The sequence below is a fragment of the Schistocerca nitens genome, chromosome 5 (assembly GCF_023898315.1).
Source record: "Schistocerca nitens isolate TAMUIC-IGC-003100 chromosome 5, iqSchNite1.1, whole genome shotgun sequence".
NCBI lineage: Eukaryota > Metazoa > Arthropoda > Insecta > Orthoptera > Acrididae > Schistocerca > Schistocerca nitens.
The window spans coordinates 92,897,933-92,970,021 of NC_064618.1; positions in this window are offsets into that span (position 1 = coordinate 92,897,933).

Genomic DNA, 72,089 nt, shown 5'->3' on the forward strand with positions numbered 1-72,089 from the left:
CACAAGGCACACATTACGCGGGGAAATGCCAAACGACGCCTCGCTTGGTGTAAGAAGCGTAAACATTGGACGATTGAACAGTGTAAAAACGTTGTGTGGAGTGACGAATCTCGGTACACAATTTGGCGATCCGATGGCAGGGTTGGGGTATGGCGAATATCCAATGAGCGTCATCTGCCACTATGCGTAGTGCCAACAGTAAAAATTCGGAGGCGGTGCTGCTTTGGTGTGGTCGTGTTTTTGTTGTTTTGCGTGGCACTATCACAGCACAGGTTTTCATTGATGTTTTGAGCACCTTCTTGGTTCCCACTGTTGAAGAGCAATTCAGGGATGGTGACTGGATCTTTCAACACGATCGTGCACCTGTTCATAATGCACGGTCTGTGGTGGAGTGGTTGCATGGCAATAAATCCCTGTAATTGACTGGCCGGCACAGAGTCCTGACCCGAATCCTATAGAAGACCTTGGGAAGGTTTTGAAACGCCAACTTCGTGCCAGGCTTCACCGACGGACGTCGATATCTCGCCTCAGCGCAGCACTCCGTGAAAAATGGGCTGCCATTCCCCAAGAAACCTTCCAGCTCCTGATTGAACGTATACTTGCGAGAGTGGAAGCTGTGGGTGGGTCAACGCCATATTGAATTCCAGCATTACCGATGGAGGGCGCCACGAACTTGTAAGTCATTTTCAGCCAGGTGTCCGGATACTTATGATCACATAGTGTACACTTCTCAGTAGGATGAACATCTCTACAAATCATTACGTCAAATGTAAGCGGATTATGTGCAGACATAAACATAACGGTATTGCGCCAATTACAAGTATCCGTGTTCACCATTGGAGCGTTCACCTATCTGTACAATTTTTACGACCATCCCCCCCACTCCATCCCACCACCAAATTACGAACAATAAATCCTTAACACCTCTGGGTGCATTTTACCAAGCAGTGCCTTCTCTTAGTGATGTTCTGACGTCAGTTTCTATTTCTACTCTGTGTCGCATCACTAGTTATGCAATCTAATCTACATATTTTTTTCCAGGCCACATTTTAGAAACTTCTGTTTTTTATGTGTAGTATTTATTGTTAATGTTCGTGTCAATACAAGGCTACACGTCAGACAAGTAGTTTGATAAGCGACTTCAACAGAATAACTCCTGTAGGTTTTGCTTCATTAAAATAAAGAAAGGAAAGAAATTAACGTTTTGCTTTGCTTTCTTAGTCACACACCTTGCCACTAAAACTGCAACAGCCTGCGGGCGACATGTAATAGACGTCAAATGGCAGTGTACTGCATGCTTGCGTATGCAAATTACCGGCGTTCCAGTCCAGCAGCAGTAACGCCATCTAGGGGAATTATAAATCGCATTTGAATGTGGTTTGTGAGGAGATCGTGTTATGTCTCGTTTAAGAAGCAGATACATATACCGTCACGCGTTGGTCAGGATCCCATGACTCTCATGCCAATATGGTACCTATGGTTTCGGGAGCGCTATACTTGATGCCCTACAGAATCTCGACTACCCAAATGAATAGCGCCCGAGAGGATAGGCGAATAGTTCGCTGGGCCGAACAAGGTGGTGCAGCCACTTAAATTACCTTCAATCAGAGAACAACAATGTTTGTAGCAAGATGACGACACACCACGGACGGTCAGTGTGGTGACCAATGTTGGGCTTCCTCTGACGCTGCAGCAGAGAAGCGCCTCGACAGTGGTGGGCACTGGACTCAGTGGGCAGCGCTGGCCTACGGAGCAGCGCGTCCTGGTCTCTGCAGACGATGCCGCCTTCTGGGTGCACTGTGGAAGCACCAAGGAAAACTAATGTTATGTGATCGTCGTACCAACTAACACACCTAGCGAAGGGGTACGGGGTGTTGCTGGCTGTAAAACAGGATTACCTCTCGCTCACGTAGACGGTAATTTTGAGACCATCCTTTACATTCAGACGTGTTAAAGTTGGCGAGTGTGTACTATATTCCAGGTCTCCGCAGCGTTACCTTTTAACGAAATGAGGCAAGACCGCATATGATCCGCCCTGTCCTGACCTACCAGAGTGAGTCTGGCTGCTGGCCTGGCCAGCACGTTCTTCACATCTCCACACGTTGTAAACACCAGGTCGTGAATTGCCCAAAGACAGGTAGGTCAACCCTCGCCAGGCACTACGATACACGATCTCTGGCACAGAGGTGAAACAGCATGAAATGATCCTCTCGTACCCGTCATCGAACCTCAGTTCGGCTCGGTACCAGCAGGTTCAGCAACATTGCTGCTGTTCAGTGTACTAAACTTGTAATCCTTTTAGCGTGTATCACATAGGAATTTAATTGCGCTTTCTTCAAACTCTTCTGCATACGTGCAAGAAGTAAAATTTCGTTATTTGTGTCCTTCATGGTGTAGGAGTTTGATGTCCAGCTTGCACTATATTACGCTCCGGTATCAAGATCACAGGTAGATGTTTTTTTCTGGTCTTTCACCCTTCTTTCCCGAAGGTCTCCCAGGTTTCAGTATTGTGAAAATATCCATTATTTAATGTGTGACGTCCACTTTATACTTCGATGTCTATGACGATTGTGAAGTCTTGGTAGCGGATTTTACTGTTTCGTCAGCTCACGTCGTTCAGTGGCGTCAGAAGACTGTGATACCAAGGGTTCCTGAAGTTCCTGCCCCTTGTTCTGGCACAGTCTCCTCATCAAGAATTACAGTTAAATAATCATGAAAAGTTTTTGTAGGTATCTCCAGTTTGCTTTCGTTTCTCCCAACGCTGTAATGGCAGCTATTCGAGGTACTCTTGTACATTTGCCCTCGTTAAGATGAATTCATTCACGTGTCAGATTCCTACCAGCCGAACGTACAGGGTGTGGTAGATAAGTAATGAGACTGGCCGCCGCGTGGCGCCCCAATCGCTCGCAGGGCGGTCTCCACCTGTACGTCACGTGGTGGGGGATCTGAGCTAACAATAGAACCGGTTCGCAGTCGCGTCGGAGCTCTGGTGCAGTGAGGGTCGAGCTTCGCGTATTACGTTGTTTGTATGCCCGTGACACTTGTGAAAACGCTGAAGATGGATCGCTCGATAGAACAGCGGTATGCAATCAAATTTTGCTTTCGCTTGGGCAAAACTGCTTCGGAAACTTTTGCTATGATTACGGAGGCCTACAAAGAAGACTCCCTATCAAGAGCTCAAGTGTTCCGGTGGTTTAATGAATTTAAGAACGGGAGGGAATCCGTTGAAGACATGGAACGATCTGGACGCCCTTCAACGAGTCGTGTGGATGAAACGGTGGCCAAAGTGAAAGAACTCCTGGACTCCGACCGTCGTTTATGTCTCAAAACGATCGCCGATGAGGTCTCCGTGAATAAATTTACAGTTCACCAAATTGTTACGCAAGATTTGATGATGAGGAAAGTTTGCGCAAAATTGGTTCCCCGAGTGCTCACCGCCGAACAAAAGCAACAACGAGTGGACGTTTGCCATGAGATGTAGAATGATTTGGAAAATAATCCACACTTTTTAGACAACGTAGTAACAGGCGACGAATCGTGGACATTCCAGTACGACCCGGAGACGAAAGCTCAGAGCTCGGAGTGGCACACACCGGCATCCCCGCGGCCGAAGAAAGCAAGAATGTCAAAGTCCCGCATCAAGACAATGCTGATTGTGTTTTTCGACAATCAGGGGTTAATTCACAAAGAGTTTGTCCCTCAGGGGAAGACTGTCAATGCCGAATTCTACAAAGAAGTCCTTCAGCGATTGCACAGAGCCGTCAAACTGAAGCGACAGGACCTTGCTCAACGCTGGCGTCTCCACCACGACAACGCTCCAGCGCACACAGTGTTCCTCGTGACCTCCTACTTGACCCGAATTGGAGTTGAAGTTTTGCCACAGCCACCATACAGCCCTGACTTGAGTCCTCCTGATTTCTTCCTATTTCCGAAGGTCAAAAGATGCCTGAAGGGTCATCGTTTCGACGATATTCCGAACATCCAACGTGCTGTCACGAAGGCACTAACTGGGATAACTCAAACGGACTACAGTGGGGCCTATGAAGCTTGGAAAACGCGCTGGCAACGTTGTGTCGACGCCCAAGGCGAGTACTTTGAAGAATATTAACGTTTTGTACAAATTGGGTCAATAAATTTGTTTTTCTAGACTGAGTCTCATTACTTATCTACCACACCCTGTAGTGTCTATGCTTGGCGGCGGGGAATAGTGCCAAGTTTGTCAGCAATATCTCACTGATTGTAAGGCATGCAGTCCGTAAGATGACACTCAGGTTTCTTCTGGTGCAGTTCCAATCAGTAACGATCAGCTTGCATAATATAGGTGAAGCTCCCCACCAAATTTGATTTATCGCAAAGAGCAGTTAGGATTATATTTATCCTATTCTTTTCCGAAGACAGATAATTTCCTGTGAATGTTACACGTATTTCAGGAAGATAACACAAGACCCCAGCGTGTACCACAAATGCCTTGACGACTGTATGGATCCTCGACTGGCCTGGCCCTATCACCTGATTTGTCAGCCATAGAGCATGTATGAAATACTGCGGGAAGATGAACACACTCATCCAGTCAACAGTTTGCGTAGCCTGGCACAGCTTGTGTTTAAGCCATAGCGTAAGGTTCCACAAGATGAAATCCTTAGCCTGTTTACTAACATGTCTCACAGAATGCAACAATATACTGGTGTCCATGAGGGTCAAATCTAATACTAAAGTGAATGACGCATGTGGAATGTAGGTTTAGTCAGTTAACATCAGTCATGTGATGAACGTCTCCAGAGAGTCCGACGTATCAGACTAATGCTTCGTGATGCAACACTTCCTATTTCTACCGTGCGTGTGCGTTTCTCGAACAAAATGTTCTCCTCCATGCCAACAATCACGGATTTCAAAACCGTCTGTCATGCGAAACTCAACCCGGGTTCTTCTGAAGTGATATGTTAAAAGCCATACTTATAAAGTGATAACATGTAAAAATGGAGCAAAGATTGGCAACATCCTACAAGTGTAAACACACATGTCAGAAATGCGCACTTCGCCAAAAAAGAAAATATAAAAGCATAGTGGCTTATGACTACAACATCAATGATACAGAATTACAATCAGTCAGCTCATACAAACGCCTGGGTGTAATTTGTATGGATGTGGAATTGAAAGATCGTGTAGACTAAGACGTAGGTAAAGAAAGTGGCGGACTTAGGTTCGTTAGTAGGATGCTGCTAAAATGCAATCAGTCTGCAACCGAGACTACTAATAAAACATTCATGCTGCTCGTCTTGGAATATTGCTCAAGTAATAGTAATAACAGCAATAATATCGTATGGCTCAATGGTCTCATGGAAGTGTTTGAATTGGACACCATTTCGGCGACGTGTCTATTTACCAAACACGGAAAGCCACCTACAGTTTAACTTGAAATCCATACCACGTATAATTTGTGGCGAATCTTCACTTTACTCAAAGGTGAACTGTAGACTAAAAACAGAGCGCAAAAGTCCGCGGTCCGAGATGGTTTCGATACCGTGAACTTACCGATTTTATGCACGGGTTTTACGGCTCGGATACGAAGCGCGAATTCTTATCCAAGTCTACATCTACATCTACATCCATACTCCGCAAGCGACCTGACGGTGTGTGGCGGTGCGTACCTTGAGTACCTCTATCGGTTCTCCCTTCTATTCCAGTCTCGTATTGTTCGTGGAAAGAAGGATTGTCGGTATGCCTCTGTGTGGGCTCTAATCTCTCTGATTTTATCCTGATGGTCTCTTCGCGAGATATACGTAGGAGGGAGCAATATACTGCTTGATTCCTCGGTGAAGGTATGTTCTCGATACTTTAACAAAAGCCCATACCGAGCTACTGAGCGTCTCTCTTGCAGAGTCTTCCACTGGAGTTTATCTGTCACGCCGTAACGCTTTCGGGATTACTAAATGATCCTGTAACGAAGCGCGCTGCTCTCCGTTGGATCTTCTCCATCTCTTCTATCAACCCTATCTGGTACGGATCCCACACTGCTGAGCAGTATTCAAGCAGTGGGCGAACAAGCGTACTGTAACCTACTTCCTTTGTTTTCGGATTGCAGTTCCTTAGGATTCTTCCAATGAATCTCAGTTTGGCATCTGCTTTACCGACGATCAACTTTATATGATCATTCCATTTTAAATCACTCCTAATGCGTACTCCCAGATAATTTATGGAATTAACTGCTTCCAGTTGCTGACCTGCTATTTTGTAACTAAATGATAAGGGATCTATCTTTCTATGTATTCGCAGCACATTACACTTGTCCACATTGTGATTCAATTGCCATTCCCTGCACCATGCGTCAATTCGCTGCAGATCCTCCTGCATTTCAGTACAATTTTCCATTGTTACAACCTCTCGATATACCACAGCATCATCCGCAAAATCCTCAGTGAACTTCCGATGTCATCCACAAGGTCATTTATGTATATTGTGAATAGCAACGGTCCTACGACACTCCCCTGCGCCACACCTGAAATCACTCTTACTTCGGAAGACTTCTCTCCATTGAGAATGACATGCTACGTTCTGTTATCTAGGAACTCTTCAATCGAATCACACAATTGGTCTGATAGTCCATATGCTCTTACTTTGTTCATTAAACGACTGTGTGGAACTGTATCGAACGATTTTGCGGAAGTCAAGGAACACGGCATCTACCTGGGAACCCGTGTCTATGGCCCTCTGAGTCTCGTGGACGAATAGCGCGAGCTGGGTTTCACACGACCGTCTTTTTCGAAACCCATGCTGATTCCTACAGAGTAGATTTCTAGTCTCCAGACAAGTCATTATACTCGAATAAAATACGTGTTCCAAAATTCTACAACTGATCGACGTTAGAGATATAGGTATATAGCTCTGCACATCTGTTCGACGTCACTTCTAGAAAACGGGGATGGCCTGTGCCCTTTTCCAATCCTTTGGAACGCTACGCTCTTCTAGAGACCTACCGTACACCGCTGCAAGAAGGCGGGCAAGTTCATTCGCGCATGTGTAAAATCGAACTGGTATCCCATCAGGTCCAGCGGCCCTGAAGCATCTGAGCAGTCATTCTTCAGCAGAATCCCCTACACTATTGGATTGCGAAGATGTCGGTAATAGTAAGTACCTTCTGCCATGCACTTCGCTGTCATTTGCGGCTTATGGATGTAGGTGTATACCGGAGGTGATGAAGCACCGCGGACAGCAGACAGTGGGCGGTAGCAGTCAGTGAGCAGGGGTCGCAGGTCGATAACCGGCCAGTGTGTTGCTCGTCTGACGACAACTAGCTGGAGCTACGGTCCGGCTAGTGGCCCAGTTTGACCCAGCAATAGCCCGCCCCGCGTGTCGCCGGACCCACAAACCCCGGAACGAATGCCCGAGAGGTAAAACGACCGCCCGCCACCGCGGCAGAGCCACACACGTCTCCACGCACAACTTTTACAGAGCGGCGGTAATTGTTGGAGTCGTGATTAATGTCGTCTGCGCGACCGTAAATTTCACTTTTATGGCACTTTACTCGCGTTCATATCCAGTGTGAGTCCAATCCGCTGGTGTTTTCAGCTTTCGGGTGCACACATTCATTCTACAGAGATTTTTCTACGTCACTGTTGCAATTACCAGAGAGCATAAGCTTTTCCTAGATACCACTATAGCACTCTCTGCGCTGTGTTTCGGAGCAGTGGTTATCTGTCATTGTTCTGAGCTGGACCATGTTTTCTTTTGTTTTTTTCTGCTTTCGGCACACTGAAACATATTTGATATTCAGCTATTTGTTATATGATCGCCGGCCGTTGTGGCCGAGCGGTTCTAGGCGCTTCAGTCTGGAACCACGCGACCGCTAAGGTCGCAGGTTCGAATCCTGCCTCGGACATGGGTGTGTGTGATGTCCTTAGGTTAGTTAGGTTTAAGTAGTTCTACGTTCTACGGGACTGATGACGTCAGAAATTAAGTCCCATAGTGCTCAGAGCCACTTGAACCACTTGTTATATGATCGTTTCGAACAACAACAAAAAATTGCGTGTTCCAGTTTAAATCAAATTAAAGTAAATTCAGTTAAAATCTCCTAATCTTTGTTGTTAACTATTCTGTCTTATGACTACTTGTCTGGACAGAAATTGTGAGTAAATTGTGGCATTGTAGATTAGATTTTTGTGGCTCGTTCTACCTTGCTTTGAATGTCATAGTGTTTTATTCCCTGCCTAAAAGAAAAGAAGAACAACTGTGGCACAAACTGGTTTTTGGAGTTGCTGATGTGTTATACACAGTCCAATTTGGGACCTCTTTAAAATAAAAACAGAATATATTTTGTCCTAATTTTCTGTAAACCATGGTTTGAGTTTGGAACAAACCACTGACACAGCCTGACAGGAAGATTCTGATATGACATTCGTTGGAAGTCCTGCTTGAGAAACTCTTTCCGCAGTACCTACACGGAATACAAGTTCATCTGGAAAGAAAATAAAAAGTATATACATCGAAATCGACCACTGGAACCGAATACTGCCCATCGCGCATGCAGCGACTGTGGCACTCCTTCCCATATTTGCACAATACATTTCACAGGAACATATCTCAAGTGTTTCTTCAAAGTGGAAAACAGACGCCATAATGTCTAAGAACTGTTTGGTGGTGATTTAACGAGTAAGTGTTGTAATCTCACCTCCTATCTGCACAACTACACCTAACAATGATACCGCGCAAGTTATTATGACATGCTCTTGGATAGACACATGTAAAAATCACATTTGCAGAACAAATGGATGTGAGTGGTCACCGACTCGTAAGAACTTCATCCGTTACAAAACAAAACTCAGTGGTTGCGATAAAGTTATAGACATCTAAGGCAACTAATTGACTATATATTATCTGAAGTATCTGGAAACATCTATATAAGGCGGAACTCACCACTGCATTTCACGAGCGCCTGACTTGCCAGTATAAAAGAAGACGGGTAATATTGCGTTGGCGCTAGACATGCAGTAATAGCATAAATGGTGAACAGCATCTCGGATGACTTACCGATGAACAGCGAAATTCACTCTTCACGGATGAATCCTCCGTAAGTTTTGCGGAATGAGACTCGTCACACATTGCTTCTTGAAGGAAACTGGTAGTCGCAACAAACACAGGATCACACATTGTTAACGGTGCGATCCTGATGTCGCGGCTGACTATGTGATATTGATGCGTGGAGGTTCTTCCATGTTTTCCACAACATCAGTATTGATCGAAAAACTAGGTGTTTGGAGCGCTTAAAAAAAAAAAAAAGAAAAAAAAACTTGCAGCACATATTAACTCCCGAATATCGATAGTTTCCTGAATGTCGGCTTTAAAAATCCTCTTAAGAATCAACGATTTGAAGGAAATGCACAGAAACGGTTTTAGCGAGCCACAGTTTGTCTCGCAGTGAGGTGCTTCGCCACGTACCATTTCCGAAGGGATATTCACAGAGCGCTGTGCCATAGACTTTTCCTCCAGTGTCATGAGAGGGATATACAAAGCCCATTCCTGCCACACAATCCTGAAACACTTGCATGACTCGTCATTATCTTCTAAATCCTAAGTCTGTCGCTGCAACCACTATTCCCTATTTTCTGCTCTCCTCGTAATTTTTAGATAATTTCGACCTTCTGTTACCTCCAGTAAATCATTTACTATTTACTTTCTTGTCTTCCTCTTGATTTCCTTTCCGAATATATTTACTTGAAATAAATTTGTTTTATCTAAACATCTAGGGTGCTATGTTTTAGACAATTGTTATAAGCTTCATATGCTGTTGGCATCTACATCTACATAGATACTCCGCAAGCTACCACACATTGCGTGGCGGAGAGGACCCTGTACCACTACTTGTCATTTTTCTTTTCTGTTCCACTCGCAAACTTCAGTCTGGAACCACGCGACCGCTACGGTCGCAGCTTCGAATCCTGCTTCGGGCATGGATGTGTGTGATGTCCTTAGGTTTAGTTAGTTTTAAGTTGTTCTAAGTTCTAGGGGATTGATGACCGCAGATGTTAAGTCCCATAGTGCTCAGAGCCATTTGAACCATTTGAATCCACTCACAAATAGAGCGTCCGAAAAAAGACTATTTATTTGCCCAAATTTTTCGCATCTCATCTTCGTGGTCCTTACACGCAATGTATGTTGGCGGCAGTAGAATCGTTCGGCAGTCAGCTTCAAATACCGGTTCTGTAAATTTTCTCAATAGTGTTTTCCAAAACAACGTCGCCTGCCCTACAGGGATTCCCAATTGAGTTCCCGAAAAACACAGACGTGTTGTTCGAAGCTACAGGTAACAAATCCAGTAGCCCGCCTCTCAATCGCTTCGATGTCTTCCTTCAATCCGACCTGGTATGGATCCCAAACACTCGAGTCCACAGTTCAGGGTCTCGCGGTCGCGTTCTCGCTAACCGAGCACGGGGTCCCGCCTTCGATTCCCGGCGGGGTCAGGAATTTTCACCTGCCTCGAGATGACTAGGTGTTTGTGTTGTCCTCATCATTTCATCATCATTCATGAAAGTGTCGAGATTGGACTGAGCAAAAGTTGGGAATTTGTACGGGCGTGATAACCGCGTAGTTAAGCGCCCAACAAACCAAACATCGTCATCATCATCATCAAACACTCTAGCAGAACTCAAGAATAGGTCGCACCAGAGTATTATATCCAGGCTCCTTTACAGACGAAACACACTTTCCTGAAATTTTCCTAATAGACGAAATCGACCATTCGCCTTTCCTGCCACAGATCTCACATGCTCGTTCCATTTCATATCGCTCTGCAAAGTAGCGTCCTGATATTTAAACGATTTGACAGTGTCAAGGACACTGGTAATACTGTATCCGAACAACACAGATTTGATCTTCCTACTCATCCGCATTATTTACATTTTTCCACATTTAGAGCCATTCATCACAACAACCAGAAATTTCGTCTAAGTCGTTTGCATCTCCCTGCAGTGATTCAACTTCGACACCTTACCTGCACACCACAGTGTCATCAGCAAACAACCACAAATTTGTGCCCACCCTGACCACCAAATCGTTTATGTATACAGAAAACAACAGCGGTCCTATCACATTTCTCTTGGGCACTCCTGACTATGCCCTTTTCTCTCACGAACACTTGCCGCCGAAGGCAGCATATCGCTTTCTATTACTTAAGAAGTCTTTGACCTTCTCACCTATCTGTGAACTTATTCCATACACTCGTACCTTTGTTAACAGCCTGACTTGGGACACCGTGTCGAATGCTTCCCGAAAATCCATAAATATGAAATCTGCCTGCTGTCCTTCATCCATAGTTCGCAGTATACCATGTGAGACACGAGCTAGCTGAGTTTCGAACGAGCGATGCTTCTTCTAAAACCATCCTGATTCTTGATCATAAACTTTTCAGTCTCAAAAAAGTTTATTACATTCGAACTAAGAATATGTTCAATGAATGCGCAGCAAACCAAAGTTAGGGAAATAGGTCCGTAGCTTTGCGAGTCCGGTTTTTTTTTTTCTCTTTTTTTTTTTCATTCCCTTGGGACTTTGTACTGGGTGAGAGATTTACGATAAATGCTAGATAGGTAAGGGGTCAGTGCCGTAGAGTACGCTGTAAAACCGAATTCGTCAGACATGGCCAATCGAAACGTAATATTAGTTTTAGAAACAAGGTCAGGGTAACGTGGAACGGCTAGGGAAGGTTCAGACGGTTCAAATGGTTCTGAGCACTATGGGACTTAACATCTGACTTCATCAGTCACCTAGAACTTAGAACTACTTAAACCTTACTAACCTAATGACATCATACACATCCATGCCCGAGGCAGGATTCGAACCTGCGACCGCAGCGCTCGCACGGTTCCAGACTGAAGCGCCTAGAACCGCTCTGCCACAACGGCCGGCTAGCTAGGGAATGTTCAGGGAAAACATATTCCACTTTTTAGTTTACACACTTTATTTAAACTAGTCCCAAATTTCTCAATAAGAAAACATTTCCAATGTCTTATGAAATACAGTAACAACGTTTAAAATATTTAAATTAAGAAAAACACACACACATAAACTACAGGCCTACTGAAGCGCTTGAGAAAGGTTTACAACTGCCCAATTCTTAAAAGAAGTGTTAACTACTTGAGAGAGAAAAAAGCAATTTAAGAGACTCTCCAAAAGTATGCTTTCATCTGGACTTAAATGACATATATCAAGTCACATCAGATATTAAACTCCCAACAAGACCAGACTATTTATCGGAATCTACATTTTTCTCTCTGTTAAGTAAGCAACTGGTTTTTTAACAAAAAATTTATTAACCATTTAAGAAAAACGATCATTTAAGAGACACCTCCAATAGATGCTTTCAAGCCAAGCTATAATTACTGTAAAATATTAAAGTCTCAGTGAGACCACCTTACTTAATAAAATTTCTGTTGATCCATCATGACCAGGGGACATCGGTCGGGTAAGCAACTGTCAATGTCAATAAATTCACCAACAGCCGTGTACTTTAAGATATTATTTTAATATATTCTGAGGGCAAATACTAAGTTCTTACAATTTCTTTCATTTGAACGAACAACAGGGGAATTCTTAAGGTATTAACCATTTAAGAAAAAGAATCATTTAAGAGACGCAGAGCCGCACCGGCCCAATTTGCTTGTTTTAAATCTTTCAGTTGCTTCTCTGCGTCATAAGTGCTTATTACTAGGTCGTCCATACGTCTGTCAGATGGTAAAATGACCGTATGTTTGTACGATTCACTGTGTGAACAGTTTCCTGAAGGTGAAATTAAAAATTTCTGCTTTCAAAAAAATGGCTCTGAGCACTATGGGACTCAACATCTTAGGTCATAAGTCCCCTAGAACTTAGAACTACTTAAACCTAACTAACCTAAGGACATCACACACACCCATGCCCGAGGCAGGATTCGAACCTGCGACCGTAGCAGCCCCGCGGTTCCGGACTGCAGCGCCAGAACCGCACGGCCACCGCGGCCGGCTTTCTGCTTTCGTTTGCTATCTTCAACTGCCGCACCAGACTGATCAACAAGGGACAGAATGGAAGCCTCAGACTAGCTTAGAGATTTTGCATAGGACCAGAATTTTGTCGGTTTCTGTGCTACATCTTTCGCTAAGGTATGATGATGATATTTGTATGCTTCGCGCAAAGATCTTTTCACAGACGTACAAAGCTTTAGTGACCTTTGATTGTCGTCATTTGTACGTTCTCTTTTAAACCTAGACTGCAACAGCCTCTGCTTCCTCAGAATTTTCCGAATCTCGTTATTAAACCATGGTGGGGCTTTCCCATCCTAAATCCACTTACCAGGCACATAACTATGCAGTCCACGATTTACAGTCTGCTTTGCCCGTAATTTCTCTACGTCCATCTTATTGGTACTAAGTGATGTCAGTTCACTAAGTGAGATACTAACAACTGCTTATCTGCTCTGTCTAGCAGAAACACTCTCCTAGTCTTCTTGACTGATTTATGAACATTTCTAACCATAGCTGCTATAGTGACATCATGGTCACTAATCCCCGTTTCTGTACTGACATTGTCGAAAAGGTGACGCCTATTTCTGACTATGATGTCCAAGATACTTCCATTGCGTGTGGGCTGCCGAGATAGCTGCTTAAGACTGTTTTCAGAAAACGTGTTCAAAAGCATTTCGCACGAATGGCTGTCTGTAGCCCCGCAATGAATCTATAGACACCGCAGTCTATACTCCATAGGTTAAAGTCGCTTCCCACTAGTATTGCGTGATATGTGTATTTACAAGCTACTGGCCGTAGACTTTCGTTGAATAACTCAAGAACTGTCACATGAGAATCGGGCGGTCGGTAAAAAAATCCAACAATTAATTTGGTATGACCTACAACTGTTATACGCGACGAGATAACTTCACTGTCACACTCAACTTCGACCTCGATAGAGACAATATTTTTGCCAACTTCAATTAACACTCCCCCCACCCTATGGCCTCTATCCTGTCTTTCCGATACGTGTTCCACAACTCGCTAAAAATCCTAGAGAGCTTTCCACTTAGGGTTTCAGACAGCTCTCGGTTCCAAGAGTAATTTGAGCGCGAGAACTTCTTGGAGGGCAGAAAATTCGGGAACTTTATTACGAATACTTCAACAGTTAACTGATAAAATTTTGACAGTCGAAGTGTCTTTACTCTGAACGCATTCTGACTTCCCTTGCAGCTTATCGACTGTTCATCGAGTGTTCATCATAGCACCTCAAACCACTGCCTAGCCTAAAAAACACCCATGTGCACTCCACAAGTACTCTGCTACCTGAGTAGCAGCTTTCTTTGTGTAGTGCACCTCGACCTATCAAGGAGATTCCAACAAATCCGCACACAATAACCCATGCCTAGAAATCTAGAAATCTGCAGCCATAACCGTCGCAGAGTCGACGAAGCCTTTGGTTGAGACTGTCCTCGGCTCCAACCCAAAGAACACGGATCAGCTCCGCGAACAATGCTGCAAGTTGCGTGCTCTGCTTGCACCTCACGCATTTGGCCATCCACCCCAATCGACAGCCGCCTGTATGAACTGAGGATGGCCTCAGAAAGCATGCAACAGGGGTCGTTGGTGCCGACGTGAGCCACAACTTGCGGACTACTGCACCCTTGACACTCGATGGCCGCAGGCGAGGCCACCCACACTTCTCGGATGGTTCCCCCAGCATTGAGTGCGCATTGACTTTCTTAGCAGCCCTGAACGCTATCTGGCTAAGGGGCCTAAAGTTGGAGCCTCCGGTAAGTAGTAAATCCATCCCCGCGTGTGCCTGAAGGAGCGGCCACCTGTCCACTCACAGGGTGAATGGGCGAGGCCAGGCGGCTAGTCCCCACATTTGACCTCCACATCGAGTGACTCATACGTGGTACTATCCGCCGTTCACCCTGCTGTGGGGGCAGATCCACCACGTTGGGTACACTAGGAGGTGCCTCGGAAGCAGAACCTGTGGCCAAAACAAGCTCCACATCAGGTGCCCCATGCAATGTGCCAGACTCTCCGTCATCGCCACACCTCAAGGCAGCAACCAGAAGGTAACTGACCGTAACCAAAAACGCAAAGAGCTGCTGCCTGAGTGACGCTAACCAAACGAACGGGTGGCTCTCTTCAAAACAAAATAAATGAGCAGTTACTGCGCCGCAGACTGAATGAATTGACAGGTACAAAAACGCGAGATTAAACCCGCTAAACACGAAATTTTATAGGTAAACTACGAAGAAAACACAGAGAAAGATAAGCACTTAATTTTCCCCTCTTTAGACGTATAAACTGTCAGCCGACTGCTGCGGCCTGGTTTCACGACAAGGACCTAACCAGACACCCGCAACAGTGCTAAAAGCAGACAGCAGTTTCGCTACTGAAACGGGGTACATTAAAGATGACATTGATAGATTAATGGTGATATGGGTGACTTTCAAATCAAATCAAAACAAAAATTTTGGCTGTCATAGGTTTTCAAGACAGAGCAAAATCGTCATGGAGAAAGGCTGAAGAAGGTTACAAAGTATGAGAATACTGGACAAGCATGAAGATCAGAAGAAACGAAGCTGACGTGAATTAACATGTCATCAGATGGAAAAAAGAACAAGACACTACCACGAAGTTATTTACCTCTATGTAAAGCTGTGTATCATGCGGCACACTGAAACTTGCACAGGACAGCCTAGCACGGAGAGCTGCATCAAAGTAGTCTTCCGTCGTTGACAACAACAACCAGATCAACTTGCTAGTGTCAGGTGACGAATGCCAGTCGCAGAAGAACCGAACCGGAAGTGAAGTCTGTCTTCAGCGGAAGACTGCTGACAGATATTCCGTGACCTGTATTTATTTACGACCTGTGCGTAAACCCAGTGAATGTGCCTGAGCGACCCCTGGCCAACCCAGTGGCCAGCCCTCCATCCTCGCTTTCACTTTCGCTAATTCCAGACGGCCAGCGCCGCGGTGTGCACACGCCCCTCCCCCCTCCCAGCTCTCTGGTTCATCCCTGTTCTCATGACCGCGCTGACAGGCCGGATCGTACTCGCAGCTACCGGACGGCACTATAATCCAGCGATAAGCTTCCCATCCATCACGCTGCCCCACTATGCATGCGCAGCTAGTAATACCACTGTGCTGCCATCCACCTGACGAGCTAAAACAGTGTGCCGCTCTAGTGTACGAAATTCTGTCTGATCTTCGCGGCTCGCGTTATGCGATCTCGTCTACTCAAACACGCTGCTCGTGTATGGTCAGGTAAGTGAATTGATAGAGACACTAGCGAAACATACATGTTCCAGTTTGCTAGCTAGCATACTATTTTATATGTCATGTAGCTCATTGTCAACAAAGATATGTGTAATTAATGAGTGTTTTCATCCAGCAGCCTGTGCTCTCTCTTCTTGGAACAGAAAGTACTTTGAAAAATCCAAGTGAGCACCCCATGCTGCTAACAATTTTCACAATGAGCTGATAGTTTTCCCTGTGTGAGCATCCTGTTCAAATGTCCAAATGTTTGTGAATTTCTAAGGGACCAAACTGCTGAGGTCATCGGTCCATAGTCTTACACACTACTTAAACTAACTTACGCTAAGAACAACACAAACACCCATGCCCGACGGAGGAATGGTTCAAATGGCTCTGAGCACTATGGGACTCCACTGCTGAGGTCATTAGTCCCCTAGAACTTAGAACTAGTTAAACCTAACTAACCTAAGGACATCACAAACAACCATGCCCGAGGCAGGATTCGAACCTGCGACCGTAGCGGTCTTGCGGTTCCAGACTGCAGCGCCTTTAACCGCACGGCCACTTCGGCCGGCCCCGACGGAGGACTCGAACCTCTTGCGGGAGGGGCCGCGTAGTGCGTGAGAGCATTCAGTCATCCAGCTTTACTCAGCATCAGAATATTTGAGTAGAAGCAACAGCTGGCCGGGAGACGGCAGCAAAATTGAAGTAACCGATTTTGTGACATTTTAAAAGTTCATAATCAAGAGCGAATTATTTGGTCTCACATTCGTGCTTTGGTAGTTTAGTTTTTGAATCTCTGCATTGTAATCTAATTTATTAGACGCAGTTCTTGTGCTTGTGTCAGTGTCTGCAGTATCGTAGCGCTCGTCGATAGATGTCTGTTTGTCTGTGTAGTGTAGTTTTCTACAGTCTTTAGTATGGAAAGGGCCTATGGTTACTGTGTGAGGATGCGAGCTGAGTTGGTGACACTCCACTCTCAGCTCCAGGCTGTGTTGGCTTTGGCTACACTGCTTGAAGCTGCAATGGATGGGCATATAGGTGTAAGCCGGCGTTGGGGATCCAACAGAAGCACGACCCACTAGTCCGCCGATCGATTCGCAACCGGTGGCCATCCCCGTTACTGCTCGCATTGAGGTTGATTTCTCACCTGTGGTCGAGTGGGAGGCCATCTTGGGGCGTGGCAGGCTGTGAAAAACATCCCAGGCTGCAGAACGTAAGGTCTTCCTGGTTGTCTGAGAAACTGGTTCCAGGTTGTATCTGTGGCTGACAATTTCCCTCAGCCAGGTGCAGTCACCTGTCCTGTTTCAGAGTAAACCTCTCATCCTGCAAGATCCGGGCAATAACAGAGGTTGGGATTATTGTTAGCTAGGAGCTCCAGTGCTACGTGAATTATGAGGCCACTTAGAGACATGCCTGTCACGAAGGGGAAGAAAGTCAATGTGCACTCCTGGTGTATACTGACGTGGAATGGGTCCTTCCAGATGCCATGAAGAGCACAGGGTGCAGCCAACTGCAGATGGTGGCTATTGTCAGTACCAATGATGTGTGTCGCTTTGGATCAGAAGAGATTCTATCTGGATTCGAGCGGTTCTCTGAAGTGGTTACGGCTGCCAGTCCTGTTTGTGAGATGACAGCAGAGCTCACTATTTGCAGCATAGTCGACAGGACCGATTGCGGACCTCTGGTACAGAGTCATGTGGAAGGTCTGAAGCAGAGGCACAGACGGTTCTGTCGATTTCTCGACTTGCACCTTAGGATGGTGGTGTTTCTGGTCCCGCTAAATAGGTCAGGAACTCATTACATGCAGGAGGCTGCTACACGTGTAGCGAGGGCTCATTAGCGGTTTTCTAGCTTGGGTGGTCTCGGAGAAACACGATAACGGCTTCAGTCTCAAACAGTTCAGGTCGAACACAGGAAGAATGTAGATCTAGGAACCATCGGTACAACACTTGTAAATCGTCGTATCTGTGTTGAGGAAGTACCAGAGTTCCAAGCGCCAATAGAAAGCATTGATGCTCAAATTGCTGTAGGTGCTGAAAGCTGGCTAAAAACACGAATAAGTTAAGCCAACATTTTTATGAAGAATGTTATGATGCTCAGAAAGGATAGCCTGACTACAGTTGGCTGTGGTGTGTTTGCTGCCATGAGGAGTAGTTTATATTGTAGCGAAATTGAAGTAGATAGTTTCTTTGAGTTACTACGGGTGAAGGTCATTCTTGTCGACTGGAATAAAATAGTAATTTGATCCGTTTACTGATCTCCCAACTCAGGTAATACAATTGCTGAAAGGTTCACAGAAAACTTGACTCTAATGTCCAACACATATCCTACTCACACAATTACAGTTGGTGGTGGCTTCAATTTACCTCGATATGTTGGTGAAAATATATGTCTAAATCCGGAGTTGCGAATAAAACATAATCTGTAATGATGCTAAACGCCTTCTCTGAAAATTATACGGAGCAATTAGTTCATGCGCCCACTCGAATAGTAAACCGTTGTGAAAACACATTTGACCTATGAGCAACAATAATCTTGAACTAATAACAGTCATCGAAACGGATAAGGGATTGGTTGGTTGTGTTGGGGAAGGAGACCAGACAGCGAGGTCATCGGTCTCATCGGATTAGGGAAGGACGGGGAAAGAAGTCGGCCGTGCCCTTTGAAAGGAACTATCCCGGCATTTGCCGGGAGCGATTTAGGGAAATCACGGAAAACCTAAATCAGGATGGCCGGACGCGGGATTAGTGAACACAGGTTCATCGTAGCAAGACTGAATACCATAACTCCCAAATCCGCCAAAAATAAACGTAAAATATACCTATTCAAAAAATCAGGTCAAAATTTGCTTGGCGCCGTCCTGAGAGACAATCCCCACTCCTATATTAACATCAAGAATGGACACCAGATGTGTCTTGAATTCAAAGAAATGGTATCGATAGCAATTGTGAGATTTACACCAAATAAATTAACGAACTGTGGATCTGATCAGCCATGGAACCGGTCAGAACACTGTTACAGATACACCTACAAAAAGCATGCCAAATTTAAACGAACGCAAAATCCCGAAGATTTCCGATCTTTTACAGAAGCTTGAAATTGAGCGTGGACTTCAATTCCATACGCTCTCGATAGTTTCCTCAACGAAATCTTGTCTCGAAACCTGGCAGAACGTCCAAAGAGATTCTGATCGTATGTAAAGTATGCTAGCGGCAAAACACAATTAATGCTTCTCTGCGCCATATACATGGAAATACTATCGATGACAGCGATGCTGAAGCAGAGTTAGTAAATAGAGCCTTCCGAAGTTCCTTCACCAAACGAGACGAAGAAAATATTCCAGAATTCGAAACAAGAACAGCCACCAATATGAGTAACTTCGAATGGGACATCATCGGAGTAAAGAAGCAACTTAAATCACTTAATAAAAGCAAGTCTTCCGGTACCGACAGTATACCAATTAGATCCTTTCAGATTACACTGTTCCAATAGCTCCATACTTAACAACTACATACAACTGCTTACTCTACGGAATGTCTGTACCCAAAGACAGGAAAGTTGTCACACTAGTATTCAAGGAATGTAATAGGAGTAATCCTCTAAATTAGTTTTCGAACATTATGAATTACTTCGAAGTGACAGGTGTATTGACACATAATCAACGCGGATTTATAGAATATTGTTCTTGTGAAACACAACTAGCTCTTTACTCACACGAAGTGTTGAGTGCTGTGGACAGGAGATTTCAGATTGATTCCGTATTTGTAGATTTCCAGAAGGCTTTTGACGACACCGAACCTTACAAACTGCTCGTAATCAAATTGTGTGCTTACGGAATAACGTCTCAGTTATGCGGTTGTATTAATAATTTCCTGTCAGAGAGGTCACAGTTCGTAGTAACTGACGGAAAGTCATCGAGTAAAACTGGCGTTCTGCAAGATAGTGTTATAGGCCCTCTGCTGTTCCTTATCTGTATAAATGGTTAAAGAGACAATCTGGGCAATCGTCTTAGATTATTTGCAGATGATGCTGTCGTTTATCGTCTAGTTAAGTTATCAGATTATGAAAACTAATGGCAAAAAAAATTAAATAGGATATCTGTATGGTGCGAAAATGGCAACTGACCCTAAATAATGAAAATTGTGAGGTCATCCACATGAGTGCTAAAAGGAATCCGTTATACTTCGGTTACACGATAAATATATCAAATACAAATGCCGTAAATTCAACTAAATAGATATGAATCACGGTAATGCAAACCTTAAACTGGAAACAACACAAAGAATGTTTTGTGGGGAAGGCGAACCAAAGACTGCGTTTTATTGGCAGAACACTTTGAAGATATAACTGATCTTCTAAACAGATTGCCTACGCTACCCTTGTCCGTGTTCTTTTGAAGTAACGCTGAGCCGTGTGGGATCCCTACGAGGTAGAAGTTACGGAGTACGCCGAGAAAGTTCAAACATTGGCAGCAGGGTCTTTAATTATCGAGAAATAGGGGAGAGAGTGTCACGGACATGATATAGGATTTGGGGTGGATATCATTAAAACACAGACGTTTCTCGTTACGGTGAGATCTTCCCACAAAAATTTCGATCACAAACTTTCTCCGCCGAATGCGATAATATTTTATTAGTACCGACCTACATAGGGAGAAACGATCGTCATAATAAAATAAGAAAAATCAGAGCTCGCACGAAAAAATATACACTACTGGCGATTAAAATTGCTACACCACGAAGATGACGTGCTAGAGACGTGAAATTTAGCCGACAGGAAGCAGATGCTGTGATATGCAAATGATTAGCTTTTCAGAGTATTCACCCAAGGTTAGCGCCGGTGGCGACATCTACAACGTTCTGACATAAGGAAAGTTTCCAACCGATTTCTCATACACAAACGGCAGTTGACCGGCTTTGCCTGGTGAAACGTTGTTGTGATGCCTCGTGTAAGGAGGAGAAATGCGTACCATCACGTTTCCGACTTTGATAAAGGTCGGATTGCAGACTATCGCGCTTGCGGTTTATCGTATCGTGACATTGCTGCTCGGATTGGTCGAGATCCAATGACTGTCTGCAGAATATGGAATCGGTGGGTTCAGGAGGGTAACACCGTGGTGGATTCCAACGGCCATGTATTCTTTGCAGTCGAGATGACAGGCATCTTATCCGATGGCTGTATCGGATCGAGCAGCCACGTCTCGAGGGGACGTTTGCAAGGCAACAGCCATCTGCACGAGCAGTTCGACAACATTTGCAACAGCATGGACTAACAGCCCGGAGACAGTGGCTGCGGTTACCCCTGACGCTGCATCACAGACAGGAGCGCCGGCGATGGTGTACTCAACGAGGAACCTGGGTTCACGAATGGCAAAACGTAATTTTTTTGGATGAATCCAGGTTCTGTTTACAGCATCATGATGGTCGCATCCGTGTTTGCCGACATCGCGGTGAACGCACATTGGAAGCGTGTATTCGTCATCGCCATACTGGCGTATCACCCGACGAGACGGTATAGGGTGCCATTGGCTACACGTCTCGGTCACCTCTTGTTCGCATTGACGGCGCTTTGAACAGTGGACGTTACATTTCAGATATGTTACGACCCATGGCTCTACCTTTCATTCGATCCCTCCGAAACCCTACATTTCAGCAGGATAATGCACCACCGCATGTTGCAGGTCCTGTACGGGCCTTTCTGGATACAGAAAATGTTCGATTGCTGCCCTGGCCAGCACATTCTCCACATCTCTCACAAATTGAAAATGTCTGGTCAATGATGGTCGAGCAACTGGCTCGTCACAATACGCCAGTCACTACTCTTGATGAACTGTGGTATCGTGTTGAAGCTGCGTGGGCAGCTGTACCTGTACACCCCATCCAAGCTCTGTTTGGTTCAATGCCCAGGTGCATCAAAGCCGTTATTACGGCCAGAGGTGGTTGTTCTGGGTACTGATTTCTCAGGATCTATGTACCTAAATTGCGTGAAAATGTAGTAGTTCTCAGCCAATAAAGGTCGATCACGAGTTATTTCTTGCCATAGGCGTGTGATTAATCACTTTCAAAGGTACAGTGCAAATGATTATTTCAAGGATTGTATACCTGAGCTTGTCCAATATATTCGAAATTCGCCTTGCTACCTGTATACATGACACTTTCCAGCATCACCTGTTGCAGTGTGGGCAGCGTGTGATAGCAAACTACATTGCATAGAAAGGTGAGTGACTGATATAAACACTGTTGTGCTCTGGTTGGCCATTAACGAATATGTAACAAAAAATGGTTCAAATGGCTCTGAGCACTATGGGACTTACCATCTGAGGTCATCAGTCTCCTAGAACTTAGAACTACTTAAACCTAACTAAGGACATCACACTCATCCATGCCCGTGGCAGGATTCGAACCTGCGACCGTATCGGACGCGCGGTTCCAGACTGAAGCGCCTAGAACCGCTCGGCCGAACCGGCTGGCGAACATACAACAGCTACATGTAGCTCCATCCGCTTCATTTCGTAATAGACAATCTACTGGTATATGCAATTTGCTAGAACAGCACAACAAAGCAATACCGATACACAACGAGTGGCGCTTACACCGCAGCTCAGGGAGTCGGTGGAACATTAATTGAGTATCGCACGATGAGGTACTATTGAGTTCATGTTAGCCGTTTTCCGTTGCATTCAACTGTTGCTGATAACTCCAAAGCACTTTTTTCTCCTAATGGAAGTATACTACAAAGTTCAACTGAAGACGGAATAATACGGAAAATAATTACCTGAGGTTACCGACATTAGTTTCTCTGACATCAAACACTTATTTGCTACAAAAACAAGTATACTTTCTTGCACAATTTTTTCTGTTGAATATTCAACTCTTCTGTACTGGGGGCAAAGGCAGAAATTTTCTGGGACTTAGGTGAGTTTGATTTCTGGCATTGGTGAGCAGTTCATACAGTCATTGCCTTATGACAATGAATTCAGCTTCATTTATTATTACAATGTTACACACAGCAAGTGAGAATAATTTATTAAAATTTGTTTACTTGCTTAACTCCAGTGCTGGTTCCCATTGTCAAATGGTATTTTCTGCCAAAACTGTCACACAGGCTATTTGATAATGTAATACATCCGAATAGTCAGTATAGTCAATTTTTTAACGCAAAATAGGAACTTCAGAAAATATTCATTACTCATTACTGCCATTGATTTCACAGCTAATCACTTCTTCTCTCTCCCTTTTTTTTTTTTTTTTTTTTTTTTTTTTTTTTTTTTTTTTTTGTCGTCAGTCCACTGACTGGTTTGATGCGGCCCGCCATTTTAGCAAGAATAACCTATCTAACAACTGTGTCAGATACTTTTTGTCTTATATAGGCGTTGCCGGCCACAGCGCGGTATTCTACCTGCTTACATATATCTGTATTTGAACACGCTCGAGTACACCAGTTTCTTCGGCGCTTCAGTGTATAAACATATTTTTTTTTTTTTGTCATCAGTCTACTGACTGGTTTGATGCGGCCCGCCACGAATTCCTTTCCTATGCTAACCTCTTCATCTCAGAGTAGCACTTGCAACCTACGTCCTCAATTATTTGCTTGACGTATTCCAATCTCTGTCTTCCTCTACAGTTTTTGCCCTCTACAGCTCCCTCTAGTACCATGGAAGTCATTCCCTCATGTCTTAGCAGATGTCCTATCATCCTGTCCCTTCTCCTTATCAGTGTTTTCCACATATTCCTCTCCTCTCCGATTCTGCATAGAACCACCTCATTCCTTACCTTATCAGTCCACCTAATTTTCAACATTCGTCTATAGCATAACATCTCAAATGCTTCGATTCTCTTCTGTTCCGGTTTTCCCACAGTCCATGTTTCACTACCATACAATGCTGTATTCCAGACGTACATCCTCAGAAATTTCTTCCTCAAATTAAGGCCGGTATTTGATATTAGTAGACTTCTCTTGGCCAGAAATGCCTTTTTTGCCATAGCGAGTCTGCTTTTGATGTCCTCCTTGCTCCGTCCGTCATTGGTTATTTTACTGCCTAGGTAGCAGAATTCCTTAACTTCATTGACTTCGTGACCATCAATCCTGATGTTAAGTTTCTCACTGTTCTCATTTCTACAACTTCTCATTACCTTAGTCTTTCTCCGATTTACTCTCAAACCATACTGTGTACTCATTAGACTGTTCATTCCGTTCAGCAGATCATTTAATTCTTCTTCACTTTCACTCAGGATAGCAATGTCATCAGCGAATCGTATCATTGATATCCTTTCACCTTGTATTTTAATTCCACTCCGGAACCTTTCTTTTATTTCCATCATTGCTTCCTCGATGTACAGATTGAAGAGTAGGGGCGAAAGGCTACAGCCTTGTCTTACACCCTTCCTAATACGAGCACTTCGTTCTTGATCGTCCACTCTTATTATTCCCTCTTGGTTGTTGTACATATTGTATATGACCCGTCTCTCCCTATAGCTTACCCCTATTTTTTTCAGAATCTCGAACAGCTTGCACCATTTTATATTGTAGAACGCTTTTTCCAGGTCGACAAATCCTATGAAAGTGTCTTGATTTTTCTTTAGCCTTGCTTCCATTATTAGCCGTAACGCCAGAATTGCCTCTCTCGTCCCTTTACTTTTCCTAAAGCCAAACTGATCGTCACCTAGCGCAATCTCAATTTTCTTTTCCATTCTTCTGTATATTATTCTTGTAAGCAGCTTCGATGGATGAGCTGTTAAGCTGATTGTGCGATAATTCTCGCACTTGTCTTCGGAATTGTGTCGATGATGCTTTTCCGAAAGTCGGATGGTATGTCGCCAGACTCATATATTCTACACACCAACGTGAATAGTCGTTTTGTTGCCACTTCCCCCAATGATTTTAGAAATTCTGATGGAATGTTATCTATCCCTTCTGCCTTATTTGATCGTAAGTCCTCCAAAGCTCTTTTAAATTCTGATTCCAAAACTGGGTCCCCTATCTCTTCTAAATCGACTCCTGTTTCTTCTTCTATCACATCAGACAAATCTTTACCCACATAGAGGCTTTCAATGTATTCTTTCCACCTATCTGCTCTCTCCTCTGCATTTAACAGTGGAATTCCCGTTGCACTCTTAATGTTACCACCGTTGCTTTTAATGTCACCAAAGGTTGTTTTGACTTTCCTGTATGCTGAGTCTGTCCTTCCGACAATCATATCTTTTTCGATGTCTTCACATTTTCCCTGCAGCCATTTCTTCTTAGCTTCCCTGCACTTTCGATTTATTTCATTCCTCAGCGACTTGTACTTCTGTATTCCTGATTTTCCCGGAACATGTTTGTATTTTCCTCCTTTCATCAATCAACTGAAGTATTTCTTCTGTTACCCATGGTTTCTTCGCAGCTACCTTCTTTGTACCTATGTTTTCCTTGCCAACTTCTGTGATGGCCCTTTTTAGAGATGTCCATTCCTCTTCAACTGTACTGCCTACTGCGCTATTCCTTATTGCTGTATCTATAGCGTTAGAGAACTTCAAACGTATCTCGTCATTCCTTAGTACTTCCGTATCCCACTTCTTTGCGTATTGATTCTTCCTGACTAATGTCTTGAACTTCAGCCTACTCTTCATCACTACTATATTGTGATCTGAGTCTATATCTGCTCCTGGGTACGCCTTACAGTCCTGTATCTGATTTCGGAATCTCTGTCTGACCATGATGTAATCTAATTGAAATCTTCCCGTATCTCCCGGCCTTTTCCAAGTATACCTCCTCCTCTCGTGATTCTTGAACACGGTATTCGCTATTACTAGCTGAAACTTGTTACAGAATTCAATTAGTCTTTCTCCTCTTTCATTCCTTGTCCCAAGCCCATATTCTCTTGTAACCTTTTCTTCTACTCCTTCCCCTACAACTGCATTCCAGTCGCCCATGACTATTAGATTTTCGTCCCCCTTTACATACTGCATTACCCTTTCAATATCCTCATACACTTTCTCCATCTGTTCATCTTCAGCTTGCGACGTCGGCATGTATACCTGAACTATCGTTGTCGGTGTTGGTCTGCTGTCGATTCTGATTAGAACAACCCGGTCACTGAACTGTTCACAGTAACACACCCTCTGCCCTACCTTCCTATTCATAACGAATCCTACACCTGCTGCTGTTGATATTACCCGATACTCATCTGACCAGAAATCCTTGTCTTCCTTCCACTTCACTTCACTGACCCCTACTATATCTAGATTGAGCCTTTGCATTTCCCTTTTCAGATTTTCTAGTTTCCCTTCCACGTTCAAGCTTCTGACAATCAACGCCCCGACTCATAGAACGTTATCCTTTCGTTGATTATTCAATCTTTTTCTCATGGTAACCTCCCCCTTGGCAGTCCCCTGCCGGAGATCCGAATGGGGGACTATTCCGGAATCTTTTGGCAATGGAGAGATCATCATGACACTTCTTCAATTACAGGCCACATGTCCTGTGGATACACGTTACTTGTCTTTAATGCAGTGGTTTCCATTGGCTTCTGCATCTTCATGTCGTTGATCATTGCTGATTCTTCCGCCTTTAGGGGCAATTTCCCACCCCTAGGACAAGAGAGTGCCCTGAACCTCTATCCGCTCCTCCGCCCTCTTTGACAAGGCCGTTGGCAGAATGAGGCTGACTTCTTATACCGGAAGTCTTCGGCCGCCAATGCTGATTATTTATCAAAATTTAGGCAGTGGCGGGGATCGAACCCGGGACCGAAGACGTTTTGATTATGAATCAAAGACGCTACCTTTTTTTTAAAAAAAAAAATTGGGAGATAGATCACGTAGTGGGCTGGCCGAGGCAAGTTGGGCAGGGGTCGCGACTCGAGGCCTGTCCACGATGTCTCCCCCTCCCATCCTGGGGATGTGATGTGGTACAAAGGATGCAGTTGGTTTATTATTGTGATTTTTTAAATTTTATTTATTCATTTATTTATTTTTAATTCTGTTTTTAAATTTTTTGCATCTTTTTTTATTTTTTATTTTTATTTTATTTTTTTTTAACAGTAAGGAACTGAAAACTGGTAAGTGCACACGTTGCGTCGAGTTGGGGACGCACATAACTAAAACCATGCTAATAGTTGTAGAAAAAGGCATAAAGAAAGAGAGCAAAGTGCGGGGCGAAGGAAACCATAAAACAAAACTGAAGGGTGGAATCCATACCACCATTAACCAGGGCTACATCTTGCACCGGATGGGAAAACTAAAACTGCGAAGACCTTTTCGCACCGGGGACAAAAAGAGGAAATGGGGCAAATATTGCTACAGAGTGTGAGGGTTCACAACGAAACTCTCCATCTGCTGTATCATCCAGGTATGACATCTCGTAATGATGAAAGTAGATCCCACGTTGTACCGTGTAGTGTTCTATCATCGTATTGTAATTTTAGCTTCTCTTACCCGTGATGTTCCAGCTACGTGGAGGGTCGTGGAACGCACTCCACAAAAAATTGGAAAAATATTGTCGATACTTTGGGTTACGGAGGATCTTGCAATGTCGTTCCTGCAAATAGTTCCAAAAGTCGAAAGTGTCCTTAGTGCCGTCTTGAAACAAATAATGCACTGCATGTCCACGAAGCCACGTCATTACATTAGTTTTAGTGCGTGGGTAATACGTTTCATCCGGGAATAAGATAGTCTTGGGGTCGATATGATGCGGCGTTACCCGAAGGAAGTATGCTGACATTTGCCTAAGACAGTGTTCGTCGTTGTCGTGAACGCCACAGCTCGTGCACGTGGGTGAGTCTACCATGTGGATCGCATGTAGCCTTGATCTGGTCACCTGCTTACCGTTGACAGTGATATACCACATCGCCGTGACGTCAGTATCCAGTATTACGTGGTGAATTGTCCTCCACACTACTCGCCAGTTGACGTTCGGGTGCTTCCTCTCCACGACGTTATCGGGTCGTCCACGTTGCAGGACCTTATAAACCGTCTTTACTGTCGCCAGTTGAGTCGCTGGTAAGGCAAGTCGAACGTAACTGAGTTCGAGGTAAAAGACACCGATGTAGAGGAGCGAGGAGGGGACGTGGTGTATCGGCACAGGTGGCAACAGGGAGGGCGGTGCTAGTTCTTCTATTAACAAACTGGTCAGACTGTCCGGACGGCGGTGCCATAGTTTGACTAATGTGCTCACAAATAGGGCGACCGCTCTGTCATAAACGTGATAAAGGCCAAGCCCTCCCCGATCCGGGGGAAGGGTGAGAGTCTCATATTTGATCTTGAAAAGCATTCCTGAACTCACGAAGGACCCAAAAGCCGCAAGTATACGGCGAGCTAACATCACCGGTGTAGGTAATATCTGGGCGATGTGCGGAATGCGTGACGCTAAATGTGTGTTAACATACTGGGTCCGTTGGACGATGTCCAGGGCTCGTAGGCGGTTGTTGGCAATGCCAGTGCGAACATTCCGTAAAAGCCGTCGAAAGTTGTGAGCAGCGGTCCGTCGTATATCGTCTGTAAAGTCAATGCCGAGACATTTCAAACTATCTCTGAGCTGTAAGGAGGTGACACTGTTCTCAGACAATCCGACCCCGATGTTCATCGCCACCGATTTTGCGACGTTGATACGACTACCAGTGGCCGTGCCATATTTCGCTATACAATTTAGTGCGCTAGCGGTGTCGTCACCGTTGCGGATGACAATCACCAGGTCGTCAGCGTACGCTTTACACCGGAATGTGTCGCCCCGTAACGTCATACCCGTTAGTCGTTGGCGCAGGCCGCAGAGGAGAGGTTCCATGGCCACAGCGTAAAGTAAAGTGGACAGAGGGCACCCTTGGCGTATCGATCGAGAAATGGTGAGGGGCTGCGAAGGTCGGCCGTTGACGATCACCTTGGACGTCGCGCCACGGAGTAGTCGCATGACGACAGTGACGAATGGCTGTGGGTACCGCATATGTTGGAGGACCGCTTCCAAATAGTTGTGGTCCACTCGGTCGAAAGCTTGACTAAAATCGATTGCCGCCAGTGCACCCTTCAGACGACATGCCCTCGCCAGTCAGATCAAGTCACGATATTCACTGAGTGCTGTTTGAATATTATTGTCGCCTCCTAATGACGTTTGATCGGGTGAGACAACATTTCGTAGGGTCTGGCGTATCCGCGCCGCCAACAGTCGAGAAAAGATCTTAAAGTCTCAGTTCAATAGCGTCAACGGGCGGTAGTCCTGCAGTCGTGAACCACCGGACGGTTTGTGAATAGGAATAATCATCCCTTCCACAAGGGCCACAGGGAGCGGAACGTCCGGGGATAGTAGTTCGCGACAGATGTCCGTCCATCGGGAGGCTAATAAATATTGAAAAGTCCGGTAAAATTCCAAGGGGAGGCCATCAGGACCCGGAGACTTGTTGACAGCTCCTTTTCTAATGGCGTCGATCACTTCTTCTGTAATTTCTTCCATCAAGGCCCCTTCCATTGCCGGGGTGACGGTGCCTTAAATCGTCTGAGAGACGTCCTCCAGTGCTGTCGGATCAGGGGTCTGGGCGGAATAGAGTTGGGAATAATGATTGTAGGACGCTGTGTTTATGTCTTGTTGCGTGGTGAGGCGACGACCGTCCTCCGTGTCGATGAAGCGTATCACCGCTCGTTGGCGTCGTTTACGTTCACGAAGGACGTGGAACATTGACGGGCGTTCGCTCGGTGTCCGATCCTGCGTCCTCGAGCGGATGACTACCCCCTCTAGGTGGCGTCGCGTATGAGCGAGGATCTAAGCCTTAGCACGGTAGACCGCCGTTTGTCGTTCCGGAGACGGCGCCATAGCATCGCAGTCGCGCAGGACCCGGAAGTAAAAGTCGAGTGTATGTCTTCGCCAAGTAGCGTGGTCGCGACCGTATGTTATCAACGTTCGCCTCAGTGCCGGTTTGGCGCAGCCCAACCACCAGCGGGTCGTTGTGGGATATGCACGAAGGCGATTTTCACACGAATGCCACGTATCCTCAACGGCAATTCGGGTACGACAGGTCAGCGATGTTTAATTTCCACGGGCTGCGGCTTCTCCACACTTGTTGCCGCCGCAGGGTGACGGCACAAATGTAAGCTGAGTGGTCCGAGAATGCTGCAGGCCACAGTTCCGCAACCTGTGTTCCAGCGGCGAGAGAGCGTGAGACATAAATCCGATCGATACGGCTCGAAGAGTGACTCGTGAAGTGCGTGAATCCCGGTCGGTGGGCGTGAAGATGTTCCCAAGTGTCCACCATCTGCAGGTCTCAAATTAGCTTCTCGAGTTCCGGGCACGGATTATGTCGTGGGAGTTGGTCTCTGGGCGCCAGTACGTAATTGTAGTCACCTCCAAACACCAGATGGTCGTGGCGGCCTTGGAAGAGCGGGGCGACGTCTTCCGCAAAGAATCGTGAACGTTCGTGACGTTTGTCCGTCCCGGAAGGTGCGTAGATATTGATAAGGCGGACACGCAGTACTGTGAGTGCCATTCCTCTTGCCCCAGGCAGAAACAGGATATCGTCCGCCACTATCCCTTCCCGAAGAAGTACAGCGACACCGCTGCCTGTTGGGGAAGCTGGAGAGACGCAAGCATCGTAACCGTACATGCCTGGGAAGTCGTCGACGTACACTTCCTGGAGAAGGGCTATGTCGATGGAAGCAGAGTTCAACATATCCTGAAGCAAGGATAACTTAGCGCGCGTCCGTATAGTGTTGATGTTTATAGTTGCAACGCGATAAGTTTGAGGTCTATCCACAGCTTCCGTGTTGGCCATCAATACCCTTGTAAGGCTGTCGCGTCACTGTAACTGTTGGCGGGAAAGGATCAACACTGGTGGGGTAAATTTCCCCCCGTGTCGTCCGACACGATGGGCAAGGAGTGTTCCTCACAGTCGTCCGCCCAGTCGCCATGAAATACCATCGGCTGTTTGTGGCTGTTACTGGCTGCTGCGGCACTCGGCGCTGACTCCCTCGGCTCTGCTGGCTGGGAATCGGCAGCGGCTGTCTGCTTGTGAGCCTGTTGTTCTGTGGGGTCGGAGGGGCTGAAGCCGTCACCACGGCGATCTGTTGAGTTTGAAGTTACAGCGGCCTCTGTAACGCCGGTACCGTCATCGGAATTTCCACAGTCCATGTCAGACGATCGCTGCAAACACTCGTCCGATGGAGTACGCCGCCGTCTCTTGTGTTTTCGCGGGGAACGCTGCTTACGGACGTGTGTTTCAGTATCTGAATGTGGGTGGATTTCTTCAGCTGCTCCGGTGTCTGGAAGAAAAGCCGCTGTCGGCACAACCCGTGGGTCAATGTCCATCCTGGCATCCACGCCTTCTGGCATGGTCGGTCGGTGATTATCTTCAGGTAGGGGCGCCGTTGTAGAGGCCGGATCCTGTACTGCAGAAGCCGTTATAGTCTCACCATCGGGATCGGTTATCGGACTAATGTTGTCAGCATCGGAAAAGGTTGCTGCCCGTGTAACTTCGGCGTAATTGAGAGGAAGGGTCGTCACCGTAGAAGGAGTCTTAGATTCACCTGTCGGGATTTGAGTAAGCCGTCGTCGGAGATAATCCGACCGGACGTGCCCTACTTGGCCACAACCAGAGCAAGTGCGTGGCTGACCGCCATACATAATGATCGCCCTACATTCGCCGATGACAAGATATGACGGAACATGTTTGGTCAGTTCAATTTTAATCTGTCGTACCCCGTTAAGAACGGGGTACGTTGTAAAGGTGGTCCATTTTTCGGCCATATGGCTGATCACTTTGCCGTAGGGCTGGAAAGCCGCGGTGACTACGTCCGGTGGTACTTCGAAAGGGAGTTCGAAGACGCGTATCGTACGGAGGCCAAGCCCCGCGTGATCGATAGAGACCGCCCCAATATGGCCATCATAATGTTTGAATTTAAGATCGTTCGCATGTACGCTCACGATTCTGTCGCACACCTCGTCACTTACTAGACTGACGTAGACAACACTGCTCGTGATAGAGAGATGGATACCAATTATTTCTCGCGGGTCAACTTTAACGTCGTCACGTAGAAAACGTTCCACTTCAAAAGCTCGCGGTCGTGCATGATCGGTTTGAAAACTGATCTTGATGGTGGTTTGTCTGTATGAATGTGCCATGTTGTGTCGGTAGTGATGGACTCTAAACTAGCGACAACGCAGTAGTAAACAACTACGGGCACTCGCGACCGCGCGGACGGGACGTAAACAAGACGTCCTCGCCGCAGCGCTGCGGAAAGCAGACTGACCCTAGAGAGACCTGTTATTTCCTCCTGCCTTGGGAGATCTCTTTAGCTGGCTCGTGACAGGGAAGTTATCTTAGAAGGACTAGAGCGCCATAAACGTAATTTGCACTGAAAACAGCTTCTGAGCAGGAACAGGACAAGGAAGTTACTGTGTCCTGTCTCTGTGCAATAGGTGTTTAGGAGGAGGGTGAGCATGCTGTAGAAAACTACAGTGTACGAGATACTAGAAGGAATCTTTTTCGGCGAGATGAAGATCTGAAAGCCAGGTGAAGCACTGAGGAGATGATGGGATCTACTGTTGTCACTGGTCATGCAACGAAGGAATCTTTGTTTGGATCCAGTGAGGAAGAACTGCAATTGGCTCACAATAGCTATTTTGGTAGAACGCAATTTTCCCATGCATTTCTACGTGCAAGCCTCTTGGTTGCCTGCGGTTGGAAACCTGTCATGTAGTGGGAAAGATTTTCTGCCATTCTCCCCATGACACATCACCATTGGTTAACTCTGATAAAATCTATAAGCGTAGTCATATGTTAAACTTGCTTATAAAATTATTATTCATCACAACTCGCAAAGTCTGTTGCAATTGGCCAGCAGGATACCTACACTGGAAAATCCAGGTAAGTCTCAGAGTTTTTTTTTTTTTTTTTTCAGTCATCAGTATCCTGACAGGTTTGATGTAGCCCCCCACAAAGTCCCTCCACGTCAAACTATATCTCAACTATTTTCTGGATGTATTCCAATCTCGGGCTTGCTCTACAGTTTGTATCTTCTATAGCTCCCCCTAGTACCATGGAAGTCATTCCGTGATTTCTTAAAAGATGTGCTATCATCCTGTCCCCTCTTCTTGTCAGTGTTCTCCCTATATTCCTTTCCACCCCAATTCTCCAGAGAACATTCTCATTCCTTACGCTGTCTGTTCACTTCATTTTCAACATTCTTTGTAGCACCTCATATGCTTCTATTCTTTTCCAGTTTGCCCATCATGTTTCACTACTATACAATGCTTGGTTCCAACTGTACATTTGCAAAAACTTCTTCCTCAAATTACGGCCTATGTTTGATGCTAGTAGATTTCTCTTGACCAGGAAAGCCCCTCTTGCCAGTGCTACCTGGCTTTTTATGTCCTCCATGCCTCAAATTTCGTGGGTTATTTTGCTGCCTAGGTAGCAGAATTTCTTAACTTCATATACCTCGTGATCACCAATCCCGTTGTTGTTTTCTCTCTGCACTCATTTCTGCTACTTCTGATTATGTTCTCTTCTTTTCGGTTTCCCTCGAATCATTTTCTGTACTCATTAGGATGGTCATTCCGTTCAGCAGATGCTGTAATTATTCTTCACCTTCAACGAAGTTTATCATTGACACCCTATCGCTTTCAATTCTAATTACGCTATTGAACATTTCGTTTACTTCCATCATTGCTTCTTTGATGTATAGCTTGAACAGTAGGGTCGGAAGACTACATCCCTGTCTTACACCCTTTTTAATCCAAGCACTTCAGTTCTTGGTGTTCCACTCTTATTTTTCCATCTTGGCTGTGGTACATGTTCCATATTACCATGCTCTCCCTATAGCCTATCCCTATTTTCCTCAGAATTTCGAACATCCTGAATTATCTGACATCGTTGACCACGTTTACCAAGTCGACAAATCCTATGAACATGTGCTATTTCTTTAGTCTTGCTTCCATTATCAGCTACAACGCCAGAGCCGCCTCTCTGGTGCCTTTACCTGCCCTGATGACAACCTAATCGTCATGCAACATATCCTTTATTTCTCTTTTTCATTCTTCATAATTATATTCTTACCAGCATCTTGGATGCATGAGCTGTTGTGCGATAATCCTTGCAGATACTGGCACTTGCAAACCTCCGAATTGTATGGATCACATTTTTCCGAAAGTCAGATGGTTGTACAGCCATACTTATACATTGTGCACACCACCATGAAGAGTCATTTTGTTGCCACTACCCCCAACAGTTTTAGAAATTGTGATGGTTTGTTGTCTATCCCTTCTGCTTATTCGATCTGCTCCAGGGCTCTTTTAAATTCTGATTCTAATACTGGAAAATCTGTATTTTTTATATTGGCTCCTGTTTCTCCTATCACGTGATCAGACAAGTTTTAACCTCATGGATGCTTTCAATGTATTCTTTCCACCTATCTGCCTTCCCCTCTGCATTTAAGAATGGATTTCCCATTCACTCTTTTAATTTCACTGAAGGTTGTTTTGACTTTTCTACATGCTCAGTCAGTCCTTCCTACAGCAATATTAGAAAGCACAGTAAGAAAACAAACCATTCAGGCAGACTGGAGAGAGCACTTGTGATAGAGGGGTCGAAGAGAACACTTGCTTCAGCGGGACCATCAAGATCGCAGTTCATTTCGGGCAGCTGGGTAGAGATATCTGTAGCTTAGAGTACAGATGTCGAGCTTGACTCAGAACTCCCAATCTTACCGCCGCTGTCCTCCATACTCACACTATTTAAGACTGGCGAGCGTGAACCGGCGATCCAGTCACTGAGCCGAGGGCGACGTGAAACTTGTTACTTTACATCAGGCCTTCATCGTGCACCCACAGCCAGCTACTTGCTACCATCATACACTTTGACAAATCTATTGTTGTTCGTACCTGCTCTTCTGGCGTCCTATGCTTGAATCAATAATCACTCTCGCAGTCACTGCCTGTATCTGTGATGTACTGTCCGCCCCTGGTAGCTGAGTGCTCAGCGCGATGGAATGTCATACCTAACGGCCCGGGTTAGATTCCCGGCTGGGTCGGAGATTTTCTCCGCTCAGGACCTGGGTGTTGTGTTGTCTGTTGTAACCGCGACCGTTCCGGTAGTGGGGTTGCCGAGAACGAGAGGCGGGACCAAACGGGAGCGGCCCGCGAACAAACAAACGAACGAGAAAAATACGGACACGAACAACGACGGACGACCGAGCAAGGCCTTACAACGACAACACGCAAGAAGCAACGGGGTCACAAGAGACAACCAAACGAATCCACAACGTCCACTCGTAAACGAAAACAAAGTAGGGTAATCACGCTGTCAGTAGCCTAGATGTCGATAGACTCACACGAATATCAAACTGCTTAGCTGAGCTTTTTTTTTTTTTTTTTTTTTTCTTTATTGAATTTCAATTCCCCCCGAAGGGGGCGGGCTGGCAGCAGCTTACTACGCCGCTCTTCAGCCTTTTAGCTGAGCGAGAGGCAGGCGTTTATATACAGGATACGTGGTACGTCGCTATTGGCTGCTGGGAGCACGTGCACCACCGTAGCGCCCTCACGTTATGCGCAGGCCAGAAACGCGCGCAACCATGGCTTACGGCGCGACGGCTGCAGAGCCCTCTAATGCTAATCGAGGTCCGTGCCGTCTGGTGTGCATTCGAAACCCGCGGGGCTCGGTACCAGATTGTCCTAATCATCATCATTTCATCGCCATCGACGCGCAAGTCGCCGTAGTGGCGTCAACTCAAAAGACTTGCACCAGGCGAACGGTCTACCGGATGGGAGGCCCTAGCCACGCGGCATTTCCATTTCCATTTGTGATGAACTATCAGGTTATGCTTTCATGTGTCCACCCAACTGTGCCAAGGCTATAGTAATTACAAACCTAGTTCCACTCAATAATTGTTTATAAGTTCAGTTGACAGGGTAAATCACTTGTTTGATGTCTTACAGTAATAAGTCAAATCATTATAGTTACCACTAGTTTCCTTGTGAAATTAGACAGACCCCTTCATTAATATATCTATGATGCTTAACTGGTCCAACCCTTGTAATTTTCATTCAGTAAGTTTATGAAACGTCCCCTTTGAACATTTATACACGACTGTGCTTAACCTGATACACAATATTTTTTAGCGCAACGCAATCTGACTTTCAAAATTCCCTACAAAAGAATGGCCCTGACTAACATTAAACTATACCTTTCACAAACCACTTACCTCACAAAAATCTTCGCTACTCAAGCTACTGCAATACAGCGAGCGCCACTACTGCCAGCTAAATAAAAGATTCAAACTACTGAAGGCACTAACTACTGATAGGGATAGTTAGCAAATGAAAGATATTAATAGAGAACAAACAATGTATTTACCTTGATATCATCATATATAAATATAGCAGTTCATGACAAATTTCAAAACTCCGCCATCTCTCTCCCCACATCCACCACTGCTGGCGGCTCACCTCCAACTGCGCAACGCTACGCGCTGTTCACAGCCAGCTGCCTAGCACTACAATGGCGAGTATTACAACAATGCAAAGCAGCCACAGACTGCACACAGCACAGCCAGTGATTTTTTTATACAGAGGTGGCGTTACCAAAAAAAACCTAAACAGCCTACTTACAAGTTCTTATTCATTGCGTGACATTTTCTTCTCTTAAATTTTCATGATATTGGGGGGAGCTTCCCACCCCTGTATGTCTGGAGACATTGGACTTGTAGCATCTTAGGAGAGTGCTAAACAGCTCAATTAGCATCTTACATGATGAATGTCACGGTGTCTCCATTCAGGAAGTGACAATATATTTTTACCAACCCGAGTTATCCAGTCATATATGGTGATAACACAAAAACTTCATGAAGGTTTCCATTTCATGCGTTAAAACTTCTTACTAGTAATATTTGTGGATGACAGCATGAACAACAGTACCGTTTATTAAACACAAAGCCAAAGAATTATTTTTATACTACGGTCACATACTTCGTACACACTGCAAGTGGTGACATCTTTTAGATGTCACCACTTGCAGTATCAGTCCAATTCTTCATGATAACCGCTCGTTCACAATTAATGTTTGCGAAGAGGCTGGCATGACTTAGTTCTGTTACCACTGCGACCAATGGTATATGCACATATTACATATTTGTAATATATTATTCTTGTAGGCATTTTTTGTAATAATTATTCTAACCAACCAATAATTTTGTGTAGTCTAATATATTTTGTTGAAATACTGACAGAAGAGGCAGTATACACTTATTTTTACTTTGAACACGATCACGCTTATAGTACAATAACAGTCATTACTGGTTAATCGTGTGCTTCTCGGTATTCACATGAGTTATTATTTCCCTTCTCTGATAATATTTCGGCGAGCGACCCAACCGTCTCTAGGTGCAGCGAGTTTTGTTGTTATGGGTACTGGCTGTCTGGTCTCCAACCAGACTGTGAATTGTTGTCGGTCTCGCTCCCCAAGTCCATGCAGCGAGGACACGTAACAAACTCGCAGCACCTGCTGTTTCGGTCGTAGAAATTTTATGCTGGGAATGGAAGCAATAACTCGGCAAAGTACCCGGAAGCACACGATTCCCCTATAACGCAGAGAAAATCTGAGAGATTGCAATCATTACTGTGTGGCGGTACAAACCCCAGTTACTAGATGAATAGGTCTAGTATGCAAGGACCGCTTTGTGGAGAGCGAGCGCGCGACATGGTGCGCAATTCGCAGAAGCGCGTGGCGCGCCCGCGAGAGATTTGCAACGGTCGGTGGGATGGTCTCCTACGCCGGGTGGCCACGTGGCCCGCAGCTTGGGGCGTTGTTTGTTTTTTCGCGCATTACGCTAAAACTACGTAACTTACGGAGAAGAGCGATGCGGCAGTTGATTTTGGTCAGCAATATGCACCATCTGAAAGATCCATCTTTATTTCAAGACATGAGAAGCAAAAGTTATAGTAACCTGAAAATCGGTTAATATCACGAATACTGAAAGATTAATAAAAATAGTAAATAACAACTTACAGGGATGAGCGAGCACTCATTAAAAACGTTTCGTCGTAGTGGATCGAGTGCCGTAGTCATATGTTAAGATTCATAAATAATTAAGCCTGTAAAGAGCAATAAACAAAGTTTGATGTAAAATTCTTTATATAATTCAATGTAAAATTCATGACGTAAATAATGGCACTATATAATATTTTGGGTGGCATCACACGTATTTTAAACTAGTTAAGTTATACTATACACTTAACTTGGAATAGTTTTTATTGTTTGCAAATTATTATTAACATTTATCGCCCATTATTAATTAATTAATTATTATAGATATAAACGTTTTGAGCAGCACGATGTGTAGATCGCTATAGATTACGTCTAAAAACGGTGCTATAAGCAGTTCTATGTTAAGACTTTGCAGCACAGATGTAAACAAACAAATCTGCGCTAAGTGGCGAAATTTTGCAAAAACTAAAGCTTGATTTACAGGCGATAGAATAATCCTAGAAATTAATGTAATGTAGTAAATAAGATGTACTTTTTAGCGCGGTTTCGATGGTGTACTTATTTCTGTCAAGGGATGTTTGTATCAAAATTTGCAACCTTAACTGGTGAGATTGGTACTTGCATAACCAGGAGGATAGACGTCCCAGCCTATATAAGCGAGCAGCCATCTTGGCCAGGGGGCAGTCGCTGGTGAGTCGTTCGGCAGCCGGGGAGCCGGTGTGTGGCGAAAAAGCCCCACTTTTGGGTGGCCCATGTGGTCGTTTGAGTAAGAATTTTTTTTCGCTCCGATTTATTTCGACAAAGAGTATTGTTTAATAGTGCAAGTGTGCATGCATGTATTTGGTGAGCTCAAAGTGCTACGATTATTTGTGTGAGTGCGAATTACGAGGTATACATCGGCGTAAGTGAACACGTGGCGATCTGTGATTTCGCGCCAAAACTGCTACAACAAAGAGGACAGTGGGCTTGCGGTTCTGTTTGAATTGATTGAGTAATTTTCGTTTATAGCAGCCTATATTATTGCTATTGGGGGCTCGGAGTCAAATTATTATTAAAGTAAAACTGTAAATCGTCTCACCAGTGCTAATTTTGATGTGTCGGTAGAAGTGCTAACACCGTGTTGTTTGAGGAAGCCGAAATGCACGCTATAAGCTCACGCAGGATGGCGTGAGGTCTGAAACAGGATACTTAATGAATGCTATAAAGAAAAGTACGTAGCTGCTGGAATACTTAACTTTAATCCACAATTGGTGAACATTGGTCTTGTTACTGTACATGCTTCATTAGATACATAGCAAAGGATAAATGGCGCCTTGCTAGGTCGTAGCAATTGACTAAGCTGAAGGCTATGCTAACTATCGTCTCGGCTAATGAGAGCGTAATTCTCAGTGAACCCTTCCTAGCAACGTCGGCTGTACAACTGGGGCGAGTGCTAGTAAGTCTCTCTAGACCTGCCGTATGGCGGCGCTCGGTCTGCAATTACTGACAATGGCGACACGCGGGTCCGACGTATACTAATGGACCGCGGCCGATTTAAAAGCTACCACCTAGCAAGTGTGGTGTCTGGCGGTGACACCACAAATTTCACTGTTTGAAAGAAAAGGACAACGCCAAAAAATAGTGATTGAACTGTGTCGTGAAAAACTGATTTTGCTATAATAATCGCCTAATTTTTGTTCCCTAGCATAAACTGTACTCATGAATATTAATTCAAAAACTATAACTAATCCGTGGGTGTGGAACAGTGTACTAATGCACCAAGTGTGAAAATCATCCCCTGAGACTTACGTGAGAGCCAAAATTTGCACTAACATTTTTTTAATGAACATTTGTATATGCACATTCGTGTGAACTCTTCAACCACACTATTTTTACCGCCCCGTCGCTACTGGCATCGGTCATACGAGTGGCGTTCAATAATTAATCCAACACACTTTTTTCTGGTTTTATTCAGTATTCCAGTACACCATAGTACTCCCCATTCTTTTGGCTACGGAGCACTATTTCCTAACACAATCTCCGTTCGATGTGACGGCCTTACGCCACTTTACCAGGAGGGTCTGTACGTCGGCATGTTACCACCCTACTGGTCGACGTCGGAGCCGAAGCCTTGCTTCACCAACAGCCTCACCATCATCTGCGTACTGCATACCGCGGAGTGCAACCACGTGGAAACAGGAAGGTGTGAAGTCTGTGCTGCAGGGTGGATGAGGAGAAACAGTCCAGTGGAGTCTTGCGAGCTCCGCTTGGGTGCGCAGACTTGTGTGAGGCCGTGCGTTGTCATTGAGAGGGAAAACTTTGTTTCCATTCCTATGGCGGCGAACAAGCTTAAGTCACAAAGCTTTAAACATGGCTGCGTAGTCAGCGACCGTTTATAAATTAAAGTTAAGGCAATTACAGCCCTCAGTCACAAAATTTAAGTCTTTTGACCAGGTTTCGACACTTCTGTGAGTGCCTTCATCAGAAATTAAATATTCAAATTGCCCTGTAACATAAAAACAAAACTATGGGAAACATTTTTTTTATATATAAACGTGTAAGTACTGACTAACATTACAGGAAGGAAACAGTACTTACATGTCAGGTATAAGATAAATATCAAGCGAGGAAGGCTTTAGTCGCAAAAATTTAAAAAAGGACACATGGAAGGCGAGCCACTATGGGCTGCTCACACATATGAAACCACAGGTAGCAACTGGCTCAGGCGCCCGCGTTAGCAAATGTAGGCAGGTAATCATTGCACCAAGAGTCACACATAGTAGCCGGAAATATAAGTACGCTACTTAAATTTGAAATGTAGTTAGCTGAACGTTAAAATGAACAGTATTTTTAGCACGTGAACTATCAGGCAAAGTTTTTATTTGACAGCAGCATACATGGTGACTTTTTGTTCGTGTAAAAGCTTAGAAATACAGTTTGAAGACTGAAAACTGATTAACAGTACAAAAAGAAACAGTACTTACATGTCACGTATAAAATAAATATTAAGAGAGAAAGCTTTAGTCCCAATTTTTAAAGTAGAATGCGTTCAAAGCAAACTTTTTCGCTTAACATTTATTTTATGCGTGACACGTAAGTACTGTTCCTTTCTTGTACTGTTAGTCAGTACTTACATGTTTATATAAAAAATATAATTTTGTATTTACGTTACAGACCAATTTGAATATTTAATTTCCGATGCAGGCACTCATAGAAGTGTCGAAACCTGGTCAAAAGACTTAAATTTTGTGACCGACGGCTGTAATAGCTTTAACTTTCACGCTTAAGTAGTTTCATCAGTTTCTTGAGGGTAGCACAATACACTTGATAGCTGATTGTTCCACTATGAGGGAGGACTTGGAACAGAAGAACCCCTTCAGAGTCCCAGATCGTTCCCGTGACTCTACTAGATGAGGGTGCGGCTTTGAACTTTTTCTTCGGCGGAGAGATAGTGTGGCACTACTGCATGAATTACCATTTTGTTTCCAGTTCGAAATGGTGAACCCATGTTTCAACCCGTCTAGCGATGTCCGGCAAAAAATCGTTACGATCGGCCTCGTAACGCTCAAGCCATTCTGCACAGGTGGTGCTTCGTTACTCTTTATGGTTTTGGCAAGGCGGTGAGATACACAACTGGTACATACTCCGCTGAACAAAGAACGGTCAGCTCTCGTTAACGTGCTCTGTAGAATATTCCATGAAGGAGTGTGTCTCCGTGCGCATCTGATACCGTTTGATTTACTCTGATAAGGAACTCGGGATCTCTTCCGTCATCAAATTATGAATTTGATACGACCCCAAGGAAACAAAAAGACGAGAGAAATCAGGCGACATACAGCTGGCGATATTACGATGTATAATCTGTGCGTCATTCTACTACTGCCGTAGTTTGTTCAAAATGGCCTGAACGAGTTTTCAGGGTCGTTAGGGGCGCGGTGGATCCCGGCACAGGGTCAGCCGAGCGGCGAGAGGAGGTGCGTCTTGGCCACGCATCGCACATGTGCTTAATGTGGTTTGGCACAGCACTGTACTATTAGATCGCCATTTCTGGTAAAGACCGCACTCACAAGGAAATCTGTGGGCTGAAGTCAACCGACTTCAGCCGATCCAGAACTGGAGGGTCCTGGGTCTGGACGTTGTGAAATAATATTGTATCCACATGACTGTTCCGAAATTCACATCTCACTGTCTGTCAGAATGTCCACAGAAACACTTTCAAATTATTTCCCTGACGTTACACTGTTGAATTGCACGTTGTAAAAATGAACACCTACATCTTCCCGTACGAGATCTCATCGCTCTTATTTTATTATGATGGTTATTTCTCCCTACGTACGAGAGACTCAATAAAATGTTTTCGTGAAAACATTTTCCAGTATCCAAAAACTCAGTTATTTTAATGATTACGACCGCAGTTGACTTGTCATACCCGTGCCACTGCCTTCCTCGTTTCATCATGATACAAAATGAACAGCCCTTCACTGAACTTTTTCTATGTCCTCCGGGAATTCATTCTTGTATGGACCCCTCACCGCTTGGCATTATTCCAGAAAAGCACGGGTAAGAGTCTTGGAGTAGATCCGTTGCACTTTCTTATTGTTCTCCCAATAATACACAGTCCTTGGTTAGGCTTCCCAATACATTTTCTATGTGATGGTTCCAATTTAAACTGTAGCTAATCGTAATTCCTCCTCAACTGAATCGACAATCGTTAAATTTGTGTGCTTTGTCGTGATAACCTAACTTTACCGCAATTGTTTCAGTACTTCTATTGAGTACCACAGTATTCACTGTAAAGTACGAACAGCCATTTGTTGCTCCACGCAGATATCTTATGTAAGTCACTTTGGAATTCCTCTCGAAATTCTAATAACTGCACTAGATGGTAAAAGACAGCATCATCTGTGAAAAAAAGTCTAAAAGGACTGCTCAGATTTTCTCCAAAATCGTTTACATAGATCAAGAACAGCAGAGGGTCTACAATACTGGCCAACCCGAGATATAAATTCTGGTTTCTGTTGGAGATTTCCCGTCTGTTGTTACGAACTGTGACCTATCCGATGTAAAATCAGGAAAGCCGCAGATCAGAGACGATTCATTTGATACCACTTGTGAGGAAGGGCGTCGATAACTTTCTGTATATCAACAGATACGAAATCAAATTGAGATATCTAGTCGATAAACACTTCGTGTGAATAAAGAGCAACTTGTGTTTCACAAGAAAGACATTGTCTGCATCCGTGCTGGTTATGTGACAATCACTTTCTTTCATGTGTTCTATGACGTTGCAACACAGCATGCGAGTTGCCGGGGCTAGCAGTGTATTTAACACTAAATTCTTCTCGAATCTTGATATGGAAATGATGCCCTAAGCCCCCTCCCCCCCCCTTTTCTAACTCCGAGTTTTGCTGTTGCACATGGATTAAGAAGAAACGCGAACTGACTGTAATCCACCCTGTAAGTGGAGTAGAAAAGAGTTTGGCACCTGCAATAACTTAATTGGATAGAAATTAATTAGATAAAGGAAAGTTTCATTAACGTAGTGAGAAATGAAAGGGTTGCTCTACTGATCAACAGAATGAAAGTTCTGTCCAAAATAACAATTTGATTTATTAAGACTAAACTCAAAATAATAAACAAAAAACATGAAACATTTACAATGCATCAAATGGGATACTCAAATAAATGCTGTGAAGTTGTCCATAAACTAGATTTTGACATTTATGACCAAGTGGTATGTGGATCCAATTCCTTGCAACTCAAATCTTATGAGAAACACCCAGCCAACCCAACATTAATTGCTGCTACAGTAGTGATAACTTAGACAATGAACACCCAAGACAGAACAAAGTTAGAAAAGACGAACAGGCGCGCTCTGCTTAGCTCTGATTATCACCTAGCAAATTTCCCTGATTTGCCGATGCTGCGGACATTCATTACCAAGCTGTCTTCTTAACTGCAAGGACACGATCTGGCATATAGGAGGCGATGGCTGGTTGCTTCGACGTCCCGTCGTGGTGATGATAATGTCGTGAGTATATCCCGAAACAAATTCACCTGGTCTGGATGTCCCAGACTAAAGACTTCCTAGCAAAACAAATACGCCTCTGAGCAAGACGAAGAAGGTTCGCTTCACAATCACTGACGGTACAGTGAGTCATTTTAACAAAACAAGTCACACAGTAACTCCCATACAGTGAACTTTAGTCAAAACTGCTCAAGACGGACAACATAGGCCACTTGTACGCAGAACGCTCAATTGCCAACTGTACTCGGAAAGTTACGTTGAAGTCGAAACTTGAGCAATTTCGTCAAACAGTTACAATTAAATGAAAGAATATTAGACAGCCAACAGAAGGCAGGCTGTCCAGAGCAGCGAGAGCTCAGTCTTGTAACCTACTCCGACCGAAAGGCGAGAGTCGACTCCCACAAGAGCACCCATACAAGCCGAACACAGAACATTCCCGCCCCCACGACAGTGGCCGTGGTTAAACGTTCCAATCAGCAACTCGAAAACCCGCAGAAAATTCCACTCTATTGCCGACGCACTACTATTCCACCAATGGAGATACTTGGCCCCAATTTCCGCGCGATTTTGCTACGTCACGGAGCTATCCCGTGAGCAAGCCAATCACAGTTATGATTTTGCAGAAAACGCGGGAATTTGCCCGCCAAGACTGCCTGGGAACACAAGTCATTCCCACACCTCGCTGGTAGCCCGTCAGAAAGTGTTTTCACTAAGCTTCTGCGAAGTAACGGAATCTCTAGCCCAGCCGATCCGTCAGGCCCCTGTGGCCGTGTCGCCCCCGGTCTTATGACAATGTCGGCGTCTGGAAAGCATCCACTCGACTCCCTCACACCCATCGGCTTAACCCTTCCAAGATCAGCAGAACCCGCCTGTCACCGGATCACCCAGGTGACCAGAGATGTTGTGTGGGAAGTCCGCGTGTGAAGGAATAGCAACTTTTCACCGCATGCAATTAGAGAGGAATATCGAATTACTCAGAGTAAGATAGAGATATGAGAGGGAGCTCATGCCACCTCTCAAGTATATGCATCAAAATCCCACTACAAATCGATGTCAATGATATGGCCAATAATTCAGCGGATTGTTTCTGTTTCCTTTATTGTGTATCCATGTGACCTGTGAAAATTTTAGTTGTTAGATATAATGCTTCGTGAAGCGAGTGATCGTACATAATTGCTGAAAATTTGGTTGTTTAATCAGCAGACTGTGAAAGGTATCTAACTGGTACATAATCTGGACCAGAAGACTTGCCTTTATTAAGTGACAAAAATTGTTTCATCGCCCCGAGGGCATCTATTTCTGAGTTTGTCATGTTTTCAGCTGTCCTTGATTCGAATTCTGGAATATTTACTGGAGCTTCTCTGGTGAGAGAATTTCGGAAAACAGTGCTCCCGAACTTCCTCTAGTGGCGCTGTAGTTGGTCGTGTTACCATTGCTGTCACGCAATCCAAGTAATTATTCTGTCTTGCCGCTGGTATACTTAATATATGAATAGAATCCCTTTGGGTCTTTTGCCAGATTTCGAGATAGAGTTTAATTTTGGTAACAATTGTTATCACCTCGCATTGAAATCAGCACTAAGTATAGAGTAAATATAAACCAACGTCAGTCTTGCGAACTTTACTTTCTTTTAAATCTGATAGTTTTCTGTTGCTTCTGCGACAATGTCCTGACTTGGTATTACGGACCATGGGGGCTCTATTCCGTTTCTTATTAATTTAGATGGTGTAAAATTATGACATCTCGTCGACATTATTTCTCTGAATTTCATTCACATTTGATCTATGCTTACACCTTTCTTTCTTTATTTATTTATTTGTCGCTTATTTAGCCTGATCAGATTCGGGCCATAAGAGTGTGGGGAGGAATGGAGGTTGTCTCTTAGGAAGGCATCATGAAAATTTTATCTGCTTTTTTTTTAGTACTAACAAATCGCGTTCACTTTTGTGGAATTTAGGGTATTCGCTCTCGCTACAGCGACCTTGTATTCACTAATTCGCAGCTGTGTCTCTCGTTATAAAGTTAACATCGTGAAATAACAATTTGCTTTCTTCACATAAATGTAGAATAATCAAATGTATTAAATAAAGTAGACTTAGTGCTTTACACGAAAGGAAGCAAATGATTTTTTTTTCACCCGGCTTCCTCTTTTAAACATTTTGAAGCACTTCATTTACTTTTCACGGGATCTAGAGGCATTCAAACGTGCCTGTGTGTGACTCATGCAAAATGCTTTGTGCGTCATTGGTCGCCACAGGTGGGATTTTTACAGGAAAAAGTTGCTTAATAGCCTTTAAAGAGTCATCGACATTTCAATCTGGGCTTTGAACAGCCAGATACATAACTACAGCCTGTCCGAAAATTAAAACCTGCACAGGCGATTGCCGTATTCACATACTCGATTATCTTCTTACTTTTACTCCGCTTTGTAAAGGCTAAATCCGTGTGAGAATTTCAACACGGCTTTTACTCTGAAATAGGAACAATTAGGTTTGAAAAGGGGGGAAAATAATATTATCTGATTTCTTTTTTCCTGTACAATTTTTATACTATACTATCAATGGGATTGAGTTTCGCTTCGAAACGCGTTGTTACACAATTTGAGCACACTCTTCTTTTTTTTTTTTTTTTTATCACCCCATCCGCACGCTGTTGCTAGCCCTACCTGAAGCAGTAATTAAAATTTTAATTGACTTGCCACAAGGTGACAATCATTACTGCTTGCAGCAGAAAATTCTCGTTTCATCCCAATTTTCCCAGGAAGCTGGCAATTACTTTGAAATTTTACTGCGGGACGAATTTAGCAGCAATTCATTTACCTTGTTACTGCTCCGTGTATTCAATTTATAACTGCGCTACAACACGAGCGTGGGAGGGCGCGTCGCCGTCGTACATTTAGCCGGATTACGGTCCGCTAGTTTCATTTGATGCGCGGAGAATGCGGGGATGTCATTAACAATGAATCCACACGGCACGTGGACGGGGTTCATTACGCGCCTCGTTGTTACTCACTCTGCCTCTAACACTCCCTGCGTCTGTTTTCACCACGGAGCTTTTTCTGCATGTAGGTCCGTGATAAGCTAATAGCTGTCTAATCCTGTCGCTGAAAGAAACACGTGCGTCTGTGTATCCCATCTGTAGCAATTACACTACAGCTGAACCACTGCGCACACAGAGAGTTTCGCTGCGATAGTTTCCTCTTCAGCTACCACTGCAGTGTTCCCCAGATTAAGGAAACTCTCGACTTTAATTACACACTCTTGCAGATGCCCGGTCGGGATCCGTCATTACTGCCTCTTCTCTCTTCAAAAGGACCCTGTGTTTCCTTTCAAGAGACTGCACCACCTCATTAAATTGAAGCTGCCTGCTTGCTTGTCCGCAGATGCATATTGTGGGACGTCGTTATTTTGCGGTCACATGACAACAGGAGCAACATAGCGTCACAAGAAAGCTGTCACGCTCGTAATGCAGCCCTAAGAAATCAAAAATAACGATTTTCTATCGTGACATGTGTGTACGTAACGGATTCACTTCCCAATACAATTTATACAAGAGTTATTTTCGGTAACATTTCCGAATAAATACTTTTTTCTGTAATATTCATCACAAAAATATTGCGTACAGTTTTCAATTTTCTTTTGCGTGTCCAAAGAAGTTCAAATTTTGCACCTGAAGTTTCATCTGTTCACTATGCACAGTAGCTAATTTTAAATAACTGAGTATCACTATGGCACGTACTCTCTGTAATGTAAATGCATTCGTGTTTCCTTCACAAGTAAGACAGATTCTCCGAATAATTTTGCACAGTGTATAAACCACACTTACAGGTGCACGAATATCTCAAGAATTTTCCAAATCTATTAAAAACTATGGTAAAAATTGAGATAATTAACTATAAAATTGGAACTTTTTCTAAATTTGAAGTTTAAAATGTAACAGCTGATTCATTTTTTCATAAATTAAATAAATTCTAGAGTTTCGTACACCTGTAAGTATAGTTTGTATGTTTGGCAAAACTCGTCGAAGAATGTTTCTTACTCATGAAGAAAAGTGAATCTATAGCAATACTAAGTGAAAAAATGATGAAATTTCAAATGTAAAAAATTTATTTTATTATGTTTTTGAACTTCCACTGCTACGAGTGTGAATCCTGAATCCTTCGTCGTCATGATGACGAAGTTTTATGAATTCATTTCTTAAAGTATAGACAGTAGAAATTTAAATGTCCTGTGGATCCTCTTCTGCTCTAAGTCGGCCCGTTTGACATCCAACCCCCAATAACTTTCGAAGGGTGTGTCACACAGTCCCATACTGCTGCCTTATGCACAAAATATAAGCGAACTGAATATAAAAGAAGCTGTGAGACTGGAGGAAGTGGGGCGAAGAGTTTCCAGCAAGCTGAACACAGCACGTCATCCTCAACGACGAGAAATCTTCAGACGCAAGAGCAACTTCGGGTATACAGCACATGAGTGATTTAGCACCGTTACTTTCAACCGTGTGCTAACTCTAGAGATTGATCGATGAGAGGATACGGAACAAAAATGTCTCATGAACGTATGTCCAGAAATGAGTAGTTTCCAAGCTAGAAGCCACTTATTAAAACATACACTGTTGCAGGGACTGCGGTCTAATACGCGCTGTACCACGCAGCCACAGACGTTCTGCCTCACACGTTCACATCGGCCAGGCTGCACCCCAACATTGTCAAATACAGCGTGAATACGCTGCTCCACATCTGGTCTCTGGGCTCTGAATACACGACCTTGCTGGAGCAAATGTAATCTAGATGTATTGCTCACTTGCTAGAACGACAATCAACAGGCGCTGACTGAGACATAAAATATCATAACCCCTGTTAAAAGAGAGCTGCAATAGAGTCGTAGGTCAGAGCAGTCTCTGCCGCAGTTGCAGTCGCTCGCTGCTACAGTGGTAAAAAATGGTTCAGATCGCTCTGAGCACTATGGGACTTAACTTCTGAGGTCATCAGTCCCCTAGAACTTAGAACTAATTAAACCTACCTAACCTAAGGACATCACACACATCCATGCCCGAGGCAGGATTCGAACCTGCGACCGTAGCGGTCGCGCGGTTCCAGACTGTAGCGCCTAGAACCTCTCGGCCACCCAGGCCGGCAGTGTAGTTGTAGTCTGTCGCTGGTACAGCGCAGTTTACAGTGAGTAGTTGTTAAAGTCACAGTGCAGAACAAAGTGTATAATTTTGTTATATGGAACTGAATAATAATTGTGGTCAGCCGCAGAGCTAAATGATACCATGGGATGAGATGATGATGAACAAATGAATAACTCCAGAATGAGATTTTAACTCTGCAGCGGAGTGTGCGCTGATATGAAACTTCCTGGCAGATTAAAACTGTGTGCCGGACCGAAACTCGAACTCAGGACCCTTGCCTTTCGTGGGCAAGTGTTCTAACAACTGGGCTACCCAAGCACGACTCACGCCCCGTCCTCACAGCTTTAATTCTGCCAGTATCTAGTCTCCTAGCTTCCAAACATCACAGAAGCTCTTCTGCGAACCTAGCAGAACTAGCACTCCTGGAAGAAAGGATATTGCGGAGACATGGCTTAGCCACAGCCTGGGGAATGTTTCCCGAATGAGATTTTCACTCTGCAGCGGAGTGTGCGCAGGTATGAAACCTCCTGGCAGATTAAAACTGTGTGCAAGGGTCCCGAGTTCGAGTCTCGGTCCGGCACACAGTTTTAACCTCCTGGAAGTTTCAAATGAATAATTGTTAATATAATGAAAAATCAACAGTGTAATTAAGTCAACCGTCTATTGTAAGGTAAATTTTATTATTTTTATTGGAATGCGTGTAGTTAAGTCACTTGTCTGAGATGTTAATATGAATTTCTTTCAATCTTTTCTTTTGTGATTCGTCAGCACCAGATGACCCAGATTTGTAATATATTCAATTTTCCCCTGTAATGGATTGTAGATCTCTATAAATAACAAAAAATTTTCAGAATATAATTGTTTTTACCAGTCAACTATAAAAGTATAATTTCCCCTTAAGGTATTGCCAGTCCCGATCCAGTCATTTATCTAAATTAAAATATTCCAGAATTTTTGTCAGATCATTGTCATGTGCCCTTTAGTAATCAGACGACCAGTTGTGCAGCTGGTCACCAAGTAAAGTCAGTTTTTCTCGTAATTCAGATCTCAGACAAATGTTATCCAGTATTAGTAGATGGACCAGCATTGCACTAAGCTGTGCCATTTACGAGCAGATATATAGACAGCGATGTCCGGCGACACCGTCACGAGGTAAGAATTTTTCAGTTTATTTCACACCGACAGATTAAGATTGATTTCACAGGGTCATGGCGTAGCGCTGCCTACGTCAAAATTTATCAGTTTTTCATGAGTTAAGATTTATCAGTTTTCATACGTCAAAATTTAATTATCCAAATTTCATTATTTTATATATTTTTTATTTATACGGGAGGGTTACTCTGTCCCCATAACCTGAAATCGCACGGGTTGAGGTCCGGTGAACGAGCAGACTATTCGACTGGACCCATTCATCCGATCTATCGACCAGAGATGACGTGATTGACAAGCGTCCGGACGTTAACGGCGAAGTGGGCTGGACCACCCTCATGTAGCAACCACATAACGCTTCGAATCATCGATGGCATTTTTTCCAGCAGGGGAGGCCAGGCCGCCCGCTAGGAACACCGATAGTTCCGGCCTTCTAGGCGACGTGGAAGGAAGACTGGTCCGGAAATACGGTCTCCAATTGTACCGGCCCAGACATTGCGGCTGCACCGATGCTGACAACTCACTGTCACCATACCATGGGGGTTCTGCGTACTATCCTACAGGTGACTATTATGAAAGTTGAAGATACCACTCAGCCAAAAGTGGCCTCAGACAGATATAAGATGGGAGACACAAATACCGGAATCGTGGTTGCCTGGTGGATAAACCAGAGACAAAACTGCTCTCGATGTGGAAAGTCTGTCGCTACCTAGCCCAGCATACGCCGTAAGTGGTAAGGGAAGCGACAATTGTCATGGAGAATGTTGCACACGGTCCTACTGTAACTGTGGCAGCATGGTACAGCGCGTATTACACCACAGACTCTGTAACACAGTTGTTGTTGTGTTGTGGTCTTCAGTCCTGAGACTGGTTTGATGCAGCTCTCCATGCTACTCTATCCTGTGCAAGCTTCTTCATCTCCCAGTACTTACTGCAACCTACATCCTTCTGAATCTGCTTAGTGTATTCATCTCTTGGTCTCCCTCTACGATTTTTACCCTCCACGCTGCCCTCCAATGCTAAATTTGTGATCCCTTGATGCCTCAAAACATGTCCTACCAACCGATCCCTTCTTCTAGTCAAGTTGTGCCACAAACTTCTCTTCTCCCCAATCCTATTCAATACCTCCTCATTAGTTACGTGATCTACCCACCTTATCTTCAGCATTCTTCTGTAGCAGTAACACAGTATGAATAAATGGTCTGAAGCATGCGTTTCCGGGCATAAGTGCATTAGACCTTTCTTGTTCCGTATCCTCCCATCGATCAGTCCCTAGAGTTTCTACACAGTGGCCTTCCATAGTATTGACCACATTTTCCTCCGAATCTGGTATCCGGGTACGTCCTTCAGGATTTCCTGCTTTCTGAAACGACAATGTTCTCAGATAAACGGCGAAACACTCTTTGAAACATTGAACGCTGCGTTTGTTGTCGCCGGGGATATGTCTCCTGCCGCCCGTTGCCATTTGCCTTTCCGTAAGCAAACAAGTGTCGGCAAGCTCTCGATTCGAATACGGAACCATTGTGTACAAGCCTGTACCACATCCACTGCAAGGCGAGTCATCAAGAGAAGTGAATCGGACACAACATAGCCAATTACTGTGATGTCGTCAGTCATACGACCACACCGCCGCCTGAGAGATCGATCCGCCGGATGCGATACTCTCGATAAATGGAACAGAAGAACGGCTGTGCTAGCCAAAGAGTACACAGCCAGTCGGAGGCGCCGCGAGGCCACTTCCTGTGCAGCAGGAGAGTAGTGCAGTTGTGCCAGTCTACAGTTCGTAGCCGCGCTCTGTGGTCAGCCAGCGCCGATGTTAGTCATCGTCTGCAGCTCAGTCATTCGTGCCATCAAGTCTTTGTAGCTCCGTTCCAAGTCAGTCTTCAAATTCACCGGATTCGACATTCAGGACTACGAGAGATTAATTCGTCACGGGAAGATTTGTGACTCGTAAATTATGTCATTCTACAGACGCTTAGTCTAGTCGTATCTTCTTTAATTGTCAACCAACTGATCATGGACTACAGCAAAGTTAAGTAATAAATACTTTCTTATTTTCTCCTCCTGCTAATTAATTGTGTTTTCCTGCTGTAGCTACCAAGCAGTCTTGGCATAGTAGAACCCAAGTTCCCGCCTCCTTGGCTAGATCATGTTTGCCACCTAATGTTGATGGACTCGATTATAGTGGAAGATCGAGAGCCATCAATTACGACGACAGTAGAGGGCTCTAGAGCATGACGTACGAGAAACAGTTCCACCCTCTATGAGGACAGCATGCATACTGTAACTGTGGCAGCATGGTACAGCGCGTATTACACCGCAGACTCTGTAACACAGTATGATTGAATAAATGGTCTGAAGCATGCGTTTCCGGGCATAAGTGCATTACACCTTTCTTGTTCCGTATCCTCCCATCGATCAGTCCCTAGAGTTTCTACACAGTGAAAAAATCACCGTGTACAAATTGCGTAGTGGATAAGGCCGGAAGTTCCGGGAGGCTTTTCGCGGATGATGTAATCACAACACCAGTTACTTGCAGCAGCGAGATGTAGGAAGACCTACAACTAATCGACGCTCGGTGAGGGACTTGCCAGTTCGCCTTGAACATAAACAAATGTAAGAAATTGCAAATAAATAGGCAGAAAGTCCCATTATTGTATGGTTTCGCGATTGAGCAACGATCACTGGAAGCAGACACGTCCGTATACCGTCTAGCAGAGTGAGTACGGGACGATTTACAACGGAGCGACCACTTGAAACTAATCGCAGGTAAAGCAGGTGTCAGACTGAGATTCCTTTGAAAGAATTCTTAGAAGACACCCACAAAGCAGGTAGCTTACGAAGCCATCGTACGACCAGTACGTGAATATTGTTCCTGAGACAGATTCGTAGCAGACAGGATTGAGAGAAGAAATACTGAAGGTCCAAAGAAGAGCAAAGTGTTTTGCTAGAGGTTCATTTGATAAGCGCAAAAGCGTCACAGAGATACTCAACAAGTCCGGTGGCAGACGCTGCAAGAGCGGTATTCTGCATCACATGTGTGGTTTACTGTTAACAGTTCCGAGAGCATGCATTCTTAGAAGAGTCAACCAGTATATTGCTGCCTCCTACGTATGCATCGCAAGAAAACTGTCAACATAAAATGAAAGAGATTTTATCTCACACAGAAACTTACCCGAAATAGTTCTTCCTGCGAAACATCCGCTACTGGTATAGGAACATGGGGAAGAACACTGGTACACAAAGTACCCTCCGTCACACAGAATAGGATGGCCTGCAGTGAGCGGTTGTGGATGTAGACGTGGAGAATTGTGCATCTCGCGAGAGCTGTCCGCCGTTGCCAGTTTGCGACGAAGAAGCATCAGCTGACTCGCTGCGTTCGAGAGGAAGCTTACAGGACCGCAAAGGAAAAATACACTACTGGCCATTAAAATTGCTACACCACAAAGATGACGTGCCACAGACGCGAAATTTAACCGACAGGAAGAAGATGCTGTGATATTCAAATTGTTGTGGTTGGCAGGACAGGCAACACCGTGTTACTAGAGGAGGCCGAAATGCACGCGTTTTAGCTCACGCAGGCTGGCGTGAGGTCTGGAACAGGACAAGGAAATTAGAATTTAGAAAAACGGACGTAGCTGGTGGAATCCATTAATGATGAACGTCGCTCTTGACGGTACATGATTCACAATATCAATAGTAACTGAATATGGCTCCTTGCTAGGTCGTAGCAAATGACGTAGCTGAAGGCTGTGCTAAAATATCGTCTCGGCAAATGATAGCGTATTTTGTCGGTGAATCATCGCTAGCAAAGTCGGTTGTACAACTGGGGCGAATGCTAGGAAGTCTCTCTAGACCTGCCGTGTGGCGGCGCTCTGTCTGCAATCACTGATAGTGGCGACACGCGGGTCCGACGTATACTAACGGACCGCGGCCGATTTAAAGGCTACCACCTAGCAAATGTGGTGTCTGGCAGTGACACCACACAAATGATTAGCTTTTCAGATCATTCACACAAAGTGGCGACACCTACAATGTGCTGACATAAGGAAAGTATCCAACCGATTTCTCAACACAAACAGCAGTTGACCGGCGTTGCCTGGTGAAACGTTATTCTGATGCCTCGTGTAAGGAGGGGAAATGCGTACCATCACGTTTCCGACTTTGATAAAGGTCGGATTGTAGCCTCTAGCGATTGCGCTTTATCGTATCGTGACATTGCTGCTCGCGTTGGTCGGGATCCAATGACTGTTAGCAGAATATGGAATCGGTGGGTTCAGAAGGGTAATAAGGAACCCCGTGCTGTATCCCAACAGCCACGTATCACTAGCAGTCGAGATGACGGACATCTTATCCGCATGCCTGTAACGGATCGTGCAGCCACGTCTCGATCCCTGAGTCAAAAGGTGGGGACGTTTGCAAGACAACAACCATCTGCACGAACAGTTCGACGACGTTTGCAGCAGCATGGACCATCAGCTCGGAGACGATGGCTGCGGTTACCCTTGACGCTGCATCACAGACAGGAGCGCCTGCGATGGTGTACTCAGCGACGAACCTGGGTGCGCAAATGGCAAAACGTCATTTTTTCGGAAGAATCCAGGTTCTGTTTACAGCATCATGATGGTCCCATCCGTGTTTGGCGACATCGCGGTGAAAGCACATTGGAAGCGTGTATTCGACATCGCCATACTGGGGTATCACTCGGCGTGATGGTATTGGGTGCCATTGGTTACACGTCTCGGTAACCTCTTGTTGGCATTGACGGCACTTTGAACAGTGGACGTTACATTTCAGATGTGTTACGACCCGTGGCTCTACCCTTCATTCGATCCCTGCGAAACCCTACATTTCAGTAGGATAATGCACGACCGCATGTTGCAGGTCCTGTACGGGCCTTTCTGGATACAGAAAATGTTCGACTGCTACCCTGGCGAGCACATTCTCCAGATCTCTCACCAATTAAAACGTCTGGTCAATGGCGGTCGAGCAACTGGCTCGTCACAATACCCAGTCACTACTCTTGATGAACTGTGGTATCGTGTTGAAGCTGCATGGACAGCTGTACCTGTACACTCCATACAAGCTCTGTTTGACTCAATGCCCAGGCGTATCAATGCCGTTATTGCGGCCAGAGGTGTTTGTTCTGGGTATTGATTTCTCAGGATCTATGCACCCAAATTGCGTGAAAATTTAATCACATGTCAATTCTAGTATAATATATTTGTCCAATGAATACCCATTTATCATCTGCATTTCTACTTGGTGTAGCAATTTTAATGTCCAGTAGCGTAGTTCGCAACCGAATCTGTAGTGGCACGGCCGGCCGGAGTGACCGAGCGGTTCTAGGCGCTACAGTCTGGAACCGCACGACCGCTATGGTCGCAGGTTCGAACCCTGCCTCGGGCATGGATGAGTGTGATGTCCTTAGGTTAGTTAGGTTTAAGTAGTTCTAAGTTCTGGGAGAGTTGATGACCTTAAAAGTTAAGTCCCATATTGCTCATATCCATTTGTAGTGGCACGTGATAAGTAGTTTCCATTAGACACCAACTCTGAATTTCTGAATTATCACTACAGTTTGGTCCATTTAATCCAGGGTGAGCCACAGCGTGCCAAACTTCGCGCGTGTAGCGTGCGGGCCACGTCACGGCCTGTCACTCGGCTCTGCTCGCTCCTTCTCGGAAGTCTTCGGAAGAGCGCCACATTTCATTGAATACTGCGTTGTGACATTTCTCGGTCGGCACAACTCTTTTCAGCTCGGGGAAATCGTGATTTTAGCTGTGTTTACCACTCGCTATTTGAAGGACATTCACAGGTCCAGTGACGTTTTGCACCAAAAGAGGCTGTCTAGCTGTCACCACACCCGTTTAGAAATGAATGCGACTGACAGAGGAGAGGGAGAGATTTCTGAGTGTATACCATGCAGCCGCTTAATCGACGGCAACTGCAGATTTTCTATGAAACGACGTGACAATACCACGCAGAAAGAATTGAAAAATTTAGTTGACAGTGAAGGAGCAATAAATTACAGCGATCGACAGACGGGATTGTTTGTTCTGTTCCTCAATTTGCAGGCATGGAGCACGTGGAGAAATATGTAGTCCGAACAGTGAAATTTCCAAAGTCGCAGCCTTTATTCCACTGTCAGCTGCAACAGTTTTCGATGGAAATGAACGAAGAGTATGGAAACTTGCTATATTACTGCTAAGTAGATTGGCTTCGTGAAGAAGAATGCCTGGAACGATTTTGCGATTAGAACTCACTATTGCCGGCCGAAGTGGCCGTGTGGTTAAAGGCGCTGCAGTCTGGAACCGCAAGACCGCTACGGTCGCAGGTTCGAATCCTGCCTCGGGCATGGATGTTTGTGATGTCCTTAGGTTAGTTCGGTTTAACTAGTTCTAAGTTCTAGGGGACTAATAACCTCAGCAGCTGAGTCCCATAGTGCTCAGAGCCATTTGAACTCACTATTGTTGAATTTCTGAACGAAAGAGGAGTGCAGGAACGTAAATTAGAAAATGTGGAATGGACTGCAGACCTCACATTTTAAGTTAACCTGACAGCACGCTGCCCACAGTAAGAGATGCAAGTTGAGAACAACTTATTTAAAATATGAAATTCCTACAAACACAGTCGAGTCCCCTAAGCAGACTGGCGTTAAAGAACAGTGTGGTTTGAAGACAACGTCGTGACCCTGAAAGAATTGCAAGAATAGTTTTCTAAACGTTTTGAGGACACTGGCAGTATCACATATATTTTAAAGCTGTTTTCTAGACCGTTTGCCATTTCAGTTTACACAGCTGCTGTGTATGTGCAGATGTAACTGACTGATCTACAGTCAATTCCCGCTTAAAGACAAATCCTTTTATCATACAACTATCCAGGATGTCTACATTGCTTCCCTCAGGTAGAGTTTCCACGTCTCCATAAAGAGGTTGCAAAAATGCTTCAGTATTTGCACCAACATATGTGTGTGAAAGATGTTTCTTCGATTATGGAACTAAAAATGTCATGATTACGTGGCAACTTAGGTGAGACATTCTATGAAACTGTCTGCGTCTGTGCATCCGTACGTCACGACCTTGAAAAGTAACACCTTCACCCCTCCTACACTCCCTCCTGCCACAAAAGTGTGTGACAGTCAATACCGACAACGGTAATGACTCACTTGGCCGACACGTCATTGCGGTGGCAGGTGTGAGACGTACAGACCAACCAGTCGTTCCATGCTTCTGGGACCCTCTAGACACTGATGCCGACTTAAGGCCGTCCGCAAGAAATCATCTGAAAGCGACTCAGGCCACAAATGGTCAGTGGCGTAGGCAAACTCCGCTATCAAAAGACTGCAATTCGTGAATTAAATCGCCTTTTATTTCTGTTATGATTCCACGTAGTGCTCTGGAAATCCATGTCCAAATCCTGATTCCGGACAACCATAAAATCTTTCTTCCTAAACTTTCAGCTGACGTAAGATCTCTGTCCCTCGCTATTTCGATAACATATTGATCCCAGTCAGTCGAGAAATATTCCACCATTTACCATACGGGTCTATTCTAAAAGATCTCTTTATATAAGCAAAGTGTCGTTCCTCACTCTCCGACCAAAGAATCGACTGCGGCCATTTTGAGTTACCTACAAATGGGTTTGTCTGATCGTTCCTGTGATATCTCAATCCACTCTTGCTCCCATGTATTTTTATGACATGATTGATTCATTAATAGTGTAGCTAAGGCTACTATAGTTTTTACGTCACGTATAGTGGGAAACTAAATTTTTTTATATTCCATTTAGCAATCGTCATCCCTACGTTATATTTAAGTAATATCTAACTCATTATTCGTACAATTTCTGTCGACTGAAAGTACGTAGCAAATGTTTCTATCATTTGGGAATAGTCCGATATTGCCACAAATATGCCCCATTACCTATTCGGTCTTTAATGTACAGTAATAGCAGTAGTTGTGCTACACTTCCGTGATGTTAACTATAAATTACTAGTGTGTCTGTAGATGATTCTCCGTTCTTCCTGTAGCACGCCAGGAAGTTTCACTGTAATGGACAACCTGATCCCACAGTGCATACGAACGTTACTGAGATCGGTGTAGAACTGAATCTACAGCTTCTCAAAGATTTAGAAAAGTCGATTATACACGACTGATCTCTACACAAGACGAGTACATATTGTGCGCGTGAAGAGAACGAAAAGTGTTTCACATAATTGGTATCTTCAGAACCAGTCCTATCATTATGGTCTACATTGGTGCACTGTCCCACTTTAACTGCCCAGTGACGAAATCGTGGGATACCGGATTCGTTGCCGCTCATCTTATCTGACAACGCCTCATTGGCTGATTCAGTTTTACGTTTTATTCGTGAAGGTGCGTTTTATCATTTGATCTACATTTTAGCGCATGTCCTTTGTCCCTCTGTGTCCTCCACGCCAGTTCTTTTTGAGTGGAGGTTTTAATGTGTTGTGGAGTGGCTGGCTTTTCCTTTTTATTCTCGTGGTCGGCCAGCCACTGTAATCTGCTTTCTTGTTTTACTCTCTTCTGTTTCTAGCGTCTCTGTTTTCTTGTCCTCTTTTGTTCCTTTTAGTGCTCCTTCCCCTTCGTTCTTGTGGATTTTCCTTTATTTCCGTTTTGCGTTATATGTCACGTCTGCTAGTTACACTAGAGGCATTGTTGTATTAGGAACAGAGGACCGATGATCTCGTAGTTTGGTCCCTTCCCTCCTCTTTTAAACCAACAATCCAATCAGATCGCTGGGGCACCGACTCCGTGTCGCTCATGGCCAGCCTCGGTAAGCTCCGAGATGTCTGATTTCCTCACGTGGAGAGCTGCTCTCGAATTTAGTACTTAGCGTGCCGCTAGTGTTTGCTAATTCTGTTAGCTCCTGTCCCCATGGCTTCAGAGATCGACTTCTGTCGTGCACAAATAGGCTCATTTGCATTTTCAAATGTTTAGAATTCGACTTCAGTGTAGTAGTTAGTCTGATCGGAAATAAATAGCGTTAATCAGACCCCTGAATTCCATGAGCCTCTCGCTGCAGACATCGAGTCCCAGAATCTGCAATTCTCATAGATGACCTGTGACAGTGATTGGCGCTGATCCAAGTCATCAACGGGCCTTCAATGGCAATTTGTCTTTTTGCATTTGTTTTCCACCGTTCGGAAATTGCAGAGTGACCACAAACCCGCGAACTCATCTCATTCCTGTGTCAGGACATGTCATTAGCTGTCGCAATGTTCGCAATTACACCGAAGCGCCAAAGAAACTGGTATAGGCATGCGTATTCAAATACAGAGATATGTAAAAACTCAGAATACGGCGATACGGTTGGCAACGCCTATATAGGACAACAAGTGTCTAGCGCAGTTGTTGGATCGGTTCCAGGTGCTACAATGGCAGGTTATCAAGATTTAAGTGAGTTTGGAGGTGGTGTTATAATCTGCACACGAGCGATGGGACACAGCATATCCGAGTGGGGATTTTCCCGTACGACTATTTCACAAGTGTCCCTTGGATATCAGGAATCGGGTATGACATCAAATCTCCGACATCGCTGCAGCTGGAAAAAGAGCCTGCAAGAACGGGACAAACGATGACTGCAGACAATCTTCCGGCGGGACAAAAATGTAACCCTTTCACAAATTACTGAAGATTTCAATGCTGGTCCATCAGCAAGTGTCAGCGTGCGAATCATTCAACGAAACATCATCGATATGGGCTTTCGGAGCCAAAGGCCCACCCTTGTACCCTTGATGACCGCTCGACACAAAGGTTTACTCCTCGTATGGGCTCGTCAACACCGACATTGGACAGTTGATGGCTGGAAACAAAAACAAAAAAATGGTTCACATGGCCCTGAGCACTATGGGACTTAACATCTGTGGTCATCAGTCCCCTAGAACTTAGAACTACTTAAACCTACCTAACCTAATGACATCACACACATCCATGCCCGAGGCAGGATTCGAACCTGCAACCGTAGCGGTCACGCGGTTCCAGACTGAAGCGCCTAGAACCGCACGGGGCTGGAAACATATTGCCTGGTCGGACGGGTACCGTTTCAAATTGTATCGAGCGGATAGACGTGTACGGGTATGGAACAACCTCATGAATCCATGGACCCTGCTTGTCAGCAGGGGAATGTTCAAGCTCGTGAAGGTCCTGTAATTGTGTAGAGCGTGTGCAGTTGGAGTTACATGGGACCACTGATACGTCTAGATACTTTTTTGTAGGGAGTACATGTGGGAGCGATCTAGATGCTTGTAAAACAATAAACCGCTAGCTAAGACCGCAGGAATTCTTTTTATTCCATGATTACCGGTTTCGGTGAAACTAAAGCCGCCATCATCGGATCTTAGGACACATACCAGTTACAACATCAATATCCGATGATGGCGGCTCTAGTTTCGCCAAAACCGGTTAACATAGAATAAAAAGAATTACTGCGATTTTGGCTACCAGTTTATTGTTTTACGTCTAGATACGACCCTGACAGTTGACACGTTCGTAAGCATCCTGTCTGATCACCTGCGTCCACTCATGTCCATTCTGCACTCCGACGGACTCGGACAATTCCAGCAGGACAATGCGACACTCCACACGTTCAGAATTGCTACAGAGTGGTTGCAGGAACACTCTTCTGAGCTTAAACACTTCCGCTAGCGACCAAACTCCCCAGACATGAACATTATTGAGCATATCTGGGATGCATTGCAACGTTATGTTCAGATGGGATCTCCACCCCTCCTACTCTTACGGATTTCTGGACAGCCCTGCAGGATTCATGGTGTCAATTCCCTCCAGCACTGCTTCATGCATTAGTCGAGTCCATGCCACGTCATGTTGCGGCACTTCTGGGCTCGCGGGGGCCCTACACGATATGAGGCAGGTCTACCAGTTCCTTTGGCTCTTATCTGTATAATCCCATGTCCATTTATTAAATGTTCATTCAATTATGGCTATGGGTAATTCATATGTTGATGTTTTACAGTAATGTATCTGATTGTTACAGAAACCACTCTCTTCCGTTACAGATAGATGATCCCTTCTCTCATTAATATATTCATGTGTGGTACCCGTATTTTCATGCTGGATTGGGCCACTCATATTAATTATCGTTGAATATGAGATTTCCTTTGCACGACATTGTCATTTGCTGAAAAATTGCATGATATTGTAGGGAGCTTCCTTTCCATATAGGCCACCACAGATCGGACTTAATTCATCTTCGCGGAATGCAAAACGGCCCAACCGGCACCCGATATAGTAGAATCGCAGTCACATGGACTTCAATATGGCTTCAGAAAACGCACTTTTTAATGGATTCCTTTATATGCCAGTAGTCGTAGCGTAATTTGCCTATTTTATGGCGGTGGTTACACAGCGGTAAAAGAGCATCCATTACAGTCGTAGGGAATACCACAAATAAAGTAAAACAACTCGTGTTCCGCGCTCTAGAACATCTCTCCCTATAGTTCAGTTTCGCTGTAACACGAATACAGACCTGCAGAAATGCGAAGAGGGAGGAGGAGAGAGTTCCCGCGAAATCTCTTTACAGTTCAGAAATTCCTGCCTCTGAGGACTGCTAATACATATGGATGATCCAGGAATATGCATCAGCTTCGAAAACGCTCGGTCGCGTCGCGGCGCCGTCCTGGACACGAGCTCTCTTGTCTCGGAGGCAATAAATTCCTCGGCCTGCGTTTTGCGAGGGATTTTCCAGCTGGCAGCTCTGAATTTTTCAATTGGTATTTCCGAGTCCCCAGGGCAGAAAGTGACCGGCGCACAACCAGTACCAGCATTTATTTGCAACCAAATTATCTCGGAATCGTTCAACACATTTCTATGATTAAAACTGTTTTTGTACTCAAGAATTTAATGCGGATATAATACTAATACTTTTAGTAAAACTCCATCTCATTTCGATGCAATTGTTCACTGGTGACAGTATGCGTAAAAATATCTCATGCTCAATTCTACACCGATTGGTAACAGATCATAACAGTCCTTTATAGAATATCATTTACGTTTTTCTATTCATAAACCCTTGTAAACCGGCCACTACAGTCGACAGTAATTCTATCTTCTATTTTAGATGTATGACACGGGGCTATGCTACGAAACTAACGGTGGGTAATGATAACACGTTGTAAAAGATTATAATGTGAGACAGAACCGGCAGGTAACAAAATCGTTTTATGTTCTTACTCATCTTCATCACTTTCAAAACAGTCCATCGATTCTTTTCGTGAAACTTGACTTTTTTATGACTTGCAGCTCCTATCTGTTGAGAGCTTACCAAGTCTGCCATGCTAGTTTTTCCCCTGATACGACTGTGCTTAATCTCTGGGGAAAAGAGGGCAATGCTATTTGTTTTGTTTAATTTATGCCAGCGGATACGATTTTTCCTTTATCCCGTATACCACGAATGCTTTCGGTTGGATGATTGCGTGTATGGTGTATGTTAACATAAAAATTAGAAGGAGACAAAACTGGGAACTTGTCCTGACAAGGATCAAGAGGATGGGCTAGCGGGGGGGGGGAGGGGGGAATTGACTAGGCATTTTAAACTCTCTACTTTTTAAAAACAGTGTCGCTCGCTAGCTATGGTCGTTTCGACATGTTTTAGAGCTATGTGGAGGGCCTAAGAAGGACCGAGTAACAGCAGGAGAATTACACCATTGGATGTATACCTTCCACGCGTAGAGACAGACGAAACTCCGTGTAGTAGGGTGGATTGTCAGACCTACAGGACTTTACGTAATACAGCTTTAAAAAATAGACTATGGCAGTTACTACTACTTCTGTAATTGACTCAATAACACTCATTTACCACCCAAGGTTTGAGCCCAACTCACAGGCTTACACAAAGGACAGTAGGAAGAAACACAAATCGACCTGCAGAAGAACGAGAAGCTGCCGCCGTGCCATCTCTTAGCATCGTCAGAGTGGTCGGTTTCTATAATCACTAAGTGGTGACAGTGACACAATCCCCTCACTAGTCCACAGTGAGATAGCTCAGTCGAGCTTCCTTAACATTACAGACTATACTGAAGATATGGGCTTTGCGGGGTTCATTGAACAGTAGTACGACAGCTAAAACTATCAAGATCAGTGGGCAATATTTACGGAAAACAGTTATGCTCAGAATATAGGAACTTGAGGAAAAACAACTGGAATACGAAAATACCCGCGTAGGACTGGCGGTAACTCCAACCCCACCATTAAGTCACAAAACAATGAAAGGCAGCTAACAGACCGTAACACTGAATCCAAATTCCAAACTGCTGACACAAAGATTAATCAGAAAACGTACAATGCTATGACCAGTTCTTTTATCCCGGTGGGTTCCAAAATTCAAGTACATCCATAATAGACAATTCCAGCCTTGATATGGTAAACAATGACAAGATGTTTAATGTGTGTGACACCCAAGCGTTTGACAAACAAGCTTGCGACGAATAACAAAATGACAAACATGCATGCGACGGACATAATGATATAGGAAACCATCACAATAGATACTAAAAAACTCATATACTGTAGTGATAAACAACAGGATTGATAATAAGATAAACACACACTCGGGGTACAAACATGTTGCAGGATTTAATCCAAAATAATGTGAACATGCACACCACAAGCAGCAGAAAATATCGAATTAACCTGAAATTAAGTAGGCAGGAGCATAGAGACACATTTCAGACCAGGCAAACGCTTTTGATCCGTCAGTCGCATCCAAGGGGAGACACTGTCTCTTTCCCGACGACAGAACACACAAACGAATGATAGTGAGTGAAGAGAGCCTGTCAACCGACTCACTTGATCTCCATGATCTGCTTCATTAGACATGTACGCGGATGTCGGAGGATCTAGATACAGAGAAAATTTACGGAGACAAAGTCAGAGGCCAGAGTTAAGTGTTCTTTCACCAACAACAAGCAGGTAAGGAATATTTCGTTTACACGAAACTGCCCTGAGGCTCTTAGGCTCTTACAGCTAAATACGATGAGTAATTTAGTAGCCGTGTTATTATTCCGATTCATAGAGGAATATAAATCAGATATTGTATACCAATAATATCTTTACGCCAGGAACAGACAACTAACTTACCTTCCACCACACGCCACGACAATCACTAGAGATCGTCAGGCGGCAATAATTGTTCTTTACAGGAACTTCAGTGTCACTAAGATGACCTTGTAATAGTCATTTGGTAACGACTGAGAGAGAGAGGGTCAGACGAACCTAGCCGATAGCATCACTATAAGCCCAGTATTCACACCCAATAGATCCCTACCGTGATACGATTGGAAATGTAGCACATTTTTCCAGGCGTCAGTGTTCTTCTCAAATTGTGATGGATTATTTATGACGAAATTCGTTAGCGAATGTCCGTATTGTGATGGCGCAGCTAATATTCTTAGTTTCTTCAAGAGGTATATACATTACACCGGTCCACCAACACCACATGTTACTTTTATTACTCGCTTCTCTGCAATTAGTATTTTATTTCTACGTAATAATCTACCCCAGAAAATTATTCATAATACATATGAATATAGGCAAAATACTCAGGAGATCGATTCATTTTTACCAAGACTACCAGTTATACGAAGAGCAAAGGTAGCTGAATTTGTTTCGAAGCTTGATAATATGCTTCTTCCGATCCAGGCTTTCATCAGTATCGACACCCAAAACTTTGAAGCGTTCTACCCTATTCACTCACTCCTGCTAATGCGCCGCATCAGTTGTTGGTATGACTATTTGTTGTACAGAACTGATTAAGGTTAGTTTGTGTTTTCCTTTTAGAAATTTAGGGAGAGCTCCTTTTCTGAGAACCACTTTCCCCCGAAAATATCATTTACCATCTCCTTTGTTACTTTCTCTCTAATGCGATTTCTTATAACACTAGTACTTCAGCAGAAAGTACCAGTTATACTTGTCGCATGCTAATTGGAAGGTCATTCAAATATATAGGGAAAAGGGGTGGTCCCAAAGTTGAACCCTTTGTGATTTCTCCCAAGTAACTAAAATTTTCTACCGTTCTGACATTGTTTGAATTATTCAGTATGATCTTTTGCATCCTTTCTGTTAAGTATGATTCAGACCAGCTATGAATAAAACCACGTTTTGTAAAACTTAAATTTTCTAAGAGAGTAACATGATCTACAGAATAAAATGCCTTCCAAATATCTCAGGAAATACTGACTGACGATATTTTGTTATTAGGGTTCAAAATGGCTCTGAGCACTATGGGACTCAACTGCTGAGGTCATTAGTCCCCTAGAACTTAGAACTAGTTAAACCTAACTAACCTAAGGACATCACAAACAGCCATGCCCGAGGCAGGATTCGAACCTGCGACCGTAGCGGTCTTGCGGTTCCAGACTGCAGCGCCTTTAACCGCACGGCCACTTCGGCCGGCCTTTGTTATTAGGGTTTGTACTATCTTATGAGTGAATCAATCGATAGCATTCTCAGTCGAGCAACCCTTCTGGAACTTAGATACGCTAGTAAATTGCATCCACTTAAGTGTAAACTATTCTTGAGTACATCACTTTTTAGAATATTTTGGGAAACGATGTCAGTAGGGAAAGTGGACGGTAATTGTTCAAGTCTGTCTTGTCATCTATTTTGTGAAGAGGTTTAAGAACTAGATATTTTAACGTTCCTGGAAAAATTGCCTGCACCAGCTATACATTCCATATAAGAAATGAATGAAATTTTCATTCTGCATTGGAGGGTGCGCTGGTATGATATTTCCTGCCAGATTAAAACTGTTTGCCGGATAGAGAATCGAATTCGGGACTTTGCCTTGTGTGGGCCACTCAGAGTTGTACATACAGCAGTACCTCGTCTGCTACCTCCCAAACTTCAACCAAACTCTCCTGTCCATCTTGCAAAACTAGCACGCCTGCAGGAAACAATATTGCGGAGCTATGTCTTAGCCACAACCTGGGGAGTGCTTCTAGAATGAATGCGAAGTTTGGAATGAACGAGACGAGGTACTGGTCGAAGTACAGCTCTGAGAAAAGGTCGTGACCTGTGCTCGGGTAGCTGAATCAGTTCCGCTTCGAGCGCCGAGTGGGAAGGTTCTTGTTTACTTCACTTGCCGCAGCGTCGCTTGTCTGTCTTCCTCGTTAGTGTTGTTTTCGTCTGCCGAGTGGACGTAGCGCCTTTACTCCGCATTACTGTCTGTTTAGTGTTCGTCTACTTGCAGCAGCGTCGGCCGCTCCGCTATGGCTACCATGGTTTCCACGTGTATTCCACGGAAAGGTATTGTGAGCTTTACTTTCGGTAATACAACGCTACACGTGCAGCTCCGGTCTCTAGAAATCCACTATTGGCTTGTCGATACATTTAATGTGAACTCTGATCAGGTCCACACCGCTTATTTTGATGCAGACGAGTACATGCTTTACGTGAAATTTATGGATCCCTTTCACGTTGAAAGATTACTGTCGCGACATGGTTCTCAAGTCCCGTTCAAGCATCGCGATAATTCTGTTAGTATGGTGTCACTCGCAGATGCTGAAATTGACTATACCAAAGTTAGAGTGTTCAGCCTCCCGCCGGAAGGTGATGACAATTTTCTAAAAGACATATTGTCTCCTCAATGTAACGTGAAAAAGGTCCATCGTGAACGCTGGTCTACTCGACACAGATTGCAGTGTTACAGTGGAATTCGTTCTGTGGTAAATGCATCTCAAACGCAATATCCCATAGCAGTTACAAGTGTATCGTTACCGCGTTCGAGTCATGTATACCGATCAAGAGGGAACCTGCTTCCTATGTAACGAAAGTGGACACGTTCGGTCTAATTGCCCTCGGAGGGTTTTTGTATTAAATCAGTCATAAATGCAGCGTCGCAAATTGACGGTTGCTGATGTTCCTTCCACTCCCGAAGTCGGACCTGCTTCTGCTTCGGATCATAGTGAGCAAAAAGTCAGTTCTGATTATCGTGTCAATGATTTTTCCGCCTGTACCTCCGCGACAGGTTCAGAATCCTATTGCCCCCAGGACAGAACCTCTAACGGAGAGGTCCGCAGCTCGTGGTCGTGCGGTAGCGTTCTCGCTTTCCACGCCCAGGTTCCCGGGTTCGATTCCCGGCGGGGTCAGGGATTCCCTCTGCTTCATGATGACTGGGTGTTGTGTGCTGTCCTTATGTTAGTTAGGTTTAAGTAGTTCTAAGTTCTAGGGGACTGATGACTATAGATGTTGTCCCGTAGTGCTCAGAGCCATTTGAACCAATCTAACGGAGACAAACGAGCGACGTCGCACTCAAGATGGTGGCGGTAAGAATTTGGCTGTGCCTTCTGCGCCAACCTCTTACGGATCGATTTTGTCCCCTGCGCCACTCGATACCTCCCGCCCGTAATACGGTGACTGGCGAAGAAGTTATCTGCAGCATTCCTCCTCCTCGCGAAGTGGCTCCTTCTGAACTGCCGGTGAGTGGAAAGGGAGCGGAGTCCCATCCCCCTTCGTCTTTGTGTCCTCCCTTACAGTCTGAGACGATGCAATGTCCTCCGGCTCCTTCGTCTTCAGTCACGGAATGTTTCCTGCATTTTTCGCCTACAGCAACTCCCGAGGAGAATAAAATTAGCGACCAAGTGTCACCTGTTGCATTAGCGGTTGCACAGAATGCTTCCGCCTTAATGAATAGAACTGCATTACATGACCGTTGTTCTGAGGGGCAGGAAGCTGTGCCTATGACCCCTCCCACACTTCGGTCTGCAGAGGCCGCCATGCAACGTAGCCGACAGAAACAGGTTATACAACCTGACCGTGCGGTGGCACGTAAGAAATCTAAAAAAAAAGGTATTCCGCAGTAGACCTTGACTGTCAGCTGTCTGCCTAATTGTGCTCGGACGTTCCGTACATCCACGTATAGCTGTGACCAATGACCCAAGCCTACACGTTTCTTTCCTTAAATGTTAATGGTGTGGAATCAGAAATGCGTTTGGCTTCGCTGCGTCAGTTCATGTGTGGACATAGTCTTCTTACAGCAGGTGTTATTTAGGCAATTTTCCTTACCTGGTTTTCGTGTCATCTTTAGTGTAGCTCTCGAATTTTCTACGGCGACCGCCTTTTTTTTCGCAAAGGCAGTCCTACTGTCGAAGCGGAAATGTTGGATTCTGGCAGGGGCGTAGGTTGTCAACTTTTTAATCTTACCTTGGTCCTTTTATATGCTCCTTCTGGCACTGGTCGCGTGGCGGATCGTTCGCGTTTTTATAAAGAGGATACTGTTTATCTGTTGCGAAGAGTCCTCCGGGTATTCTGTTAGGTGGTGATTTTGTGTTGCGTCCTGCAGATCAATGTTCATAATTTAATTTCTTTCGCGAATCACATGAATTGGTCCTCTCCTTACGCCTGCAAGACGTCTGGATATGTAAATATCCGATGTTAGCTAAATTTACCCACTTTACTGCGGCTTCTAGTAGCATGTTAGATAGGTTTTACTTTTCAGACTGCCTGCGCGATTGTATTCTTAATGTTGAAGTCATCCTACTTTCCTTGACCGTTTACTGTGCTGTGAGTACAACCGTCGATCTAGAACGGTAACCAGTCAAATTGTTTCGCCCTGCGTGGATGCTAAACGTCCTTACGTAGCTGACCCCTCTCTCGATGACGTGATGCTAGATGTGTGGGAGTGTACTCTACGGTCTACTGGAAAGTGCTCTTCCATCCTTGACTGGTGGACACAGCTGGCAAAACCGAGGCTCAGTCACTTTGATACTTTTCTGTACTGCCAAAGCGCGAGATTTTCGGAGAACTTACCAATATTACTAGTCCACCATGCGTGAACTTTATGATGCTGCGGATCACGGACCTGTGCGAATTGCATATATCAGGCGTGTGAAGGCAAAATTGTTGATCTTGAAAAGAATTCAAATGGAACGGTTGAAAATGCGATCCAAGTCACGATAATTGATGACTTGAACAGACCACTACTCAGAAGCCAGTGCTAATGAATTAAGTTACACAACGAAATGTAATAAAACGCGATAAAATTTTGGACCCTAGTCACTGTATTCTGAGTGGGTCACAGTTAACTGTCTATTACTCCAATCTACGGACATGCGATTCGTTAATTAAAAAAGGGGAAACATTGTGGAAAGCACCTTTATAATCTACTCCACAATTACCATATTAAACTTTGAAGTGATTAAACGTTCATTACTAGCTGCTTCGATACAAGCAGTAGACAGATGATCACGTTAATGGCAGTAAGTGTTGCCATTGTTATGAGACGGATGGAGGTAACAAAATGGTTACAATAGTTTGCTACTGGTATTAAATCGCGAAGTTAGATGACAAGTATGTAGTGACTGCAAGTCGTGAGTGTGATACCATATGAAGATAAGCATATATCGCAATGGGTTCTTACTGGAAGCAGCGATGGTCGTCATCTGACAGTTGCCGGATAAATCTTGGGGGCCCTCCTTTTCTGATGGTCGGGTGAGCCCTTTTCTAAGTCCGTCTGCCTGCAAATGTAGCTCCCGAGATACCGAAGCTCTACTCTGAATGTCTGTTTACAAATCACTGTACTGCAGTGTCGAAACGCGAATATGTGTACTGAATATCTGACCTCGAATTATTATAAAACACGCTCCTCGAGGCCTGGCGAATGCTTTTCGTGCACCTAAAATTTCCGTTTAATCATCAGATTTCCCAGAAGCACTGGCCAATGGTAAAATTCAATAATGTCCACCTTCTAGTGGCTCTCTAACATTGTTCCCCCGTCAACTTCTTTACCACACTTCTCAGTCTAACAGGTGGAGCTTAGAACCTACGTCACTGGCTACATACTGTTGTCAGGGCACGCTTTCTCATTTTCGCCTTCGTGGAGAAATAAAAAGGAGTGAAAAGGGCTTGCTGTCTCGGGCGTCTGATTGGTAGACCAGAAGCCATGCAGTAAAATCTCAGACCGTAGTGTTCCTCGTACCCTTCCTAAAGGTGTTTTCTGTGGCCAGAGCCTTCATTTCCCCACACCCAAAAAGCCAATGGCGCTTCTCTGAAATCCTTCACACTCACGGGAAAGCTCTTCCCATTAACGTGAGAGCACACTGTACGACCCACAGATTAACCGGGGGGGGGGGGGGGGGAGGGATGGAGTGAGAGAGAACAGTGGGGGTTGCATTTTTAGCAGTGCAACTGCGTCCCTACGACTTATTGTCCCCGGCCCTAGTAGTCTACTGCCGGGCATCAGCCTGGCGACTGCCCACACAAAGTCCTGTTCTTACAGTTCTTTGTGCAGTTCGAAAAGACACCGTCTCCTATATCGCAAGAGAACGACCCCCAGCCCCTCCCCCCTGTTTTTTTTTGTTTTTTTAGCCATTAGCCTTGTGTTTGCTCTTCATCTCAGAGTAACACTTGCAACCTACATCTTCAATTATTTGCTGGATGTATTCCAAACTCTGTCTTCCTCTATAGCTTTTGCCCTCTACAGCTCCCTTTAGTACCATGGAAGTAATTCCCTCGTGTCGTAACAGATGTGCTATCATCCTGTTCCTTCTCCTTGTAAGTGTTTTCCGCATATTTCTTTCCTCCCCGATTCTGCGCAGAACCTCCTCATTCCTATTATCAATCCACCAAATTTTCACAATTCCCCTTCAGCCAAAACATCTCGAATGCTTCGTTCGATTCTCTTGTTCCAGTTTTCGAACAGTCCTTGTATCATTACCATACAATGCTGTGCTCCAAACGTACATTCTCAAAAATTCCTTCCTCAAATTAAGGCCTATGTTTCATACTAGCTGACATCTCTTGGCCAGGAATGCCCTTACTGCCACGGCTAGTCTGCTTTTGATGTCTTCCTTGCTCCGTCCGTCATTCGTTATTTTGCTGCCTAGGTAGTAGAATTCTTTAACTTCATCTGCTTCGTGACTATCAATTCTGATGTTAAGTTTCTCGCTGTTCTCATGTCTGCTACTTGTCATTACTTTCATCTTTCTTCGATTTACTCGCAATCCATATTCTACACTCATTAGACTGTTCATTGCATTCAGCAGATCATATAATTCTTCTTCACTCTCACTCAGGATAGCAATGTCATCAGCGACTCGTATCATTGATGACCTTCCTTTTACTTCCGTCACTGCTGCTTCGACGTACAGATTGAACAGTAGAGGCGAAAGACTACATCCCTGTCTTAAACAGTTCACAATCCGAGCACTTCGGTTTTGGTCGTCCACACTTATTATTCCCTCTTGCTTGTTGTACATATTGTATATTACCGGTCTCTCCCTACAGCTTACCCCTATTTTTTCTCAGAATTTGGAATATCTTGCACCATTTTACAATGTCGAACGCTTCTTTCAGGTCGAGAAATCCCACGAACGTATCTTGATTTTTTTTAGTCTTGCTTTCATTACCAACCGCAACGTCAGAATTGCCTATCCGGAGCCTTTGCCTTTCCTAAAGCCAAACTGATCGTCATCTAACACATCCTCAATTTTCTTTTCGATTCTTGTCATCAACTTCGATGCATGAACTTTTAATCTGATTATGCGGTAATTCTCTCACTTGTCACCTCTTGCAGTCTTTTTAATTCTGTGGATGGTATTTTTCCGAATGTCAGATGGTATGTCGCCAGAATCACATTCTACACACCTACG